A 72,089-nucleotide genomic window follows, 5' to 3' on the forward strand; every position below is an offset into this window, starting at 1 on the left:
CAATGGTGCGATCTCCGCTCACTGCCACCTCTGCCCACTTCCCAGGTTCAAGTGATTCTCCTGGCTCAGCCTCCCAAGTAGCTGGGATTACAGGTGAGAGCCACCAGGCCCAGCTATTTTTCTTTTCTTTTTTTTTTTTTTCCTAAAAAAAAAAACACTGGGTTTCACCATGTTGGCCAAGCTGATCTTGAACTCCTGACCTCAGGTGATCCTCCCACCTGGGCCTCCCAAAGTGCTGGGATTACAGGCGTGAGCCACTACACTGGCCCTAAGATTCCTTTTCTAGATGAAGAGAATGCCAAGTCAAAGGATGATCTATGCCTGATGCTCTGAGTATTTTAGCAACTACCTATAATTCGTGATATCAAAATAATTTCTCTGGCCAGCCATGGTGGCTCACATCTGTAATCCCAGCACTTTGGGAGGCTGAGGTGGGAGGATCATTTGAGGCCAGGAGTTGGAGACCAGCCTGGCCAACATGGCAAAACCCCTTCTCTACTAAAAATACAAAAAAATTAGTAGGGTGTAGTGGTACAGAATTGCTTGAACCCAGGAGCTGGAGGTTGCAGGGAGTCGAGATTGCGCCACGGCACTCCAGCCTGGGCAAAAGAGCAAGGCTCTGTCTCAAAAAAATAAAATTAAATTAAAAAAAAATGATTTCTCTTACCAATTTTGTTTCTACACAACTTTAACTTCCATCATATATAATTGATCATTCTCATTACTCAGTTTACTATTTTCCTCATGTTAACACTTTATTTAGGAATGTAGGAAGTTTGATATTAGCTTGGTTTTAAAATCTAGCTAAAATAAAACCAGTCAAAATTAAAATAACAGTGAGGTGTTTTCTTACTAAAGCTTACACCCATCTGTGTGTGCAAAGTACCTTTAAAGTCCAAGTAGCTCAAATGATATATTGTAGAATCTATAATAGCTAATTCTCACTAATGACACCAGAAAATTTTGTTAAAGAGTCATATGTTAAGGCTGTGTTGGGAGTGGTTTTTGTTGCCTTGTAGTCTTACTTCATTCTCTTTAACCTTGTTACCCCGGCCCTGAAATAACAACTTCTGAACAAACACTGACAGTTATAGCTCTGTAGCCTGTGGGACAGTCATGATGTCATTTCTACCTTCCTGGACAATCTTTCTCTATACTTCCTTCCTCTGATTTCTCTCTTATTCAGAACCTGCTGACAATCTGTGTTTTAAGCAACAAGAATTGTACTCTACTGTTTACATTGTACAGACAAATTTGTTAGTTGATATGACAGTTACAAAGATGAACAGTACTTCTTGCTTAGGAAATTTCCAATGTAGCACTGAAATTAAGACAACCATAGAAATTACAATAAGAGAAAGTAAAGTAATGTTAAATGAATTAAGAGATACACAAAATACTCTTGAGGTAGAATGGGAGAGACAGTCTTATATGAAGAGTAGGATTTCAAAAGGCTGAAATGGGGTGGAATGGAGGGAGATTTCAGGTGGAGGGATCAGTGTGACCAAATTCCAGCTGGTGGGAAAATGTTGTCCACAAGAAGTATAATAATTATAGAGGATATTTATTAGGCTACTTTCTATGTACTCATTTCTGATCTGAGGGATTATAACTATTCAGATAATCTATCCTGATCACTAATTTTGTACATGAAAGGAAACAATAGGTTCAAAGAGTTGAAGTCATTTGTCCGAAGTTCTCATCTGCAAGGAAGAAGAGTCGGGGTTTTAACATAACATTGTTGGGCTTCAAAATCTGTCTCCAGTTGTAAACTGAAAGCTAGAGGTGTTGGTTATGACCATATTCTACATGTTACTGAATGCCATAGCAAATACTTACTTCGTATTTATTTTAATCAGAGAAGACGGGATATACGGAACACTTCAATAAATACGAACTTGCAGATGGAAAACTTCTAGAGACAGACCACAATTAAATAAACAAATAAATTGTAGTATGCCAGATGGTGACAGTGCTATGGAGGAAAACAGAGTGGGAGAGAGAGACAGGAAGCACTTGGTGGAGGTTGGGGGAGCTGTATGGAGAGGGTTTTGTAAATTTAAATAGGAGGAAAAAAAGCTTTTCCTGAGGAAAAATAGGTAAGAGATTCAGTAACTAACCCAGGAATCCCTTAATACTCAAAACATATTTGATGAAGACACGTGGTGGGGTATGTTGCTAACTGTTCATCCAGAAGCCCAGAGTCTTGACTGGAGAAATGTCTCAGGTCATTTCTCTGAAACTTTATTTTCTCCATTTCAAAATGAAGGGGTTAGACAAGAGTCAACAGATACTTGTTGAGCATTTGTGATGGTCAGAGTTGGAGGGCACTGTGCTAGGAGCCAAAGTTGGTACAACTTTCAGACTCCCTTCCAGACCAAATAATAGATGATTTTAATGTTTTTTTTTAAGAGGATGACAGTCAATTAGTATTTCTGAGTATTCTGATCATTGAAGTAGATAAAATAACACTGTAAATGTGAGACAACAACAAGAAAACACTGACAACAAAAGTGGTTCTGATTTGGGTAACTACAACTTGTCATTTGTTACAGAAGCAAGGACAAGTTATCTCCTAGTCATTAACACAAAGGTAGTGAAATGTGACTCATGCAAACCTCTGGATGCCAGAAGGACCTGATGTAGGTGATGGCGATTTCTCTATCATGTGTGCTCACCCTGTTATAGAAAAGACTGTGTTGTTGAGAGTCTTCATGAGGATAGGGCAAAATAGCATGTATCTTAAAGGATTTTGGAAATTTTGTCCAGATCCTTTCTCGGTAATAATACTAGTTAACACTTATTGTATCTTACCATGGGCAAGGTAATATGCTGTTATAGTTGTGTTAGTAAAACAGAAGATACAACCATTATTTTCTTCATCCTATGCTAGAAGAAACAAATTTAGAAAGAACTAAGTAGCTTATCCAAAGTCAGTTAGGCAGTAAAGTCCTAAATGCATGCTCATAACAATGATTCTGGTGTGGTTCAATTCACTGTGCTCTGTGACCACAGGCTGAACCCTTAAGCCAGTTGGCATTCTGAGGAAAAGTCATAAGATAGGTGACCTGTGTATCAGAGGAATGTTTCCTAATTCGTAAGCAAGAGAAAGGTTGGGAAGAAAAATAGAAGTTTAACCATAAAATTTCTGGGTAGAAAGCTATAAATATTGAAAGGGAAGTGAAAAAACATAAAACAGTAAATACGTGCTGACAACTTAGAATAATATAGACTCATTCATAAAACATAGTAATTCTTTTTAAAGAAAGTTAAGCAATATTTATTGTCAATTATATATTAAACCCTGTGCCAGATATGTTAAGGAAAACATAGACTGATGGGTTTACCTCATCCCAATTTTTATTAAAAGTTTGCATCTATAAATTTAAAAATCATATACATGCTTAGTAATAGTATCACATATGAGAAAAATCCATATTGTCATTAACATTTGAGATATTCCCAAGGATTTTTTTTTTTTCTGTATTATGAAATCACGCAACCTCCTTTGAGCTCCTTGAAGGGATTTTTTTCCTCTGGGACACCCTTTACCAGTGGATCCTCGCCAGATCGTTCTTCAACATAATCTCTTACTTCTTCACAACATTTGGATACCTTAAGGGGTAGGAAAAAGGGATGACTCATTTAGTTTAAAGCAGAATACTCCAGATGCCAGTAATTATTTATTACAATAAATTTTCATGCTGTATATTTTCTCTATGATTCTCTCTGCTTTCTGCCAATGCACGTACTTTGTAGGAAAGAAGAAAGTTTCTCCCTTCCCAGTCCTCCTGGATATATCTCCAGACAAAGGAAAAACAGCTGGCCACGCTCCAGCTAAAGATTCCCAACAGACACTGCCTCCAAATTCCAAGGAGACAAGACCCAGGGATCAGAACACAACTGGCAACAGAAGTCAAGGGTGTCACCAGAGTTCATGTTGATTAAATCTTTTTCCTCATTCCAAAAATGTGACTTGTAAAGGTGGAAGATAATGAATAATTATTACATTCCAGGCTTATCATCATCTCTAAATTATCAGAAGTAGACACATGTAATTTTACTTCACATTCATCTACAATGATTGATCATGGCGGTGCACTAGGTGAGCTCCAAGGGGTCAGGAACCTTTGGCTGATTTGTTCAATGTATCTCAGGCATCTAGAACAGAACCTGTGTTCTTTAATGCTCGGTGAATAATTTGCTGGACTGAATTATTCGTTTTGTTTATGAGCTTGCTTTTCGCTAATCTGCACCATTATAGTAATGATTTAGTAAAAAATCAGGTCTTAACATTTTGATGGACTCAGCTAGAGCCTGTTAATGTCCCACTTGACATTCTTTCTAGAGAGAGATGGTGTTCAATACATTTGTAAATATACATATACACACACACACGCATACACACACACACACACACAAAATCAAATTATTCAAACGATTTTAGCTTCAACTTGTTTTGTTTTCAGTTAGTGTGTCTTTCATGACAGTAACACTGAGCTAGTGGCCATTCCATAGGTTATTTCACCATTTTACTGGTTTTCCAAATGAAATCTTTCTGCCACTTTGTATGTAAATTCAAAGGAACATTTGATATAAAACTTAAGATTATTTTACAACTATGCAAACTCATTATCTACATATTAGAACAAGTTATTTTCAACTCTGGCAAGGAAGCATTTGTTAGGTTAGGTTCTTCCTTCAAAGGATGATACTTGCAGATTTACAAAACTTTTGACATATGCATTAATTTAGATTCACTTTTTTTTTCCTCTTCCTCAATGGTCCCACACTTTCCTCCAAAAGCCACTACTTTTGGCTCCACCCGGATGACGGGAACAGAGGTATAAATTGCTATCCTTAATTTAGTAGTCAGTAAAGGGCTGGTTTTGACAGTGCCTGGCTAGGATCTGAGGAAATGAGAATGGGAGGAACAAATTATCTAAAATTCTATATGTGTATAGGTTTAAAAATTATTTCAATGAGGGTTATGAGAAATATATGTAGTTTAATACAGGATTATAAGGCTCTTCTCATTTACTAGCTATATAGCCTAAGTTAAGGCAGTTCATCTAAGGTTCATTTACTTCATATATAAAATAGGAATAGCTGCATTGGTTGCCTTAAATGCCTAACAGGTGCCTGGCACAAAAAGATGCACAATCAAACGGTAGCTATTTTTAGCTATTACTGCAAAGATTGTCTCAAGTCATTGCCTATTACATTGACTTATAGGCATTGCAAATCTGTCAGCTTTAGAAACTGGATGCAAAGACTTGTCTTACTAAAAAAAATTGAAGTATAATATGAATCAGTCTCATTCACAGAATCAATAATAATAATTCTAAGATAATAATAATATAATGATATAATGCACTTGCTATTACTAGGCATTGTTATCAGAGCTTTGCATATATTATCTTGTTTATTCCTCCCAATTATCCTCTGAATTAGATGCTATTACTACTGCTGGTTTGAAGAAACAGAGGTACAGGTAAATTATAAAACATAGATAAAGGTTACACAGGCAGATAGTTGTTGTGGAGCAAGAATCTAGCTGGGAATATGGTTTCAGAGTATATCCAACTAACCATACTGTACTGATTATCCACTTAACCACTTACCCATACTGAGTATATCCACTTAACCATACTGTACCAATTGTACATCAGAGCTAGGTGATCAGGACCTGGAAGTTCCATTTTTAAATAGAATATGTATATTTATTATATATTATATAAATATTTCTATATATTACATATATTTCTACATATATATAATATTTATTTGGGAGGACACAAATATTCAACCTGATACATATATATGTGTATATATATGTATATATGTGTGTGTATATATGTATATATGTGTGTATATGTATATATATATGTGTGTGTGTATATATATGTATCAGGTTGAATATTTATTTCCTCCAAAAATTCATTTGTTGAATTCCTAACCCCCAAGGTGAGGTTTTTGGTAGGTGATCAGGTGATGAAGACAGAGCTCTCATAAACAGGATTACTGTCCTTATAAAGAGCCCCAAAGAGCTTCCTCACCCCTTTCACCAGGTGAAGACAAAGTGAAAAGACAGGTATTCATGAAGGAGGGATCAGGCCCTAGCTAGACACGGAATCTACTGGTGCCTTGATCTTTTATGCCCCAGCCTCCAGAACTGTGAGAAATACATTTCTGTTGGTTATAAGACACCGAGTCTATGGTATTCTGGTACAGCAGCCTGAACAGACTAAGAGAGTACATGTATATGTATATGTGTGTGTGTATATATATATATGTATGTGTGTTTGTACATGTATATATGGAGCTTTTGCAGTCTGCTATTAAATTGTTTTGATTTCCAAGAAAAGAGAGACACTGAATACTAGGAAAAAGGAACCCCAAATCCTGATAAATGGTGATGTATGTGATGTTTACCCAAAATAAAGAGTCCAAGGTGAACTTACCACAAGTGAATAATAAATATGAAGACAATCACTTTGCCTACAAAACAGCAATCCTGATAATAAAACAGCTTTTGGATATTTTGACTTAAGAAAACTTTCTTTATCCCAAAAGTTTATTTTATTTACTCTGAATTGTAAAAATAAGGACTTTAATTTGTTTGGTGTACATTCTAAGCTTTAGTACTGATTTAATTTTATCTTTACAGCAAAACATGTTTTGCCTGTATGGAAACAGTAACAGGAGAGTTTGAGATTATTATAAACATAGATGAAGCCAAAATACCAGTTTTGTGGGAGTAGGCATTTTGAACAAAGTATGAAGATAACACAAACTCCTTTTTTCTTTGTCCTGATAAAATGAGATGTTTTTAAAATGTAAGATATGTTGTTACCACTTGTGGAGGTTTTATTCTACTATTAATAACTTTCCTAAAATGAAGAGATCTAAAATGCACATCCACGTTCTCCAATAATTTGTCCCTGTTTGTTTAGTGGTTTATTCCTTTGCCATTTCTGCTCCTTCTACTGGCAGTGAACTGTAGGTAACCCTTTCCAAGATTTGTTAGGTGTTTTTAGGAGAAACCAGTAAGTTCTTATGTTTGAACTCATCTTAATTTGCCAAAGAAGAGTAGAATGTACTCATTTATTACTGACTGTAACAGTGCAGGAAGGGATGAAATCATAGCTTAAAGTATTGCAACAATATCAAAACATTCTATCAAAATATCCATATCAAAATATTGCACTACTAAGAGAGGTTTAGAAAAGTAAAAACAAAATGCCGGCATGTATTGCATGTGTGTATTCATTTTACTGCTCAGCTGAAATATGGTTCTGGCTCATGTTCTCCACTTTCTTTCTCTCTTCTTTTTTCTTTTCTTTCTTGCTCCTTTTTTTTTTAACAACTCCTTAAAAATATAAGAGCATTCCTATCTTAGTGGTCATACAAAATAAAGCTATGGATTGGGTTTAGCCATTAAAAAAAATTGTTTGCCAACCTCCTTGATTTAGAATCTAAATCAAGAGATGATTGTGATTTATTATTAATTTTCTTAATCTTTGATAATTTTTATATGAACAATTTAGTTATAACTACATTGAGCCTTTTCAGTCAATATTTTCTAACCTGGTATTCCCAAAGTATCTCTAGCTTAAAATAAAATTCTAAAGAAAGCAGTAACTTACTAGCATTCTTTCCAGTGTCACTTCTTTCTTGAGCTGGTCAACTTCCATCTTCAATTTGTCCTTCTCTGTCAGGTCCTCGATATTGATTACTGGCATCTTTCTGCCTGCTGAAAATGTAGAAGGTTAGTACCTATGCATGAATTGCTGGAGTTATTTCAAGTCAGTCTTAGCCAACACTTCACTCAGCTCTTAACTTACAAAGTAAACTGTTCTTTGTTTTATTTTAAATATCCCACAATAACCAATTTCTCATGAGCTCTCTCTCTTAACAATTCTAGCAATGCACACTAGCCTTGGGATTTTAAAGCTTCTTCCTAATCTTCACTAATATGATTAAGTCGGGCATTTGACCCTAGACACCTGTCAGTAGGTTTGTCGGGAGGGGTGTGTTTAGTCAGCATATAATTTAAAATACTTAAAGCTGCTCCTTGGCCCTGGGCTTTCGTACAGTGTAAAATTTGGGGTTTCCAATCCTTACCTTCAATTTCAAAACCCTTCACCATATGTTTCCTGTCATTTAACTTAGTTTGAGGTCATTTGGAGGATTGCCCACTAATTCCCTAAATCTCTAGAGTATTTAATCTGGTATTAAAAGGGAACCACATAAAAAGTATCACTATAAGTTCATTACAAATAATGGATTGAAATTTGTACCCATCAAATGGAAATATAATAAGCAAACAGACTTCTTAATCAGAAATAAATGAGTGTATTACTTAGAAGTGTTTTGCAGCAACACCTGGAATTTGCCTGTAACTGTCACAATGAATCAAGTAACAACAATGAGCAAATTTAGCAGGTTAAAGGGGACATAGCAAGTGTGATCTACCAATAGGCATCCTACTAGAAGAACAGACTCTTCTGCCCTCTTCACAATTCCTCTTCTCTCCAGTTAGACCAGTGGGTAATTGGGAAAAAGGCTCAGTAGCTGGTGAAATTACCTGGGAAAGATTTCAGTGTAGCCAAGTGGCATTGTGCCTATAGTGTCTCCTTCTTCTCCCTAGTCCAATTTTTATAATGAAGTATGATTGTAAAAGTAAGCATATTCAGATCACACACTGTTTCAGAGAACAACATAACATTGTACATGTACATAAAAATATTCTGCTAGTAATGTATCAGCAATTAACTATTTCCTTGTATTTAGATGGTGTTTTCATTTCCAAAACCTTAGAAGAAAGATTCTTTCCCTTTCCAGTCTTATAATACTCTGTTCTTCTCTGGATAAGTTTTCGTTTAAGATTATTTTTAAGGGACAAATGCCTACATAGGTCAACTATTTTCTAGAGGTAGAAAATAATACACCACGGGTACCTGAACCCAATGTTTCTTATGTTTTTATTTTTGCTATTCTGTTCTTTAAGAAACTATACAAAGGTTATTTCTTCCTGTATAATCCTGTTTTGTATTTGGGAGCCCAAATTTTAATCTCAAGTTCCTTCCCACTCCTTTAGACTAAATATAAAAGTTCATATTTTTTATCATCATTTTTACCTTTTGACATTGTTCTTTGCACAACTTATCTTCATTTTGGAAAACTTTTAATTCCTCTAGATTATGGTTCTTCACACTTCAGTGTGTGCAGGAATCACTTTAGGAAACTCTTTGAAGTTATGAGTCCAACCTTAGAGATTCTAATTTAGTAGATCTTGGGTAGAGTTTAGAATTTCATTTTCTCTACTCCAGGAAGCCCTCTCACATACTTGTCAACAAAACAATCATTTACTGGTGCTTGCTAGCTGTGTGATTCTGATCAAGTTACTTAACCTGTCTGTGCCTTAGTTTACAGGGAAATAGGGGCAATAATGTTACCTACCTTGTAGATTTGTTGAGAGGATTAAACGGGGGTCACATAGGTAAGGACTTTGTAACAGCATGTAGTTCAGAGAAAGCATTCGCACGTGTTAGCTGGTGTTATTCACTCTGTTGTACTTCTAGAATTTCAAACTGTACTTTCATATATGGCCCTTGTCATATAATATAGGTGATCTTATAGGTACTCTTAAAGGAGATGGGTAATATTATTGATAAGCTTAAAGGAGATCATGTGTACATAATTTGGCTCCTTTGATATCATGCATTGCAGATGCTACAGTTGCTCTGCTCAGCTTTCCTTTTTATTCCAGGGTAAGATACCTAGTCTGCAGCAGCTGCAGGTGTTGACTGTCAAGGGTAAACTTTTTGCACATGTTGGCTCTTGGCTGATGGGCAACACTTCTCCTGGTGATGCCTAGGAGATTATGCTCCCATCTGACCCCTAAGGTTGACTTGGAGCAAAAGTCTGGCTGATGTGGGGTTCTATCAGCCAAACCCCCTTGCTTCTGGGCTGAAAAACTTTGTTGCAATTGCGAAACTTCAGAGCTTTCTATGGGTTTAGAATGATGCTAGACTTCTGAAACCACTTGTGACTAACTTCTCCTCTTGCCCTTTCCTTACACCTTTAGCAATTTCTCCTGACAGCTTGCCCTAAAACTTACCTAGACAAGAATTCTTGTCTTAGGCTTTGCTTCTAGGAAACCCAATCTAAGACATAGTGGATTTTTGGATCCTTCACAAGAGAGGTCATACATTGCATAACTTTTTCATGTCCTCATTACTTTCTATTGTTCTGTATATTGTTTGGTATATAGAAGAGATCAACGAAGTATTGATAAAGTCACCTAACTTCTGTCATATGCATTTACCTAAACATAGAAAAGCATCCAGATTTTCTAACTTTATTTTATCAGTAAATGATTTCTTAATTCTAAAATGCTGTGATTCACCATGCTCAGTAATATTAAACATTAAAATCACTTTGTTTAAAGCAAAATATCTTAGAATATTCTAGAATTTTTACCAGATTTGATGGCATGGATCTTATATGAAAAAATCAGAGTGGAGATCAAAATTTTTACTTATTTCAAGTACACAAAGAAGGAGAGTGAATATTATCTGCATGGAGATTCCAAATGTTTAGTCTATTGAAGTCTATGGTCCAAATAATTCAAATATAATATCGTCTACTTTACCCCCTATTCCATTTTGCAGATGCAGCAAAGGCATTCCAGTGAGTTTGAATACCCAAAATTACACAATGAGAGGCAGTTGAGCTGGTGTTACAACACAGGTGTTTGTTTTCTGAGATGGGGTGTTTTTCATTCCAGCACATCTCTCTCAAACTAGTATAAAGGAGTGGATTTGTGTCTTCATACCCCAGAATGATACAGAAAGTCCAGAGTTGAGGACAAATAGCATTAAGGCTGCCTCTCATATTCTAAGCTTTCAGGTTGGTCAACCTCTCCACAAAAAGTCCTAATAGACTAGATCAGATTATTGACCCTTTTGCCAGCCATCCCCACCCCACCTTTAGTCAAAATTGAAGGGGAAGACTGAAGACCTATAGCTAAACAAACTAAGATTGCTATTACAGCCAGCCCAGGGGGAAAGCATACCCCAGTTAAGAAGATGTTTGCCCTTTCACTTCTTCATCCATCCAGCACTACCATCAGAGTATTGAGGGGCCAATAAAAGGCAAGACAGCAGGAGTGGGGGAGGTATTTCACAGCTGTAGCCAATTCACAGACCCCTGGTTCTCAATGGGGGCAATACTGCCCCCTAGGGGCCCTTATGAAAATATATCAGCTTGCTTATAAAGGTATTCCGTAGTTTTTGTAGGTATGGATATGGAAGGTCAGATATCTTGCATGTTCCGGGATCCTGCTGCATAAGATGAAATGTGACACATTCAGCATGACTGTAAATATCATGTCAGACTTCCACATAGGCAAAAACCATACTTATGGTTCTTTGACTCTTGAAACTCACTCCATTTTACATAGAAACAAAATATTTTTTCAAATACTTTTTACAATAATGCATATAGTAAAAGGAAGATCATGCACCAATAATTTTTTTCTCTTTCAGAAAATCATATCACTCATTGTAGCCATGGGTTTGATATATATATGTCAGTCTTTATTCTCAGCTGCTATGTCCAGATGTTTTTTATACACAAAAAAATCGATTTTATTATGTCATGATAAATATTTTATTAGTCATGATGAATATTTTCATATTGCATTTAATCTATATAATTTGCTTCATTTTTATACTTTATAAATATAATTTAGGTACTGTGATGACTAATACTGAGTGTCAACCTGATTGGATTGAAGAATGCAAAGTATTGATCCTGGGTGTGTCTGTGAGGGTGTTGCCAAAGGAGATTCACATTTGAGTCAGTAGGCTGAAAAAGGCAGACCCACCCTTAATCTGGGCAGGCACAATCAAATTAGCTGCCACCATGGTCAGAATAAAAGGCAGGCAGAACAAGATGAAAAGGCTAGACTGGCTTAGCCTCCCAGACTACATTTTTCTCCTGCGTTGGATGCTTCCTGCCCTTGAACATCAGACTCCAAGTTCTTCAGCTTTGGGACTCAGAATAGCTTCCTTGCTCTTCATCTTGCAGACAGCCTATTGCACACTTTGTGACTGTGTGAGTTAGTACTCCTTAATAAACTCATAGATAGATAGATAGATAGATAGATAGATAGATAGATAGATAGATAGATAGATATCCTGGTAGTTCTGTTCCTCTAGAGAACCCTAACTAATACAAGTACCATACTGATGGGTTTGGTGGGGTTTTTTGAGACAGGGTCTCACTCTGTCACCCAGACTGGATTGCAGTGGTACAATCACTGCTCACTGCAGCCTTGACCTCCCAGGTCCAAGTGATCCTCCTACCTCAGCCTCCTGAGTAGCTGGGACTACAGGTATATGCCACCATGTCCAGCTAATGTAAATTTTTTTTATAGAGATGGGATCTTGCCATGTTGCCCAGGCTGATCTCAAACTCCTGAGCTGAAGCGATCCTCCTGCCTCAGCCTCCCTATATTGATGGTTTTAAATAGGCCATTGCAAAACATTTCTTGGACAAATGAGACTCTGAATTAGATGGAATTCATGGTCATAGAGCTCCAGAAGTGGTGGAGGAAACATACATTGCCTTGACTTTTCTTGGTCTTAAATACTAGAATGAGTTTTTATTAGCCAAATATGGCCCATGATGATGATACCAGTTTAAACGATTGTTAAAGATTGTTAAGGAGTAGCTACACATTGGGAAATGGCAGTTCAACACAGCATAGTTGCTGAGGCAATTTCTGTAAAAAGGTAAAACATTTTTAATGGTTACTTCTCAATACATTGAGAATTCTCAGAGAAAACTGTTACATTGACAAAGTACAGAAAAGAAAGGCAGCTATGCTTAGCAATGCAAGCAGATCATGGAGGTCATTAGTAGAGGGGTGGGGAAGCTTTCTTAAGTGCACCACATTTTAGTGGTATTAAACACTTTGGGAAGATAGAACTCTACAGAGTATTTTAAGTGCCTCATGATGTCTTTCAAAGCTTCTATTACATTTCTTGCTAATTTAGAATTAAAATGAGCTGAGGTAAAGTTCGAAGGCCACCTGTTTTCTGTTTATTTCTACACATTACACATAAGTGTTATTCTGAAGTAAGAATACCTGATAAATAAAATATTTAATTTATGAAAAGCTAGATTAGGGAGAAAGTAATCAAATTATTTTTAAAACTTATTTTTTTAGAGGATTAATTACAGATTTTTTGAAATAGCAATGTTGCCAGCACATTTTAATTATTATTTGATTGATAAACATGTATACATGTTTGATAATTTTTTAGAAATAAATCCACTGTATTATGCACAGTAAGCTTGTGATCATATGGATGTAAACTTACTTATTCTATACTATTCTTTTATATCCTGACATTGTACTTGGCATTATAAGAAGATAACAGCTAAGAATTTTTACTGAATGCCTATTGTGTGCCGGATAGAATTCTAGGTGCTTGAGATACAGCAGAGGAAAAAAACAGATTAAAAACCTTTCCCCTTAAGGAACTTACATTCTCAGTAAAGGAGACAGGCACTTATAAAAATACAAAAGTAAAATATGCCAAATTTTGATTGAGACAAGTGCTAAGGAGAAAAATAAAGCAGGAAAGAAATAAGAACCATGTTAGCAATGTAAAAATCATAAAAGAAGCCCTCTGTGTTGACAATGCTACTTGAGTGAAGATCTGAGGGAAATGAGAGTGGGCTTTGTAGGTATCAAAGAGAAAACCATTCCAGGGAACAGCAAGTACAAGACAATGTAGACAAGTATTAATATGAGGAGCCCAGTGAATTCAAGGGAGAAGTAGCATATGAAACCAGTGGCCATATAGGCCTTACAGGCTACTGTAAAAACTCTTGCTTTACTATGAGTGACTTAAGGAAGTTTGGAAGATTCTGAGTAACAGAGTGACATTATTTATCATATACTTTAACAGGGAGCCATTTGGAGGCTAGCTCATAGGGGCAAGCGTAGAAGCAGAGAAGAGGCGATTGCAGTCAAGGTGAAGATGGGGACAAGTGCTAATATGCTAAATGTATTTTAAAAGCAGAGACATCAGGATGTGCTGACAGATCAGGTGTAGAATGAAAAAAAAAGAGAGAGGGAGAGAGAGAAAAGAGAAAAATCAAGATGACACTATTGTTTTTGGTCTGAGCAACCAAAAGAAGCTATTTCCTGAGATCAGAGATATAAAAAGGGAACACTGAATCTCAGATATTTGTTAGCCATTCATTGAGTAGGTGGTCGGGAGTTTAGGGAAGAGGCCAGAGTTTTGGGGAGAACCATGAGAACAGAGGAGAATACCAAAGGTAAATAGGAAAAAGAAGAGAACAAAGGATTAAACTCTGGAGAGATGTTTGAAAGTCGGGGAGATGAGCTGAAATTTACAAAGGACAGTGAGTTTGCTGTCTTGAGGACTAAATAAGATGATATTAAATTTATCATATAACAGACACTCTGATAAATGCTCAACATGCAATGCTTTTATCTCTATGTATCTACTATCTTTTTCCTCTGTTTTTCTACCTAGGCCAGTAAAATGACAGCAGCTCACATAGTATTTATTTATTCATCAAATATTTATTACGTGATTACCATGAGCTAGGCACGCATTTGATGGCCTGAGGTTAAAGCAGCAAATTCAGCTTTCTTATCTCTTGCTGTGTTTATAACTCCTCAGTATATATCATTTTCTTCAGTTGAATTTTTGTGGTCAAATAAAAGGTAGCTTTTATTATTTTTCCAACTGGCCAGGTTGATCACAAATTTTTATCATAGTTGATTTTTTGAAAGGCTTTTGTAACAGTTGCTATTTTATTACATGGTTATCATTCACTCTCAACATGTTAGCTGATTTTCAAGGTACACGTGACTTAGACAACCAAATATATTCTATGACAACTCTCTTTCCCAGAACAACTTTATTTCTCTGTTTCCACTGTGCCATTTGAGTTTTCAAGACACTTGTAAAGAAGAGGGATAGTGCTAATATAAAGTCATTTGTTTATTTCACAGATGTACATGAGAGCCTACTTCCCAGGTCTTATTCTTGGCTCCATAACACAGTGGTAAATAGGACAGGTAAGCTTTGTGCTCTCACAGAGCTTATGTAACAGTGAGAGGATTAGATAAGTAAAATGTATTTTTTTTAACTTATTTGATGTATTAAAAGTACTCCAACTTCTGTGTGGGGTTAAATGGGAAACAAAGGTGAAAACAAGGAGTTTAGGTAAGAACTTAATGTAATCAGTCGTTCCTTAGACATTGCATACCTGAACTACATTGGTTGTTGTGGCTATAAACAGATATGAGCAGATTAAAAATGTAATTTGGCTATAATCCCAGCACTTTGGGAGGCCAAGGCAAGTGGATCACCTGAAGTCAGGAGTCCGAGACCAGCCTGGCTAACATGGCAAAACCCTGTCTCTACTGAAAATATAAAAACTTAGCTGGGCATGGTGTTGGGCACCTTTAATCCCTGCTACTCAGGAGGCTGAGGCAGGAGAATCACTTGATCCGAGGAAGCAGAGGCTGCAGTGAACTGAGATTGCACCATTGCATTCTGGCCTAGATGAAAGAGTGAAACTCTGAATCAGAAAAAAAAAAGTGATTTGGAGGTACAATTAAAAGGACTATTGATGGATTGGGTAATTAAGAAGTGGAAGCTCTCAAGAATGACTCCAGAGATTGTGCTTTGAGAATCTAAGTAGAAGGGTCATTTACAGAAAGGAGGAAGACTGGGGATGTATAATCAAGACCTTAAGGCATAAAATATTTGCGATTCTATCACACATCCAAATGGAGATACTAAATAGATATGAATGTTTGAAATTTTGAGGCGAGATCAAGACAACACACAAATATATTCATATATATATATATATATGCATGTGTATATGTGTGTGCAAGGTTTATATGTATATGTATTTGAAATTACATATGAAAACAATATGGTTAGAAAAGAATTCTCAGGGTTGAGCCTTGAGTCACCCACCCTCTAATGGTTATCTAGAAGAGGGCAGATTGATGGAGAAGGAGCAGTCAACAAAGTAGGAAAAAAACAGAAGAATGTGGTATCATGAAGACTGAGAAAACATTTAAAGAATGAGGAAGTATTTGCAATTGTCAAATACTAAAAGAATTTAGATAAAAGGTTATGGAAAATGTGATTTTGAGTGATTTTAAGGACAGTTGCTTTGGGTGTCATATATTGAGAGGTCTAGTAGCATGTGTCAAGGTTGCTCTTGACAATAGCACTTCCTGCTCTTCCTCTTCTCAAAGGAAGTTTAATTGGAGGGGCCTGGAAAAAGCAAGAGAGATGAGGAGATGAAGGAAGACACGGAAGTAAAATTTTTGATAAATTTGACTGGGAAAGGGAGCAGTGAAGTGGGAACACTAATAAGAGAAGAATATAGAGTCAAATATAAACTTTAACTTTGGGTTGAAGAAAAGTCAGAGACAAAGCATTCAAGATGGAAACTGTTAAAACCTGGGTGTGTGCACCAAAGAGTAAGAGGGGGCAGAGCTGATGCTGTTGAAGAGTGGAAGGAGTAAAGCCATTGAGAAAACAAGAGAAAAAAGGATGAAGAGCAGTAGATAAGAGGTTGGTCTCTGATTATTCCTGAACATTACTTCCATTGTAAGAGAAAGGAAGACCAAAGATACCTGAGATCCAGTTTGCTGAAAGAAACAACTCACCCTTCCCTGGCTGGTTCAGAATATGTAGTCCAGACTAACATTCAATTCTCTTCTAATGCAAACTTTTCAGCTCCACTCAGTTTTCCCTCAGCTAATAGTCAATAGGAGAAAAAAGTAGTGAGAGTCCTAGGAGATGTGTGTTCCTTTAAAACTGCAGCTATTGCCTTTCCCTGCCCCAAATAGCAGATTGTCCCTCATGCGTGATTTAAGATACAAAAGCTTTTCGACATAAGCCAAAACAAATGAGCATTTGGAGGGCATATGGCATTGTAGTAACTGATATATAACTAACACTAGATTTTGGCCACATTATAAAAAGACAATAATTTTGAAAGAAAAGGTGTCTTTACATTTGAAAGGTCAATGTCCATTACTTTCTGCTAAATATAACCCTGAAAATGAGAACTTTAGTGATTAACTCTCTCAATCCTCTAATCTGATTATCAGTTTTGGCAGATGTTCCTCTTAGAGCATTATGTCAATGTATTTAAATTGTACTATCTGTTTGCCCTATGAATGATGAACTTTATGTTTGCATAGAAATGAAAACTGATACAGCACTTTCTGGGTACTGAACCAGGGTCATGGAAACATATATAATAAGCTTGACTTTGGCCTTCATTAATGTGGAAAAAAAGGATGTATATACAGTCAATGAGACCAAGGGATCAGGATTTAAACTGCCTGTGCTAACTGAATAGCTTTGGGAAACTCACATATCTATCATTCGTCTACCCTGTTATGCTACGAAATCCCTCATATTTGTATCCCAAATGCCTATGATAAAGTTTGTCACACTTTAAACATTTAATCAGCTCCCTTTTAGGGAGATGAATGAAGGTATGAACATGTTATATACCCTTATTATAACTTTCTTTCTAGGGAGGAGATTCATAAAACTAGGCACAGAGGATACCCCATCCTTTCATGTGGCTTTATCTTATTGTATAACTCCCAAGTGCACTCTGTGCCTGACAGAGGGTGCATTAGCGTAAATGTTTCTTACATAGGCCAGCAAGTTAGAAAAATACCTTGTTGGTGAAGGAGTTGCTTAAACTTAAGCAAAACCCTCATGACTGTTTATTGCTCAGAAGAGATTAACTGCCTTTCTTAGCAGATGTGTAAAATCCTCATAAGTGCCAGCTGGAGTCATTTCAAGTTTTATTTTGGCAGGGCTTAAACTAACAGGCAGCAAAAACTGCCTTTGTTTATTAAGGAGTTATCAGTGTAACTCTTTAAATAACTATGTTACATAATATGTATCCCCACATCACTGGGCTCAGTTAATTCTCAGCATTTACTCATAAGCCAGACATGCTACCTCTCTCTAAGGTGTCTGAAAGAGAAGAAGACAATCTGCTACAATCTCTTTCTTAAATTCTTGGTTCACGCACCAAGCCTGCAGGACTCCCAGAGGATATAGCATCCTACTCAAGGTGTGGGAGGGGCTAAACAGTTCAAAAGCAACTTCATTTGTTGTGGGACCCAGAGGAGTGGTAGTGAGAAAGATCAGAGGCAGCAATCTGACACATGCAGAGGCGCTCCTGGACTCACTGTAGCTATTGCATTTTTAAATTCTGTTATTTCATATTCTACTCTAAGGTCTTGGTATGGTAGAAAGATCTTAGGCCTGGGTGTGTTAGAAAGAATATAAAACTAAGAATCCAGAACTGTGGATTCTAGTCTTGGGTCTGCCAACAACCATGGCAGGTAATCTCAGTTCACACTTCTGTAAAGTGAACATATCATAGTTCCGTTCAGCATTTAAATTATAACAACTTCACACCTTATTTTTACAGAACCCCAGACTCTTTTGAGCCTTTGTCTTTAGCCACAGACAATTTAACCATCAAGTGGTGTAGAAATGACAAATCAATCTGGATGAATGTTCTTCCCAGCATTTCTACAGCATCTCTCAGGACTGATTCTAAACTTCATCTACAGACCACACCATAGAAGGGTGAGAGGCCTATTTTTGCCCCCCTTCCATTTCCACTCCATGCCTTATACAGCAGCCCTGATTGGGCTGAGGACTCTGCTCTGTATGAGATCCCCCTGAAGCTCATTGCTCTAGAAGAGACTAGCAGCAAGTGGTGTCTGATCAGTGTCACAACTTTGTGGGCAGAGACGTGGTTTATGAGCTTGGTTAAGAGAACAGCTGATGGGAGCAAGGACATGGGCTTCAGTTCCATAAGGTCAGTTCATGTTGCTCTGTTTCCTGATGGGAGTTGATGCTCCATCTCAAAATTGTATGCCAAGGCTCTCAACGGGAAGTAGGATATGGGATAATCTGGATGAAGTTTGAACCATTGTGTTAGGGACTAAAACAACATCTTTGAATGCATAAGCACTTTCTATTTAATCCTCACAACACATCTGCGAGGTAGAGTTATGACTATTAGATAGGAAACTGAGGCTCAGAGAGTTTTAAGTAACTTGTCCAATGTAACAAGGAATGAAATCCAGGTATCTCCGAATTCCAACTCGATTTTTTCCATAGCACCATGCAATTTCCCAAAATGTCTGTCTTCATTCAAAAGGGCTAATCTTTTTCCTTTTTTTTTTTTTTTTTTTTTTTTTAGTCAGGTTCAGTCTCACTCTCTCATCCAGGCTGGACTGCCATGGCATGATCATAGCTCACCACAATTTCAAACTCCTGGGTTTAACCAATCCTTCCATCTCAGCTCCAATATAGCTGGGACTACAGGTGTATACCTAGTTTTAAACTTTTTTTTGTAGAGATGAAATCATGCTATGTTGCCCAGGTTGGTTTCTGACTCCTGACCTGACCTCAGATCCTCCTGAGTGAGCCTCCCAGAGTGTTGGAATTACTAGCAGGAGCCATTGTGTCTAGGGGTTCATTTTTTTTGTGTTAGCAGAAGATGATCAAAAAGTGTCCAGCAGCTTAGAACAAAGAGAAATGACAGTAGTCAGTGCTACATGAAAACTGAGTATCAGTTCTTGAATTTTATGTTAGTCTAGTTTAAAGATATATTTAATTATATTCAGAAGATGGAAATAGGTAAGTTTGAAGTTGAGTTAACTTGTCTCCTGAATATGATTCTCAGTAAATGAGTGGTAAAATTTCCCTCCCCTAATAATATTTTGAAGGAACTTGGAGGGTCTAACCTGACTTTACTCTGAATGTGTCATTCCAAAACTGGCTTTCTGTCGTAGCAGTTGGTGCCTTAGAGCCAGCTCACACAGGTTTTGGCTATGGGGAGCTCTGACTCTTGGAGATCTTTTCCCACCTCTGCATTCAGTGATTCTGTAGTGGCAGCTTGAAATTGACCTTAGTGAGAGCATTTACACCACAGAAATCAGTGAACTATACAAGTCATCCCTACCCCATTTTTTTTTTCCTACTGGAGAGGTAGGAAAAAAATTAAACATTTACCCTTATGGTTTCAACTATCATTCTTAATCATAGATATTTGGTAATCAAAGCTGACAGCATTTCCAGATCAGGCTGGTTTTCCTAGGAATATGACCCTGTAATATGACATCAGAATGACTGAAAACTGTCACAAGGATATAATGTGCAAAGTACCTCAGATTATTAACCCACTTTGAGCAAGTTTGTCCTTTACTTTTCAGGGCTTCCTGGAGACTTGAAAGAGAACTCCTGTAAACTCCCCCCTATTCTCAGAAGTCAAGAACAATTATTTACTTGAGAATGTTGAATAGGACAAGAGAAAAGAAGGGAAGAGACATTTGTTAAGAGAACCTATTAAAATGTCTTCAAAATTGTCTTTACTATTTTATGTAAAATTTCACTGTAGGTAATTGTATTTTTTAAAAAGTATATCACAAGTTAATATGTCAAAGGAACAGGGAACTTTAATGGATGTACTGACATTAAGAAATGTGTGGGAAGGCACTGATGTGGTCAAATCTTCATAACTCACCAAGACTACCTCTCTGGACTTCTATGTTTCACCTCCAAAATTATAGCTACATGCAAAAACATAGCTTCATACATGCTTGATGGGGGTGTAAAATGGTACAATCATTTTGAAAAACTGTTTGGTAGTATTTAATATTTCTAAGTATTTTATCCAAGAGTAATAAAAGTTGCATGTCCACACAACTCAGCTTTATTCGTAAGAGCCCCCAAACAAACTAGAATCACAAATTCCAGTAACAGGACATTTGTGGTATATTCATATGTTAGAATATTACTCAACAATTTAAAGGAAGAGACTGATACACTCAGCAACATATATATTGTAGGATATTCATACATTTTGGTACATTCATATTTTGGACTAGTATGCAGGAATTAAAAGGAACAGGAACAGACTGTTGATGCAATGACCTGGGTGTATCTCAAAAACAGGAACTGTGAGAAAGAAATACCACACAGTGAATACTTTATGATTTCATTTATATGTAATTCAAGAACAGGCAAAACTAATCTACGGTAATAGAAATGAGAAGACTGGTTGTCCCTGACCTGAGGATGGAAGGATTGTTTTGGGAAAGGATTCGTGGGAACTTTCTGTCTGGGGTGATGGAAATGTTCTAATTCATTCTCTCTCCCCACCCTCCCCCGCTCTCTTTCTCCCGAGTAGCTACAATTTCAGGCACCTGGTGTGTGTTTTTAATAGAGATGGGGTTTCACCATGTTAACCAGGCTGGTCTCGAACTCCTGATTTCAGGTGATCCGCCCGCTTTGGCCTCCCAAAATGCTGGGATAAGAGGCATGAGCCACCGCGCCCAGCCGAAATGTTCTAATTTTTGTTAGTGGTTATACACTTGTCAATTTATCAAATTGTCCAACTACGATATATTTTAAGCCTGTATTAAATGTAAATTAGAACTTGATTAAAATTTGTATTAATAAATGTAAATAAACACATATTTACATTTCTAATCTAATCTGGTGGTCTATTGCAACGAATCCCGTTCCCCTCTGACCCAAGAATTGCGCACTTTCTCTCCACCGGCCTTTCAAATACCTGGACTTCATGGCTTCAAAAAGTGGATTCAGGCTTCTTCAAGGCACAATCACCCGCAGGTCATTTCCCTCTAGCTCGCAGATTTCCCATCACCGACACAAACGCCCCCTCTGAACAGCCCAGCCTGGACAACAGGAAAAAGTTTGGGAGTCAGGTTCAATTCAACTTTTCAACTTGGCGGGGAATTCCTCTCCCTCTTACACAGTTTGCAGCAGGGGCGGCAGGGTCACAGCCCCCCTGCATGAATCAGCCACCCCTCAGGCTCCGCCCCGGCGGGGAACGGCCGGATGCTCGCCCCGCATAAAGCCGGCACTACAGCCAACTGGAGCAGGACGCCTCAGCCCGACCAGAGCCGGTCGCTGCGCGACTCCTCCCGCCCGGCGCTTTCTCGGACGCCTCGCCCGGTGGGCGGCTAGTCCCCCTGCACCATGGATCCCTCTCGACCCGTGGGACTGTCAATTCTGCTCCTGTTCCTAACGGAGGCTGCACGGGGCGATGCTGCTCAGGAGCCACCAGGTATCTGGCCACTCTGGGAACCTCTGTCCCCAAAGAGCTTCCCCCGGTGCGGGCGGAGAGGGCGAAGCGGGCCAAGGGGCCCTGCGCACCCACCCTCCAACCCCCGATTCCTCGAGGCTCCTGCTCGCGCTCCGAGGAGCTTCCGGGAAGCGGGACTGGCTCCCAAGTTTGCACTTTCTCTGCAGAGGCCCATCCGCTAGGAATCGGCAGGGACAAAACTCCCCGGAACACCCTTTCCTTCTAGGAGCTATACCTAACCACTTTCCCTGTCTTTCGCCTTCCTTCTGCCCCTCCTGCAGGAAATAACGCGGAGATCTGTCTCCTGCCCCCAGACGAGGGACCCTGCTGGTCCCGAATTCCTAGGTACTACTACGACAGGTACACGCAGAGCTGCCGCCAGTTCACGTACGGGGGCTGCGAGGGCAACGCCAACAATTTCGAAACCCAGGAGGCCTGCGACAACGCTTGCTGGCGGATACAGAGTAAGTGCCCCCGGGCGCACCCGGGACTCCCTCGCGCGCTCCGTGCGCAGGCGGCCAGTAGCAACTTCGCAGGTTTCCCAAGTCTCGCTATCTACAGGAAGTTGTAGCCTGGGTTTTCTCGTGTTAAGCAAACCCCACAGTTTTCAGTTTCTCAAAAGTATTCACTAATTTACAACCACTAACACATTTCCTGTCTCCCAGCTGACATTGATCATAATTCAATGCCTGGGCAGACTAAGGGATAGATTTGTTACTTCATCATAGAGTATAATAAATGCAAGAGAATAATGTGTTAGGTGCAACATAAGTGCTTCTCTGTATTTATCATTAGTTCCAAACCTATGGTTTTTCTCTCTCCTGGAGGACACAATTTTCTCTTGTCGATTATCCATCAATCTGAAATACTTTTAGTGGATTTTATCATTAAAGTGTGATTTGGCTCAACTCTACTTTTGTCCCGATACCCAAACGTGTTGGATTAGTTGCGGGATATGGTGGACATTCATTATACTGCTATATTTTACTTTATTTTTAATTTGTAAATTATATCTGTTAAGGCCTGTAAGAGAACATGGGGCTTTGCCATTCAAGGAACTGAGGCAGGAGAAAACGTGTATTCATGTGACTAAGCTTTGATTAACTGCGTATGTCCAATCAGAGAACACCCAGAGAAAACAGTCTTTCCACTCAACTTGAAAGATATCACAGCTGAGTCAGCTGAATACGGACACTTAGAAAAAAAGTAAAGAAAAAGGGAAATAGCTGGATTCATGGGAGTGTCTGGGGATTTACTATCCCAACAATAATAAAACTTCTCCCCGTGCCCCCGAATGTTCCTTAAAACACAGAAGTTTGAAAGTAATAATAAGAAGCCTACTTTTAACTAACATTGTTCTATTGCCCTCCTTTTCCTAGAAGTTCCCAAAGTTTGCCGACTGCAAATGAATGTGGACCAGTGTGAGGGGTCCATAGAAAAGTATTTCTTCAATCTAAGTTCCATGACATGTGAAAAATTCTTACTCGGTTGGTGTCACCAGAATGTGAACATGTTTCCAGATAAAGCTACTTGTATGGGCTTCTGTGCACCAAAGGAAAGTAAATACTATTTTTATGGTCGTTCTATTTCACTTTTTTATTAAGACATTTGGGTGGAAAAAATTCGATTTGATGTGAAATAACGTGGTTTGCATTCTCATGATTTCACATTACTTGGCAAGTTAATGATTTGTCAAGTTCTTAAGACTGGAAAGTGACAAAGCCATGATTCAAATTTTTGCTTTCTGCCTCTTCTGAATTGTTTCTTTAGAACTATTTCTCATCTACTCAATTTACACATAAAAGATTATTCATTAATGAATGTTATGACCTCAGATTTGTACAGAATCAGTTATACATGTGGGATAGTGGAATATATACAGAATTAAGATGGTGAAACTTGAAAATTTCTTTCTAAAGTTTTTGGTTAGATTTCTATATTCTTTAGTAATTGCAAATTGCAGCACAATCAACTCTACACATTTCTGTCCAATCCATCTGTTACCTCTCACACCACCACCCCTGAATCCTTGAAATGATGGTCTCTTGAGTAGCATTTATTATTTGCAGAGGGAGACAATACAAGGATTTCCCCCAGACACAGAGATTTTTTTAAAAGTTCAACAAGCAAGGAAGACTTGCTTTGGCAGAGAATTTGATAAAGCTTTATTGCTATACTGTGTTGAATATGCAAAATCTTGAGTTAATGTGGTAACGGTTGCTGTGGATGTGCTCGTTTGTGTAGATATGTTTTGTTCCAGTGGTTACCTGGAAATTAATATGCATATATTCTTGATTAATAATAGAAGGAGAGCTGTGAAAAACATTTAAAAAAACTACCAATGCAGCAAAGTTTACTAAATCATGCCATATATGGTCCTTGAAACTTAGCCCATTTTTACCTAACCATATCTGGTATTTTGGTTTAACTTCTTTTTATATTTAAAGACTACAAAGATATAGCACACCTTTTAAAGGTTTAGTATGATATCTTGGATTCAGAATGAGGCTTCTATGGGATTCGATTTTCTTCAGTTACTTCGGTAATCACCATAATTTAAAATTTCTGGTATTATAACATTTCTAATGTTCTTCTCTTTTTTTACAAAGGTCTATCATATTGCTACAGTCCAAAAGATGAGGGACTGTGCTCTACCAATATGACTCGCTATTATTTTAATCCAAGATACAAAACCTGTGAGGCTTTCACCTATACTGGCTGTGGAGGGAATGACAATAACTTCGTTAGCAGGAAAGATTGCATACGTGCATGTGAAAAAGGTAGTGAATGTTTTCTTATTCCACCTTTAGATAAACTTTATAAATAACTTATCAGCAAAATTATATTTTTATTTATTTATTTTACGAAGAGCAAATTGCTATTTCTAGGCTACCCCTACATAACTATCTCAGTGGTGTTAATCAGTATTGTCATAATGCTTTTACTGGCTAGCTGCAGTAAATAGTAGCTGTATCTTCATATCTTAAAGGTAGAGTGTTATTAACTGAGTGTATAATGAGTTTTGACTTTACAGTCCTTAAAAATAAGATGAAGTGAGCTCAATAAGCATATCAGAAATGGTGATTTATAGTGAGCCTACAGACTGAAGATGTATGATTTTCATTGTTGTTTTATTGATTTTAGCCTTGAAGAAGCAAAGGAAGATGCCAAAGATTCCCTTTTCCAATAGAAACCTGAAAATTTGGAAGAAGCAATTTTAAGCATTTTTAATATGTCATCTCGTGAATGCTTATTTGCCTTTATGGTTTTATCCGAAGAATAATATGATAGCATGAGGAAACAAATCATTAGTGATTCATTCACCATTTTTTATTGATGCAAGTCACTTTTTAAATTTGTATGTTTTTTATCTGTGTAACTGGCTGCTATTCAAATGTGAGTCTACCATTTTTAATTTACAGTTCAACTCTTTGTGAGACTGAATTCTGCAATGTGTAAGATAAAAAAAGGAAATATGATTCACCCATTTCTTGGGATTGTATCCCTGATTTCAGAAGAGGATAGTAACTGAAATAGCACAAGACAATATAATTGTGTGTTTTCAACATATTTGAGAATAAAAAGGACTAGCAAATAAAACTCATTTTGCGTTTAAAAGTTGCATTATATTTTAGGCCCAAGAAGATAAAGTTTGAGATTTACCAACACTTTAAAAAATATTCCAAGTGCTGTTACGCAGATACAACTAATATTATTCCCATTTTATTGTCTTAGATTGTAGTACAATGAATGAATACGGGGATTTATTTAAAAGATCATAACTTTCTTGACCAATTTAAAAAGCTAATCAATTTATCAAAACCAGAAATGTTCACAATTTCTATCTATTTATCTATCAATCCCCACTCACATGTATATGTTTGTGTTGACATATTGATAGATGGTTTTAAAAGCTTTCCTGTTACATTTTTCCTAAGACATAGTGGGTTGGCGACACTGAAGTTTTAAGAGACCAAGGAAAGTAAAGTTGTTTAAATGTTTGTACTACTTAAGGTGTTTATATAAACCATGCATGAGAAACCATGCATACATTTAATAATTTAAATTCCACCAATAAATTCTCATTGATTAAATATGATCATTCCAGTGAAACAGGTTTTTTTCTTTCTCTGTAATAAAACAATTTTTCATGGCAAGATGAACATATTTAAAAGTATGCCCCTTATTTGGCAAAATTATAAATGCCTTTACCTTTTGCTTGAAGAGTCATTTAAAAATGTATTTCAGTTATTTTGACAAATAGGTATATGTCTGAGAACATTGACTGATGCTGAAAACTAGAAACACCAGATACTCACCAGTAGGGGACTGGTTGAAGATTTTATGGATGAAGAGTGAGCAAAAAATATATATATATGCATGTCTTCTGACCCCCCAGGATACATAAGAAACACAGGTCCTAGAAGAGTAAAAGTCAGGATTTTCAATGTTAAGAGAAAATGAGATATAAGTATAAAATTAAAGAAATTAAGTAAAAATCTTTGACCTAAGTTGTAATTAGAAATATCTGTATAAATTCATAACTGATTTTCTCTATCAAAAAATCTGTATTTCCTACTTTTCCACTGAAAAGTCCTTGAGGTAATGACAACTCAGTAGCAGTAGTTACAATTACCATAAAGACTGTGATCTCTCCATAATCATTAAAAAGAACCAGTGCTCGGGCCGGGCGCGGTGGCTCACGCCTGTAATCCCAGCACTTTGGGAGGCCGAGGCGGGTGGATCACAAGGTCAAGAGATTGAGACCATCCAGGTCAACATGGTGAAACCCCGTCTCTACTAAAAATAGAAAAAAAAATTAGCTGGGCATGGTGGCGCCGTGCCTGTAATCCCAGCTACTCAGGAGGCTGAGGCAGGAGCCTGAGCCCAGGAGGCGGAGGTTGCGGTGAGCCGAGATTGCACCGTTGCACTCCAGCCTGGGTAACAAGAGTGAAACTCCGTCTCAAAAATAAATAAATAAATAAAAATAAAAAGAACCAGTGCTCTTAGGAGAATAGCTGAATCCAGGTCCGGTGCAGGAAATATATAAGACAAGCTTGGGCCATCTTATTCCAGAAATCGAGGAAGCTACCAAAGATTAATGAATCATGTCATAAAGACAGGAGAGTAACATTTAGGAGCTCCCACTAACCTAAAATGAGACAATATGAGCAACGAAACAAATAATGGCCACAATGTATATAAATAAATAGAAATCTGAGTTTATGATTGTACTCACACAACTTCTTGGTACACTCTGGAGGTTTCTAGGGCATTATCTGATTACTTTGAAAACTGATGAATTAACAGAAAGAATAAAGCATTTATCCTTTTTTTGTTTATTTTTTTAAACTGTACCACAGAGAAAATAGTATATGGAAGTTATTCCTAGAACTCCACCTAATACATGCATAAAAATGTTGGAAAATACTACTGATGAAAGTATGAATCTAGGTAATAACCATCGTCACTGGGTGCTGAAACCATTATATGAAAGGTTTTGGGGACAGTCTCATGGAAAATCAGGCTAATGTCTCTGAACTCACGGATTGTTTTAACATCCATAATAGTTTAGCCATAGACATTATTTGCTTCCTGTTATGATATAATAATAAGCGCACCCTCCCCATCAAGTATTCTTGGAGAAATAAAAACAGTAAACCCAAAGTTAGTCAAGCCTCTAGATCTCACTAACATATTGCCAGGTTATAGGGAAATATTGGGGATAAAGGAGCATGTTATAAGAAACCAAAGGAAGTAAATCCATAATGTCATGGACGCTCTACAGGACAAATACTCTGGTGTCTCCAAACAAGTGAATAAAAATTTTTATAAAGGGCAGTGCTTTAAGAAAAATATAATAGTTAGCAATGACAAAAGCAGCATGCCGTTAAAAGGTTGGGTAAGCCCTGAATTTATGACGGGTTTTGGTGGGAATGATTGTAGGAAAAGGATCTTGTGTGTGTTCTGGTGTTGCAGAGTGAGTGATTCACAGCCTCTGAGGATTCTGGGGGCTCCTAGAAACCCCAAAGGGAAGCCAGATTTGGTATCTGCTCCCTTTATCTCCCATGTAGCCAAAGCCCTTAGGGGATCATAGATCCAACTCAGCCTACATTTGCACCTCTGTCTTTAGAAGTGGTAGGAAGTAGATCTTTTGGATAAAATTATTCTAATGTCCTATTATCTTTACCATGCTAGTTCAATAAGCATATATATAATGTGGTCATAGGACATTCTGCAGTCAAAGGGAAAATCCTTCTTTCCACAATCAGTGTGAAGGCAAATCACAGCTGTCGTTTCAAAGACAGCCTAATTAAAAGAAATGTCTCATTCTGCAACACAAAAAGTCAAAACAGAAATGGGATGGTTTTTAATAAGACGATATTTTTAAGTTACCCTGGACTACCATTCACGTGTCCTCTTTGCACACACATTGTCACAATATTCAACCACAGAAACTGCAATGGAGGCCTCCAAATTGCCTGGATCGCAATACCCCCAAGTGTGTATGCTGTCTCCCCCAACAGTCTTGTTAGACTTTTAGCCAACAATTTTATCCAGTCAGAGAGTATCCTATGGAATGTCTGCCAATATATTGTAATAATGGTTGTAAAAGTTTTAGCTACGATGCATCCAGAGATAACTTTCTAGGGTGTCCCCCAGGAGTTGACCTAAAGTAGTCAACATGAGAAGGATGTCTCTTGATCCTTCTTATGAACTGATGGACTTCATTGTAGTGACAGGAACTTATCTTTACAAGCTTCATGTTTCCAGTAAAATTTAGGTCTTGTGATAAAAATAAGGAAAAGTAGAAAAGTACAGAGTTGTATCATTAAAATATCCTTTGTGTATCTATTGTTATAAACTTAGATATGGAAGTAGGCAAACATGAAATCAGAATCATCCAAAATTATTTCTTCTCACTTCACTCATATAATCAATTATTCACCAAGTATACCTAGGTAAGCCTTTCCTAATCCTCATCTTATGCCAGAAAAATTAAAACTAAAATTAAAAATTAGTCTAGATGATTAGTCATCTACTAGATATGAGGCAGACACATAGACTGGAAGAAATGATCAGGTTACTCCTTTGCTTAAAACTCTTCAGTGATTTCCTATGGAATCTTCACATACTGTCCAAGCCCTTCGTGTGTCATTTAAGAATGGTTATGCATGTACTATAACATGCTTTTTCAGATGCATCTCTCATTATCCGTAACCTGTAATTCAGTTGCACTAAATTATCTGCAGTTTCCAAAGCATGTCACATTGCTTTACTTTTCTACAACGTGGTTCTGACATTTTGTATATGAGAACCATCTGTAGAGCCAGGTATGCAGCAGGCTTTTATACCCTGTGCCCAGGGGTTTTTATTTAGTGGGTTTGAGTTGGCGCTAGAAGATTATAAACAACAAACTCCCGATGATTAGGATGTACACTTTACATCACACTTTAAGGAACACTGTTTCTAAGCCTTACCATAAGTTTCTTTGTTTGAAAAATATGTATTACTCCCTCCTTGTAACTATTTGGCCTGTTGAATCTTCTCCTTGTTGATGAAGTATTCCTTGCCCAACCTGAAGCAGGTTTAATCATTTCTCCCGTGGGCTTGCTTACACCCAGTGCAACTTCCTAGCTGTACTACTGCAGTATTTAATTATTTTCCTTGAAGTTCTATTCTGAGGGCATCAAAGTTTTTGTGTAAAGTTAATGCTATTTTTTTAAAACATATTATTAAACTAATTGTATACTAGATCGAAAATAAAATACATAGGATAAAAATAAAAGTAATGCAGAATTTTACCACCAAGTGATTAATAACCCCATGTCTGTTTTCTTAGGGTGGAAATAACTTAGTAAAGAGATACACACATTTTAATACTCTCAGTTTATACTGAGAAAGTATATTACAAATTGTATCAATCTATCTCCAACTAAAAATATATGAAAATGACTAATACATTAGGTATAAACAGAAAAATATTAATAAATCACTAAAGGCTAGTACCATTAGCTATTCCTGATCCTCCCCTTCCTCCCACCCTGCACCCTCCAAAAGGCCCCAGTGTATGTTGTTTCCTTCTATGTGTCTATGTGTTCTCATCATATAGCTCTCACTTGTAAGTGAGAATATGCAGTATTTGGGTTTCTGTTCTTGTGCTAGTTTGCTAAGGTAATGGCCTCCAGCTCCATCCATATCCCTGCAAGGGATGTGATCTCATTCTTTTTTATGGCTGCGTGGTATTCCATGGTGTATATGTACCACATTTTCTTTATCCAGTCTTTCACTGATGGATATTTAGGTTGATTTCATGTCTTTGCTATTGTGAATAGTGCTAAAGAGCTTCTGCATAGCAGAAGTGATATCTTATAGTGATTTTAATTTGCATTTCCCTCCATAGTTAATGATGGTAAGCACCTTTTCATGTACCTGTTGGCTATTTTTATGTCTTCTTTGGAAAAATGTCTGTTTAGCTCTTTTGCCCATTTTTTACTAGGTTATTTGGTTTTTGTTTTTACTATTGAGTTCTTTTATATTTTGGATATTAACCCCATGAGGTATATGTTTCACAAACATTTTCTTCCCATATGTAGGCTTACTTTTCATTTTGCTTGCTTCCTTTGCTATGCAAAAAACTTTTAGTTTGATGTAGCACCACCTATTTATTTTTGCTTTTGTTGCCTGACCTTTGGGGTGATATCCAGGAAATTATTGACAAGGCCAATATCAATAAGATTTTCCCCTATGTTTTCTTCTAGTTTTTTTTTTTTTTTTTTGGTTTCTGACCTTATGTTTAGGTGTTTAATCCATTTTGAGTTGATTCTGGCATATGGTATAAGAATAAGAGTCCAGTTTCATTCTTTTGCATGTGGATATCCAGTTTTCCCAACTCCATTTATTGAAAAAACAAATCTTTCCTCATCATTTCTTCTTGGTGGCCTTGTTAGAAATTAGTTGACCATATATAGTGGGGTTTATTTCTGGGATGTCCATTCTGTTCCATTGGTCTATGTGTCTGTTTTATGCAAATATCATACTGTTTTGATTACTACTGCTTTGTTGTATAATTTGAAATCAGAATGTGTGATGCCTCCAACTTTGTTGTTCTTGCCTTCATTAATAGATTTACTAACCATAGTTATAGTAAAAAAGAATACTTTATTGTCTATATATGTACCTGTGCCAACATATACAAACTGATGTAATACACTATATTAAGTGAATAAAAGATAAAAAATATATGATTATCTCAATAGATGCAGAAAAAGTATTTGACAAAGTTCAACATCTTTTCCTGATACAAATTCTCAAAAAAAATATGTATAGAAGAAAATTTCCTCAACATAATTAAAGCCATTTATAAAAAGCCAACTGTCAACATAATCAGTGAGAAAAAATGGAAAGGTTTTCCTCTAAGATACAGTACAAGGTAAGGTACAAAGATGCTCACTCTTTGCACTTCTATTCAACAGTTCTTTTAAAATTGCTGGAAGTAGTAGCAAGGACAATCAGACAAGAAAAAGAAATAGAAGTCATCCAAATAGGAAAGTAAGTAAAATTATCCTTGTTTGCAGATATGATTCTCTGTGCAGAAAATCCTTAAAATGCCACAAAAATGGTTAGAACTAATGAGTGAATTCAGTAAACTAGTGGGACACAAAATCAACATAAAAATCAGTTGCATTCTTTACATCAATAATGATCTGTCTGTAAAAGAAATCATATGATCAGACAGTTTTTATAAGATAAAATACTTAAATATAATTCTGCTGTTTTTAAGTGTTCTAATAAGTGGATTTTAACACTATATTTTTATTAATTCCATCATCTTGTTTATTTAAGTACTCTTGGTTTTTCTCTTAATTGAAGTGGCCTCAAATGAAAGTTTGAACTGTAATAAGAAATGAGCTAAAAAGTAAAAACATGGTTAAAATAAAATTAACTCATGTAATAAGCAATAATACCAATTTTATAGAGGAGGGTTAAATTATGACAGAACTAAAGTTGAAAAATAATGTCTAAGTGGAAAAGAAACTAATTGTCATGAGACATTCTAGGAAAGCAATTATATTTATTGATATTTGATTTTTTAAGTATAATCATTAAAAGTAAGCATATATGATGTAATTTCTAAATTATTAAAGATGAAAAATAAAAATAGAGTATAATCAATTAAAAAGAAAGCAAGAGAAGGGAGAAATAAAGGAGTAAACAGATACAAAAGCCAGGACAAATAGAAAGTGCAATATAAGCTTATAGAAATAAATTTAAATATAATAGTAAGTATATTAAATGCCCATGAAAAAATTCTAAATAAAAATATGATTTTTCTGGAATAAATAATAAACACCAGCCCTTTGCTGTTCAACAGAGACATACATAAAACAAAAAGAGAAACCAAAAAAATTGACAATAAAAGTAATTAAATACATACCAGGAAAATACTAAACCAAAAAGTTGGCAAATACCAACCATTAAAAGGCCGTTAATATAGACAAAATTCCATTTGATATTCAAATTTGCAAAATAAATTTACGAGGAACATGTAAGTATTCTGAATTTCTGCCCATCTAAAAACAGATTTTTAATCTATCTTAACAAAACTTAACAGAAATATAAGGCTAAGTTAACAAATATACCATCGTAGTGGGAAATCTTGATAGGCTTTTCTCAGTAATTGATAGGTCAAGATAGAAAAAAATCCCTAAGAATATGTTGGCTATTTAAAGAACTCAAAGTTAATACAAGTTTTATGTAATGGATAAATAGAACACTGTCTCAAAACAGTAGAATACACGTTCTTCTAAAGTAAGACTCACCACCCTTTCTCTGCAAAAACCAGATGGTAAAGGTTTTGCAAGACATGGTTTCTGATACACTGCTGAATCCTACCACTGTAGCACAAAAGCAGCCACAGACCACACATAAATAAATGTATGTGGCTGTGCTTCAATAAAACTGTATTTATAGTAGCAGATATCTGGCTAGATTTAACCTGTGGGCCATAGTTTGCTAATCCCTGCTCTAAAGTATACATTGAATATTAACAAAATCATCACCATTAACCATAAAGGAAGACTGGACCAATTTGAAAATATTGGTATCATAAAAGTTACATTCTTTGACAGCAATGCAATTAAGTTGATTATCAGCAATAAGAAAGTAACTAGCAAATTATTTTTGTTTGGAAATTTAGAAAACCACTCATAAGTCAGAAAGAAATTGTTGAAAATTAGAAAATATTTTGAACTAAATAACAATGAAAATATTGAAAGTATCACTTAAAACTTATAGAAGGCAGCTAAGAAGATAAAGACTGTTAACATTTAATGTATATATTAGAAAATATGAAAGGCTTAACTTTAATAAGTTTAGTATCTAAGAATTGAGATTATTTTTAAAAAGAATTGGATTGTCAAATAAGATTCATAGGAATAAGAGATCAAGCTTTATTAATCATATCGAGAATACAAATAATCAAAGATATAGTCAAATCATGGAGAGGTCTAGCACACTTAGTTGGTCATTCTGAGGCTTTTATTTTTTATTCACTTACCTATTTTTATTTATTTATTTATTTATTTATTTTGAGACAGAGTATTGCTCTGTTGCCCAGGCTGGAGACAGTGGCACGATATTGGCTCACTGCAACCTCCGCTTCTCAGGTTCAAGGGATGCTCTCTCCTTAGCCTCCCTAGTAGCTAGGATTGCAGATATGCACCACCATGCCTGTCTAATTTTTGTATTTTTACTGGAGACGGGTTTCTCCATGTTGGCCAGGCTGATCTCAAACTCCTGGCCTCAAGTGATCTGCCCACCTTGACCTCCTGAAGTGCTGGGATTATAGGTATGAGCCACAGTCCCTAGCCTTCTTTTTTTTTTTTAAGCTGCATCCAAAGTTCTCTGTCCCAGAATACCCACACGGAAGGAGTTATTTAAGTCATAAACCATCTATGTTTTATACTTATATGATTGTAGCTTACATGATATTCCCCAAGCATTCATGGCCTATAAATCTACTATAGATTTAAAGTTTCTTTAAGCAATTCTAAACAATCAGGAACATTTTCTGAGTCTTTTGTAGATAAGGCCTTTCTTTCTATAAAACCATTTAGTTTGTTTTGCATGAAGTCTGTCACTAGCATATTTACAAGAAGAGATAAGACTACCTTCTTTTTTTCTGGTGGTGTCTCCTCCCCTAGCCAGGAGACTAAATGGATTGCAGACCTGACACTTTAATCATTTTTATCCCAAGAAACTAGAGTCAGAACAATGGAATAAAGCTGAAAAAACAATACAAGAGTTAATGAAATAGGAATAAAGATAAAATGGAGAGAAAAGCAATGCAAAACCAACCAACCAACCCTGGTTAATTGAAAATATTAGTAAAACTGATAAACTTCTGGCAAGATTAACAACAATAGAATGAAGACAAATACAGTCAATATAAAAAGACAAATGTACAGATGTGAAGAGATTCTAAGGATAATAAAAGTGTATTTGCCACAATTTTTATCCCATTAAATCAGAAATCTTAAGTTGAATGGATACCGTTCTATAAGAGAACCTGCAACCAATGAAGTCCTGACTAAGAGACTTGAGAATGAGGATTGTGGGAGCTACGCATGTTATTAACTGTAAAATGGAAAAGTAAGACTAAAAAAAAAATGTAAGACTCAAAAACGGGTGAGAAGAAGATGGAATGATTTATCACATGTTCAATTCATGTAGAAATAAAACGACTAACAAAAATCAGGAAGCAAAGAAAAGAGAAGACAGAGCAGAATCTGCTATGATAGCTGGGAGTCAAAGAATGTCACTGATAAATCACGTCCTTGGAATTTCAACATATTCACAAATACATGTACAAACACCAAGATCCTACAGTTGACTAAAAGTATGCAGTAAACTACTAGCAGAGGGTAAAAGATAGGAGTTAATTTTACTAAAGTTCATAGTAGGGAATAGATACATAGGACCGAAGGAAAGAGAGAACTGAGAGCACTTTATAAAAGTGAAATTACAAAATACCCAGTAGAAAAAAATACAAAATCTCTGAAATATCAGAAAGCTGAAATATAAAGCAAAGATGATAAAACATAGTGAAATACATATGTTTATAAAAACAGTAGATACTTCTAGCTTCCAGTCTGACAAAGAACATGAAAGTTATTTTGTCTGTCTTCACAATAAGAGGAAAAAATAAAAATATAAAAAAACAACCTGAAAATCAACAACTCTTCTTAGAGCCGAGAATTGAGGTTGTAGGGGAAACTGCCACCTTGACATTTGAAGAAAAGCAGATACACAGAATCACAGTTCCCCAGGAGCAGAGGCCAAGGAGCAGAAGTCCACAGCTGAAGCCAGCACCTGGTAGGAACACTTAACTGGTAATTGATTAACTGCTAGAGACTGAGCATGGACTAGTTTGAGAACTTAAAAACCCTGGAGGTCCAGCCATACAAAATTAAATACAGTTTAATTATATACTCTAGCATTTATGCTCCATAGGTGTTTACCCAATGAGTTGAAAACCATGGAATAAGCACCACACAAATCTTTATAATAGTTTTCCTTATATTTGCTAAACATTGGAAGCAATCAAGATGCCCTTTAATAATTGAATGGGGCTGGGCATAGTGGCTCATGCCTGTAATCCTATTAGTTTGGGAGGCCAAGGTAGGCAGATTGCCTGAGCCCAGGAATTTGAGACTAACCTGGGCAACATAGCCAGACCCATCTCTACAAAATTTTTTTAAAAAATTAGCTGGGCATGGTGGCTCATGCCTGTTATCCCAGCAATTCAGGAAGCTGAGGTGGGAAGATCCTTTGAGCTCGGGGAAGTCAAGGCTGCAGTGAATTGTGATCATGCCACTATACTCCAGTCTGGATGACAGTGAGACCCTTTCTCAAAAACAAAACAAAAGAAAAACAAACAGAAAACAACTGAATGTATAAACAAACTGTGGTATATCCAGAGAATGGAGCACAGCAAATAACAATAAAAAGAAAGGAACTATCATGCCATGAAAAAACATGGTGGAAACTTAAATACATATTGCTAAATGAAAAAGCCAATCTGAAAAGGCTATATGCTTTATGATTCTAACTATATGACACTCTGGAAAAGATAAAACTAAAGAGACAGTAAAAAATATCAGTGGTTACCAGGGGTTTGAGAGAAGAGAGGGAGGGTTAAATAGAGAAAGCACAATGAAACTTAAGCTTGGTGAAACTATTCTGTATGATACTGTAATGGTGGATACATGACATTATATATTTGTAAAAACCAATTTAACTGTAAAATACAAATAGTGAACCTAAATGCAAACTATGGGCTTCAGTTAATAATGATGTATCAATTGTAACAAATATACCACACCAATGCAAGATGTTAATAATGGGGGAAATCTATGTGCAGGAAAAGAAGAAACATACGGGTACCCTCTGTATTATACTATATGCTCTAGAACTGCTCTAAAAAATAAATTTGATTAATTTAAAAACAAAATAATATAATAAAATATGAAAGAATTCAAACATATCTGTCATAGCAGTGAAGGTAACTTGATTTAAATCACATGCAGGCAAAGCTAAAGTAGTCTGATTTAATGTTAAAAAGAGGCCAGGCATGGTGGCTCACACCTGTAATCCCAGCACTTTGGTAGACCAAGGCAGGTGCATCACCTGAGGTCAGGAGTTTGAGACCAGCCTGACCAACATGGTGAAATCCCGACTCTACTAAAAATACAAAAATTAGCCAGAGTTAGATTTCCAAGTCCCAGAAGAAACACGAGACTTTAGGTAGCCTCATATCCTATGGGAACAGCTGATGATTTCACTGTATCCAGGAATGGGACTAAAATGTCAGGAACAGAGCCCAGTCTGACAAGACCTTGCAGTAGCACTGAGGAATGATTCAAAGGGATTCTTGTGGCTGGCAGTTGGGAACCACAGAAGAAAAAGGAAATCTCAGCAGGGCAATGTAAAGCTGTTCATAACCATAGAGGTCAGAGGTGCCCTTTCTAAGACTCTGGGATGATATGAGCCTGCAGCAGCTTAGATACAGCCTGAGGAAAAGTTAGATGACCTCCAAGATGCTAACATTAAGTTCTATGACCTGATTAGAGAGGAAATTCAGAAAGAATGTTACCATTGTCTCAAGTCCTTTGTGTGCCTCTTCCCGATTCTGTTCATTTTCTCCCCTCTCAGTTATAGCAACTTTCATAATGTTGTGTTCATCATTCTTTTTTCTTTATGCTTCACTACATATGAATGTATCTCTAAATCAACTTTGTTTAGTTTTGCATGCTTTTGAACTTTTTATAAATGTAATTATATTGTATCTACTCAATAAAAGTTTTTTACTCAATATTTAGCTTCTTGGTTTTTATCCAAGTTGATGTATTTGAACAAATTCATTTATTTGCACTGCTGTATAGAATTTTATCTATTTTCTTATAAAGAGCATTTAAAGTATTTTCCTGTTTTGGCTATTACAAATAATATTACTATGAATATTCTTGAACATATCTTCTTCTGCACATATTCAAGAGCTTCTCAGAGGCAAACCTAACAATGGAATTGCTTAGTGTATCTTAGGGTAGATCAGCGGCTGATAGAAACTATTACAAAATCTCACTAACTTAACACTATGAATATTGCTTCTTACTTACTGCAAGCCCCATGTGAATATCCCTGGTTGGTTGGTTCTCTTGGACAGATTGCCACAAGTGGTGCTGCTAAAATCCTCATCATTTGGTGTTATAGCAGCCTTGGAAGAGATCCTGGGGAAGACACAGAAGATCACCTCTTTGGCTTGGAAATGACACTTACAGATTCTGTTCCCACTCAGTTGGCTGGAAGTAATCTCATGATCCCAACTAGATGTGAGAAAGCCGGGGAATCTAGTTTCTGGCTGAACAGCAGCTTCTCAACCACAAATCTACACTACAGAAATGGAGCATAAATATGTAATGGTTCTGTTAATGAGTTCTGCTACAGCTAGGGTATACAGACTGCTCATGTTCAATTTTGCAAGACAATTACCATTTGTTTTCTAAGAGGTGGTAACAATTTGCACCCCATTAGCAATGTAAGAGTTCTAGTTGCTCCGTATCTTATACTGATATCATGTAAGTCACTTCATTGTATAGTTATACCAATTTGTATTTCTTTTTGAAATATGTAAATTCCTCAGAGGTGTTTATTAAATAAATAGTTAAAATAGTTAAACCATTTTATGATGAAGGAAGTCAAGTGTAGATTAAATAATCTATTAAGGTTTGGCCAGTAGGGCCTAGACTTTATTATTCATAGCCCAGACATCTTTTCTAAGGGTTTTAGAAATTTCCATCATAGTCACTGAAAGATTTCTTATTGTTTTCATTTTTCCCTGTAGATTTAAATGCTTAGAATAGTCCCATGTAAATTATTGGCAATCAATATCTATTTTTTGAATGAATAAATGAATTTCTACTAAGCAATCACATTTAAAGTCTTCATCACATCTGGTTATATTATAATCTCTTTTATTTTAGGTTGAATTCATTGGTTTGTAAATAAGATTTGAAAATCACGTTTTTAAAGGGCAATTACCTGATCATGTAAATTGTCAAATATTCATTTTGAAGGAATAAAAAAAACAGAAGTTTATTTGTGTCAAAGTGTGTTGCTTTTTGCTTATTCATTATAGTTATTTATTTTGAGCAAGAAATAACTAGTCTGGCTTCCTCAACGTGCCATGTTTTCCTTCTTACCTAGAGATTAAGCATCACTACCTGAACTACAGAGGCTTGTACAGATAGTGCTTGTTCCCTATAAAACTTCTGAATCAAATACTATACATATTCTTTTTTCCTGAGAGAAATCAGGAGCAGGAAATGCTAAGTTCATGACCATCGATAACATAGAAGGAGAGAAAAGATCAGTATAAATTTTATGGAGTTTCAAGTCTGCTAGTTTTATAGTGAAGGTTCAAAGGGAAAGGGAGTTAGGAAGTACAAGTTAGCGTGTAATAATGGTTGCTTTTTGCATTTTCTTATTAAAGCTTTTCCTCGACTATGAATAGTGGATGATTACAAACAGATACTTTGATTTTCTATAGAAATTACAAAACTACATTTATTAGGAGAAAAAATCAACTTTTCTCTTTTAGAATAACATTTCTTCTTATGTTAAAAAGGGAAAAATACCTTTTCTTTCTTTTTAATGCTAAGTATAATTAAAGAAAGATTTAGATTGCTCAATGTTGAAATGTTCCTAATGCATAAATCATGTTTTGTAGATCAGTGAGTTCTGCATTATTTAATGGTGTGGTAGCATAATCGTCTCAGATCAGTTTGTTCAGTTTGCAAGACCATGAGTTCAGATGTTATGGAGCAGTTAGATTTTCTTAGTTATAAAACAAGGCTGAGATGCATTGGACTGAAGGGGAGTGGCTGATGGATCTACCCTCCTAGGGAGAAGGCAGAGAGAAGGCATGATGAGGGGCACTTTCAGGCAGAGTGAGAGGTTCTGGAACAAGATTTTACAAAGCTCTGGAACAAGATTCTCCAGTGTTTTACGATGGTAGATTTGTGCACTTTTATAGGAATGGATATGTCTTCCTGATAAAGGTGGTGCTTTGGAAATAAATACACCTGGTGTTGGCATAGATTCAGGGAGGTCAGAAGCTGAAGGCATGTAGGTATGAATGAACATGAGTTAATCTTTATCAGCAATTCTTGGTAAAGGGATTAGTTTGCATTCTCATTTAAGGAGAGGGGGAAAGCCTCTAACACTGCATCTACTATTTGGGTAGGAGACCACCATAGACAGCACGGGTATCAAAAAATTCCTCCTAAGCAAGGGAGTCTGAAAGTCATCCCATCTAGGGCCCCTTCCTGTCCCTACCAGAGGCATATGACAGATGCAGGTCTCACTTATGTTTGAATGCAACATTAGTGTATCAGGATAGTGACAGCAGTTCCTCAGTGGTGTTAAAGAGTTTTAGGTAATTATGCAGATTAATGCATTTTGTCATGTAGCGGGCTAATGCCAAACAGAAAATTGCCCTGGGAGTGGTGGCAAATGTAAGAAGAAGCATATCCACTTAAAGGGACCTCTTATAAGCCTCCAAATAGAACATCAGGATGTGCTTTATTCAGTTCAGACAGATTTTCGGGGTGATGCTTACTTCTTGGACCAGAGCTTTCCCTGAGTGATGTGCAGTCCTCAGGGACTCAGATGTAAAACATTCTGAAACTTCAATGCTCTAGCAGGAAGACAAAACATCAGAAATGGGGGAAGGATGAGCTCTGCCTCAGATGGATGGTCTATCATGATAGCATGAATGGAGAAGAAAGAGACTGAAGATCAGAGGAAAAAAAAATCTGACTAAAAAATTTTTCTCCTGGGAAATGTTCTTAAAGATAAATTCTTAGGAAAATGAATACTCAGGGTTAACCTGTCATAAAATTGGATAATTGCAGCACACAGCCTTACCCTCTCTAGAAACATTTTAATTGTTTTCTTATCTAAGAAGATACAGAGTAAGTTTATACAGATGCTTGCAAAGATTTTTTTCTATTTATATCTCCTGAAACAATTCTTCAAACTCTTCGCATCAACAATATTGGTGTCTCTTTAGGAAGCATGTTTGGAACCAATCTCATTGGTCATATTGCATCATTTTCACTTCTGTCCAGACTGAGAAGTAGCACAGTGAATCCATGGGTGGTGTGGTCACTGAATATTTTATCCTAAGCTATAGGTACCCATTTCCATAGCATCATGACAATTTTAATTATTCACAGATGTATATTTTAATATCTTTACAATGTAAGACCTATGCTTGTATTTATTCTTTTATTTTTGTTTCAGTTTTTTTGAGGTAAGGTTTACATACAATAAAATGCATTATGTTTTGATAAATCTACTGAATCATGCAATTCATACCCTTATCAAGATAACAAAAAATATTTTTATCATTCAAAAATGTTCTTTTCTAGACCTTACCACACCATTACACCCTCCCTAGGATACCAGTTATGTGATATTTTCCCCTCTAGTTTATTTTGTCCTAGAACTTAATGAAATGGAGCCATACAGTATGCACTCTTTTGTGTCTAGCTTCTTTTTCTTAACATTATATCTGTGAGACAGTATATATGTCATGTTTAATTGTTGAATACTATTCCATCATATAAATATTCTACAATTTATTTTTCCACTCCCTCATTGATGGACATGTAGATTATTTCCAGTGTTTGCATATTTTGAATAAATCTGCTGTGAATAATCTACACAAGTATTTAAAAGGTAGGTTTTATTTCTTTTGGGAAAACTTTAGGAAGACAATTGTTGGGTTATTGTTAAAATTATTTTGAAAACTGCCTGACAGTACTTCAGTGTGGCTTTATTTTTTTATACCCTCAGCAATATACAAAAGTTTTGATTACTCTACATTTTTGCCAACACTCAAAGTTGTTAGTTTTTTAAATTTTGGTCATTCTAGTGGTAATATCTTACTATGTTTTTAATTGGCATTTTCCTAATGATAAATGCCATTGAGCAATTTTCTATGTGATTTTGGGCAACTTTTTTATCTTCTTATGTTAAATGCTTGTTCAAGTCTTTTGCGTTTTTAAATTAAGTTGTCTTTCTACTATTGAGCTGCAGGAGTTTTAAAACATATACTGGATATAAATCCATTGTCAGATATATGTTATGCAAATATTTTCTCCCAGTCTGTGGCTTGTCTACTCATTTTCTTAATAATGTCTCTTGAGAAGTGTAAGTTTGCTCGTCAATTAAGTCCAGTTTATCACGTTGTCTTTTATTTTTTAAATGTCCTGTTTCCATACTAAAAAAATCTTTTCAAACTCCTAGATAGCAACAATGATCTCCTGTTTTGTTGAGACGTTTTTTAGTTATTCTTTCTTGAATGAGTTTTGACAAATGGTATTTTTAAAAATGTTCTATTTCATATAAATGGTCAAATTTATAGGCATAAAACTGTTTATAATATTTCATTACTATCCTTAGAGTGCCTGAAGGATCTCCTTTGTTTTTCCTGATGATGGTTATTTGTATTCGTTCTCTCTTTTAAAATCAAACTTTCTACAGATTTAGCCATTTAAAAAATATTTTCAAGAAAATAATTTCTGGCTTTCATAATCTTATTCATTGTTTCTCTGTTTTATACTTATTTCAGCCCCTATATTTATTATTTTTATTACATTTTTGGTAATCATTTATAACTTTATTGAAGTGTAATTAACATTTAATAAACTGCACATATTTATGGATTCAAATATGTACATATACACACGTATAAAACCATCACCACAATCAAAATAATATCTACTCATTATATCTACTACCTTTAAGTTTTCTTTCCGTGTGATTCTTCGTAATCTATCCATCTATTCATCCATCCACTACTCTGCTTCCCCAAGGAATTACAAATCTGCTTTATTTTCCCCCCACTATAGCTTATTTTGTTATCTGGAAATATATGAAATGTATGTGTGAGTGTGTATGTGTGTATATAAAAAGTCATACAGTATATTTTTTCTTTTTTTTAACTTAGCATTTTTATCTTGATGTTCATCTATGTTTTTGTGTGTACAAACAGATCACTCTCTTTTTATTGTACCATATGGATATGCCATGATTCACCTGTTGACAGACATTTGTAACATTTCTAATTTGGAGGTTATTATAGTAACACTTCTATGGACATGTGTTTACAAGTTTTTCATATACACATATACATTTTTCTCTTCTGTAAATACTTAGGAGGGGAGTGTCTGAGTCATATGGTAGTTATGTGATCAACTTTTTAGGAAACTACAAAACTGTTCTCCAAAGTAGTTGCTTCACTTTATAATCCATTTATCACCATATGAATGTTCTAGCCATGCAATATTCTCATAAGCCTTGGCATTGCCCGTCTTTTTAATGTTAGTAACATGTATGATATGCTATAGGGACCACAGGTTATTTCCATCTGAAAAAAAATAGTAATTTTGTTCTAACAGAAAGAAAGCTTGGCTGGCCTCAGGCTCTACTTTTGTCTCCTCTGTAGAGGGCAGGAGTTAAAATCACCACCCAGTGCTTTCAGAATTTCAGTATTTACAGAGGGCTCCCTACAATCTCTCCTATTCACATGGTTCATATATCCAGTTTATATTTATATTTCTGTGCTTATCTCTTATGGCTTTCTCATTTGGGGGTTTTCCAGTTATTATTACTGCCACAAACTCTATTGTCTGACTCCCATAGAATTTAATGATCTGGGAAGAAAAGTCAAAATTAGTGATTTTTTATTGTTTGGTCCAGAGTTTTTAGTTGATAACTGCAGGATGGTTATGCTGACACAAACGACTACTCTATTACATAAGAAGACATGCCCATGCCAAAACTTTTTAGATTGAACAGCTCATGCAAGACTAGTTATCAGAATAACCAAAGTTGACTCAGATTGGTGACACAAGTCCCTGAAACTCAATGTAGAAGAGTTATAGCCTGTTTGATATTTTCCTCTTACAAATAAAAACCACTCCATTCCTGGGTTGGGTACTCATCTGGGTCTGGAATTAACCTACTAAACAGTATTTTTTGTGCTGGAAATTTGTTGTCTGAGTTCCTGTAGATTGAGGTACCCATTGTCCACACATGAGAAGCCAATGCAGTGTTTCTTAGGAATGTACCATAAGAGACAGGGTAAACCTTCAAATTAATGTTACCTTTCTATGGATATGGACGAAGTGGAAACCAAGGTGAAACCAAGTTGAAAAAGCAATGAGTAATATTACAAAGTAGAAATGGAGCATTCTCTACAAACTTCTGATCTGCTGAATTTGTTTTCATTTACAGTCCATTGAATTTGATTTGCCGCTATACAGCTCCAGTGGTGACTGACTTAACTTGCAGAGAGTGTTAAGGAATGCAAAAAACTTTGGGAGGTACAGACCAAATTCTGCTTTTACAGTTATTTCTCTCTAGGTCAATCTTACCAATGCAAACAATTGAGAGATCTACTATTAGATCAACAGATCTTCAGTTATCTTTGATATATAATCAGAGTCATTTTTTGTCCAAGGACAAATATTTATTTGTCTTGCACTGATGGTGATCAGAACAGATTAATACATCTTTATGTTTGTATATCTTGTCCTGCTTGCTAATGGAAGACAAGAAATATAGATAAATAGTATAAAAAATGTATACATCGGGCAATGTACCTTTTCAAAGTATTTCGGATGATCTTTCCTTAATGCATCATCTCATATTATTTGGTTTTTATGTGTGAATTGAAAACAGGAAAAGAGACTGGCTGAATTTTGAGTCAGGGCATTTTCCCTGTTAAATATAGTATTCCAATAAATTTAAAGAAATTTTTATTAATTCCCCACTTCTTAGAAACATGTGCCAGAGTTTATAGTTCAGTCAGGAGTCTCTTTTCTTTCCTAATCTTGCTTTTGAACTTGGCAAAGGAATTTTACTGACCTTTATTGAAAACACAGATGCTAAATTGCCAAACGTCCTAGCTGTAGATACATGTAATGTAAATCACCTCTCCTGTTGATTTGAACTTTGAGTCTGTCAGGTTATTGATTTGTGTTTGTTAGCATGAATTTTAAATAGCATAAAATGTTGTTTTCCCAAAATTTTCCTCCAAAAAAGCACCCTTTTACAATTTACTTGTGTTTTAAGAGGTTTTCTTTTTTTTCCCCACAACAAATCACATTTGCTCGACAGTAGTTTATTTTGTTCTATGAAAGCTAACTCTATAACTTTTGTTGGGCCTTTTAAATTATAGAAAATAACTTGTAAGTCCACACTTATTTCTGTTGTGTAAGTCAAAGAATGCAGTGACCTGAGTAGGGATGCAGTGAGTGAAAGAGCAAGAATACAATGGTTCTTTGATAACAACATCCATCTTATTAGAAACATACTTAAGTCTAAGATTAAATAAAAGAGAATCACTCTCAGGATTAGTAATTTCTGCTGATATCCAGAAAAGAAAAATGGCATCATGACATATTTGTGAACAATATTATAGAATGACACCTCATTGAATGTATTTAATTTTTTGATTTCTAAGGAGAAAGTAAAGTTAAAAAATAAAAACCTCACAGAATGCTAAATACTTAACTGTATCTAAATATTCTCAACGTCCTTGATTTTCCAAATTTTCTCTTTTCTGTCATGTCAGTTGTTTCAACTTTCATGGAACTGCCCTGATAGAAAAGCATTCTCCCTCTTTAGAGGTGACAGGATGTCACTCTCAAAATAGAGTAATCCCCAAGTGCTTTCGTTTATAAAGATTGCGCTTATGCTCTATTATACTTAGTGAAATTGTAAGGTTCATATCATCCTCCTTCCAACAGTTCCCATAGTGTCCTTCTCTTAGTTTGGGAGTCTCTTAACTGCAGAGAGCTCCATATTGTCCCTACCCCTCTGCCAGCCTCCGTCAAAACTTTTCCTTTCTACTTATAGTTACCACTGCATAGTGCTAACTGTGTAGTAGCACAGGGCTAACTCACATGATAAATACACTTGTATTTTATGCCCCTAAATAGAACATGAATTAATTTCTAAGGGTGGAAGTCTTATCTTTATCTTCAGTTTTCTTTAAAAACAGGAAATGAAGTTAGTAACGTGGCCCTCTTCACTCTCCTAAAACTGCTCTTGGAAAAACACTGCTGCTCTCCTAATGCTGTGCCTAACAGATAATTTTTAAGCTTATCTTACATGCCATTTCCCCCAGCATTGAGACATTGCTTCCTTCTTTCTGACCATTTTCTTCTCCCTTGGCTTCAGAAACATGACTCTATCCTAGTCTTCTGTTTCTCTGATGCCTCTTTATCCATTTGCTTAGTTCCCTGAGATAGTGGTGATTCCCAGGGTTCTATTCTTGCCACTTTTTTCTTATGTTTTTCTCCCTCACTGAATAAACCAATTTATTTCCTTGTTTCTATGCATTTTCTCATCCTACACCTTCTTGAAATTTTGTCTGTCACACTCATATAGGCCTGTCAAGATTCGGTTGGCTGTCAGTTCCTGTTAATGATGCTTTGAAGCATCATCTCACTTACATATAAAATCTAAAAAATTGAACTCAATGATTACCAAAGGCTGGGAAGGGTGGGAGAAGTAGGGGGCAGGGGGGATGGCTAATGGGTACAAAAATAAAAAGAATGAATAAGACTTAGAATTAGATAGCACAGCAAGGTGACTATAGTCAATAATAACTTAATTTTACATTTTAAAATAACTGCAAGAGTGTAATTGGGTTGTTTGTAATACTAAGGAGAAATGCTTGAAGGGATGGATACCCCATTTTCCATGATGTGATTATTATGCCTTGCATGCTTATATCAAAACACTTCATGTACCCCATAAATATATATACCTACTATGTACCCACAAAAATTAAAAATGAAAAAAAAGTAAAACTTTATAAAAATTTAAACTTGTAGAAATAAGAGTAGAATGATGATTACCAGAAGCTGGGCATGGGAAATGGGTGGGGAAAGGAGAAATGTTGGTCAAAAGTTACAAAGCTTTAGTTAGACAGGAAGAATGAGTTCTGGTAATCTATTGTACAGCAAGATGGCTATAGTTAATAATAACATATTGTATATTTAAAATTGCTAAAAATGGATTTAGGTGTTCTCATCACAAACAATAGGTATGTGAGTTGATAGAGATGTTGAAAGGTGTATGTTGAGGTGATATAGAGTTAATTAGCTTGATTTGCTCATTCCTCAATATAAACATCATGTTGTACCCCATAAATATATACAGTTATTGTTTGTCAATAAACTAAAACTCAAAAAGAAAAAAGCCCAGTTCAGATTAATTCTCTCCTGGTATTTTTGTAGAGCAAATCAACCCCCACACTGTTAAGAACACTGATTTTTATACATACTTCTCTTATTGCTCTTATGATACTATTAACATGTTACTATCTCCAGTGAGCGACTAAAGGGCAAGTTTGTGTTTTATTGATCTTTGTCTCTCCCCCAGTGCCTAATACAGGGGGACCATATTCACTCAGCTAAGCAAGAAAAAGAAATGGTTTGCTTGTTATATCATTACCTCCAGAGTATATTTTGTGAGTGCCAATAAACTCTCTAAGTTCGTTGAAACCAAGAAGGATTAACATGGCACATGGTACATGCTCAATAAGTGTATGTCAAATGGATGAGAGAGAGCATATAAATAGACAGGCAAATAAAAAAGTAAATGCTATTCACCTGTATTGATTCAAACCGTTTTAGACACCATAGCAGTTTACATAGCTACAGAGTTAGGAGGGCATTAGAAAGTTCCAGTTCTAAATGTGTGTAATTAAATGGTACATTTTACCTTGAAATCATCCCATCACATCTGCTTCCATAGCATATAGATTCATGCAAATTTGGTCAAGAAAATACTTCTTCATTTCTACCAATTTTTAAATCTGTATTTTCTAATAGCCTTCAAAAAATTCCACTGGCTATGCACAGTGGCTTATGCAATTTTGGGAGGCTAATGGGAGGCTAACATGGGAGGATCACTTGAGCCCAGGAGTTTGAGACTAGGCAAACTCCTGGGCAACAAACTGAGGCCCTGTCTCTACAAAAAAATAGACAAAATTAGCTGGCATGGCATGGTGGTGCATGCCTGTGGTCCCAGCTACTCAGGAAGCTAAGGCAGGAGGAATACTTTAACCCTGGAGTTTGAGGCTGCAGTGATGTATGATGGTGCCACTGGACTCCATCCTGGGTGGCAGGGTGACACTCTGTCTCCAAATAAATAAATAAATTCCACTGACAAATTAATCATGTCTCCATTGTTCATGCTCTCTTCCCTTATGCTTTAATTTTATGACATTTAACTATTTTCTTTTATTTGAATTAATTTTATTGGAAATTAAATATGACTAGGAAGCAAAAAAGAAATACCAAAGGAGACTACTTCCTCTTCAGAAATAAAATCTGATTTTTTAAATTTGTTAATACAATTAATCTTTCAACATTCAGAAAAGTGCATCTGTACCTAATGGTTAGAGACTTTGGGTAAGATGATAAATAATTATTATATGCAATAATACATATGAGATAATTTCTTAATTTGTCTATCAGAAGTCTCTTGTGAAACTGAGAATTCTTCTTTTTTTTAATGGTATGGGAAGAAGTCCTTTATTTTATCAAGTGATATCACGTAACAGCTGCCTAATCCCACAATGTAAATGTGAATAGAGAAGATAGCTGAGAAATAGAGTGTACTCATATTAGTGACTCAACTAGTGACCATTATGATAAAAGGAATAAAGTTTTGACAGATTTACAGGAGTTTTAAAATGTATTTTATATTGAGTAGCTATGTCATGGTTTCTTAGCAATTTTATTGAAATAAACTAGGTAGTTTGTTCACATAACAAATCTACATTCAAAAGACAGGCTTACAAATTTTCCACTTAGTCTGTTTTTCTGCTCACACCATTACTACAAATGCCTCATTCCATCATCGTGTTGAATTCTTCAGCATCTTCTATATCAGTTCCAGGAGAATCTCTGGGATATAGTGATGCCTATCTTCCTTTAAAAGCACACTGATAACCCCAATACACCCACAATTCACACCCTTTCCCTTCTCTGAAGTGTGCTGCTTTTTGGCACAACAGAAAAAACATACTACTAAGATTTGAAAAATTAAATTCTGGGCCTGGTTAGATCATAAACTACAGAAACCTTAGGTCATATATTCTCCCTAGGTGCTTGTTTCTCTACTGCAAAACATAATTCATATTTGCTTGGTCCTTTGTAGTCCTTTACTATTTCATTTATCTTCAGATAACCCTTAAATTTAAGTAAGGTAGCATTATACTCATTTTATAAAAGAAATTCAATCTCAAAGAGGAAATAGTCTCCCAAAGATCCCACAAGTAGTAATATATTAAGCAGAGCTAAATAAACTCACATACTCTCACTCAAGATCCCAGTACTGGTACATGCCATGCTAATTAGTTTGCTAAAATGGATGAAGCAGCAATTTTTCAAGTCCCTTCCAATGATCTGTTCTCTGCTTCTACTTGAATTTTTTCTCTTGTCTCAACCAGAGTTATCATCCGAAACCATACATAATTACGAAATTTCATTTACCATAATGTTTTGATTTAATTATTCTTTAAATTTTTCTATTTCCATGTTAAATCCAGAGAAATGTTCCTTTTTTGAAAGTTTCTACTGCTGCCTGCCTCTCTGAAGGCCATGGACTTACCTATTTGTCAAAGCAGAAATTTTCAACATTTTGTAAACACACTAATTACTTTTTATAACTGTAAAGACAATTATTCCATACTCAAAACCAATTCAAAATAAAATAAATCCTCAATACTTCTTATTCCCTGGAGTAGTAATTTTAATTAGACTCTATTGATTCGTTATTTTCTCCTGTGTGCCTTTATTTGGGAAATACTGTTACCCTATTTTGCTATCAAGTCTCTTTCCCTAATGAGAAAATGTCAGCCTTAAGAGTCAGGAAAGCTTTTGCTTTCACTATCACATATGAAGAATGAACTAAACACCTAACTTGGAAAGTAGAACTTAAATGAGGGATTCAGGACATTTCCGAAGGTGTCATATGACCAAATTAAAAGTTGGTATGATGTGTCTAAAATAACAAATTAACTCTTACTTTTAATAAAGGTACAGATGTGCTGATTAGTCATGCTGACATATACATATGAAATATGCCTAAACCAAATGAAAAGAAAACAAAATACCTTCTATGGCAATCTTGAAAAGTCAGGGAGCTCAATAAATATTAAGAGTATGCTTCACAATGAGAGAACACTTCGTAATTAACATAATTGAATATGCAAGAAATGAGAAAATATACAGGATGACGGCTGAGGAGTACACATAGGAAATTTTTGTGATTTTCTTCATTTTGATTGTATTACTTTCTTTTCTTCAGGAGGGAAGATCTTGACTTCAAAAGTAACAAAATATTTAAGAATTCAAAATGGTTTTGTTCTAACTGCTATTCCTGCACTATTTTCTCAGCAGTCCATGTTTCTGGACAAAGTTTATGATTATTGAGAAATGTCAATGCTTCTACAATGGAAATTTTGCCTTTGGGAATGCTCTTAATATTTATCATATCAAAGTACTGGCCTTTCAGCAATCTGAATTCCTTTGGCTCTTGACCTGTTTCAGTAGCTTTTACCTGCAAGACACAGGCTCTTTGGAATCAACATACACATCTTTTAGAAATGACAGCAGCTTGTCATCTTTATGAATAAAGTTCTCCTTAATTTCTGGATAGAGACTAATCTGCTCTCGCAGGAGGCTGTTGGTAGAGGGGTGTCTGGGAACCGGAGAGGACTTCATCTTGCTGGTTTCCCATTCTGCTGCGTTCTCTCCTTGAAATTCCTGATCCCGCGAATCACCACAGCCCCCATCTCCTCCTAACATGATTCCCTCAGGTTCACGCCACACGTGGGAACACCCGCTCAGGAAGCCTCCAGCAAACCGAGAATTCTTATAACATTTTATGCAATTAACCGGTCTTTTAACACTGTGCTATCATTTGTAAGAATTATATTAGATACCTTAATTTAAGCCACTCCAAAAATAGCGAAGCTGACAAAAATGACTAATCCTTGGAACATATCATCTTGTATATTCTAAGATCAACCATTCACCCATTATTTAATGTTTGGGAAATAAAAAATTTGAAATAATAAGGTTTTCTCTCTCAACATCTCAGGTTTTGAACATCTTTTGGGAAAAAAGAGAAATTTTATTCTCAGACTCTTCCTATGGTTACAATAAAATCTTTTTCTTGACTTTATTCACTCAGCTAAGAAAGAGAAAATAAAATGGTTTGCTTGTTATATCATTATTTCCACAGTAAATTATGTGGGTGCCAATAAACTCTCTAAGGTCACTGAAACCAAGAAGGATTAGATTGCAACACACAAATAATTTGCTATGATTGCTGCTTATCTTCAAGCACATTCTTGCATATAATTAGTTCCTCTTCCTTAAAACAGTTTTTGTTTTATGCTTCATAACTTCATGTCTAAGACGAGAATATAATTTTCTGAAGTTGATTTGCACAGCTTATCCAGGGAGAAGTAGCAGCATTATTTATTGTATTGGAAAAGAAAGATTCATTGGAAATCCTACCTTTATTTTTTCTTTGAATCTGCTTTGAAGACAAAATTATAAAACAAACACATAAAAGTCCAATTGCTATTTCTCGCAATACTGGGTGAGCGAAAGATGGCAGCCAAAGAAAAGAAAGAACAAAATTGTCATAACTGTCATGGTTAACTTAATAGTAAAGTGCAGGAAAGTTTCCAGAAACATACCAAAGGAGTAAATTACTTTTCTCTGGATACATTCACGGCATAGAAAACAACTCATCATAGAGATTTCCTTTGGGAATTCTCTAATAGATATAATGACAAATCTCATAAGTCCACATATCACCCTAAGATACAGCCATGGAGTTATGCCTTTCTATTTCTGAAAAGTTATTTGCTTAACCCAGTAACTATAATTGGTGTTGCCATGTATTTTAAAATTCTGAACCTTAGTTCATTACAGATGGCTATACTGAGTCAATGCAAAGCTTGAGGAATTGTTCTGGAGATCTAGAAATCTTCTCTCTATGCACTTTCTTCCTTTTCAAGGTGAATTTAATTGGAATTCTGTAAGCCCAATATAAGAGAGTGGGGCATTATTCAGCATTCACAGTCTTTCTAACCCAAGAATGTAAAGTATTTTAAAGACCAAAGTAAATGCAAAATTTGGGTTGAACTCAAGGCTAAAGAAAATGCAAGGAGGTAGAAAAATACCTAAAATCTTGCACCCATTTATTCTTAAGGGCCAGTTACCCTAAATTGAAGAAGGGGAGTGCAAAATGCAGTAAGGCGGTTACCACATTATCCTAAGAAATTTTGATAATTATAGGATTTGACTTATATGAACATCCAAAAATCCAAAAAAAAAAAAAACAAAGAACAAAAATTACCAAAAGCAAGAGAACATAAAAAAACTAATTGTATACCACCAAAATAATCTTAAAAAATAACTTGTAAATCTAATTCCAGTGGAAATGACATAGTGGGCCAAAGAGAAAGATATAAATTGCTACATAATATCAGAAGGGAGTACACTATTATATCCTCTGAAGAGATCATTCAGGAGGCTCATGGAGATGCTTCTCATCCAACTTCCTACAAAGCAAAGTAACAATTTTTAAAATATTTTTTATGAAGGAATAAGTCACACACAGACACACGAGTTATGTTCAATTAAGCCTTCCAAGAATGATTGAAGTATTACTGTGACTGCGAAAGAGGTTAATGTTTTTCTAGACAAAGTTGCCTTAGACATGAAGAATGAATAACTGAAGATTATTTTGTCTAAAAGTTTCATTAATGCATGTAGAAGCATGGTAAATCTTCTTGTATATGCTCCAAGAAAGGAAATTAGATGAATTTTGGGAACATGACCTTACGTTCCTGGTGGGATTTTAAATTCTGGTCTAATTAACATGGCATGGGGTTATCTGTTGGAAAGTCCCCAAAACACATATGTGAATAGGAATGCTTAAGATATACATAATTGTTCATGTTGAGTAAATCACATTATGAGGGCATTAAGTCCCCTAATAAACAGACCGATAGAAAATCACGCAAATTACTTTTTTAGTCAGAGTCTAGAGAAAAAATTATCCAAAGATAAAAAGATAAACTAGTTATATATTCACTTTTCAATTTACCTTTGATGTGATAGATATACATCAGATTTAAGATCAATTAACTAGTAAATACTGTAAATCAGTTTCCTTATAAACACACCAGACATGTGCTTATAATATTTAAAATTAGATTTCTTAAGGGAAATTTGACTTCTATTTTTAAACTGTTTAATTACTTTGAACTACTTGAATGAAATAGTTAAATGGATGTTAGTAAATAATAAAACATGTTACGATTTTGTTGTTTTACATGTAAATTCCTAATGAAATGATATTTACAGAATAAACTTTTTGCTTTGGGGAATTTTTTATGCCAACAATTGTTACCAGTGAGTCTTTGATGAAAACTGAGAGAGGCTAATAGGCAGTAATGCAACAACTCCTCCCTATAGAGTGGATTTAATGAGATTAGACCAAACTGTGATGCCTGTGTACACACAGGCATAACCTGGAAATGTTTCACTAGGCGTGTTACTTTTCATGAACACATTCTTATAAGGTATGTTAGCAAATATGTGGCAGCCTAAGTTCAAAAAAATAAAACTACACAAGCCACATTATAATGCTAAAAGTGAAGCAAAGTCTTGCACTTCGTGTAAAAAATTCAGGTGTGAGCACAACCAGATTGGATAATTTAGACATTTTAGAAAGGGTCACCCAAATCAATATTTTATCATCATTATATAAACCAGATATTTGCCAAATAACTTATTTAATTTGGGAAGAAACACTATAAATTATAAAAATGGTTTAGTAGAAAAGTTATGCTACATGATAGATTCCTACAGGTGAGATAAATCTGAAATGTAACCCTTAAGAAAGTCCATTACAACTTTTAGTGAATACTTTTAGTGACTTTTTGAAAATATTTTCCTATCTGAATGCCACTGAGGCTGTTATTCCCATAATTAAAGTCATGAGTCTAGGTTAGAAAATGTTTACAGCCTGGGAAAAATAAGACATTAATATTCCATAAAGAATTAACTGCTATCAGAAAGGTCACTTAATACATCATGTTTAGGGTTATGAAGGAAAAGAACATCAAGGAATTTTTAACATGGAAATAGAATACAAACTGTAAAATGTCTAGGGGAAGTTGGGACAATAGAAAGACATAGAATGAAGGTTTATGGTTGGAATATCAACTTCAGAAAGGAATCTGAAGATTTATGTGGGAGGAGGGAGAGGAGAGGTGGGAAGAATAGAAGACAAACTGAATCTTCAGAATTGAGTTTGGAGGTGGTCTCTGTCTAACAGTCATGAGAGGAATGAAAAGTTTGACAAGAAAATAACACCTGTTAGAATCTGTCATTAATAGAGTTAAGAGTGGGGTTCTGCAGAAGAGTCTCTGTAAGCATAAAAATCACAAGCAAGATTGACAGATTCCGTTTCCACATAAAGTCTGACAGGTAAAATTTCACAAAATATTAGTCTATGGATGACCAAATTTCCTCCTGCAAAAAACAGGAACCATGCCTGGTTGAAGAAAAGTAAATGGAAGGTGTCCAGTAAAACAGACAAGATTCTGTCACTAGATTTTCACTTCATAGTGACAACTATTAACCAACTGCTGCTTTGAGTGGTTGCCTGGGTTAGGATGTCAGGACGTCAGGACATCAGACTTCACTGAAATCTCAAACAGTACCATCAGGGTATTTTCTTGATTAGTCTATTTTCCTTTTTTGTGGGTTTTTAAGATTTTAATATTATTGGGCTATTCATTCGCCTAATTTCTCTCCTTCCTGCAGATTATTTCCCAATGAAACAATGTTTCTGAGGGATAATATGACTTGATGATATCAATTAGGGGCTGCTCACCCAAGAGGATAATTTCCCATTGGCAAATTGCTGGGCTCTCAGCAAAACCAGACACCTCCCAGGCAAAGAGCTTGAGGTTGACAAGAGCCAATGAAGAGGACAGTTATGTCTAACTATATGAAATGGCCAGACTATGAGCAGGTACATGTTCCTATTATTCTGACAATCATGATGTTCTGCCTAAGGCACAATAGCTTTCACTATAATGAATAATATTGCAGTAAACATTCTGCTTCTGTAATACCTACATCACAGAATTATACAGTTGAAAGAGACCACATATACTATCTAATCCAATAGCTTCCCAATTACTATAACTGAAATCCCTTTTTCCTACATGAAATCCTATGTAGCATTTCTTTGTCCCCTGCACCACTCCTACGTGATGTAGTGCCTTAGTTGTTTAGAGAAAGGAGAGAGGTTTTTTTTTTGTTTTTGTTGTTGTTGTTGTTCTATCTTTCATCCTGAAGGATTTCCTCCATTTTCCATTTTGTCTTGGAGGTGCCTTTCACATTTTTTCACACTGACCTCACTCTTTAAAGTATTGAGCACATGGTTGGAGATGTCCTTCCAATAGGTTTATGTTGGCAATTTCCGAATAGGGAGAGTAGTCTTGATAAACAATCTCTTCAGTAACTCTCATCATCCTCCTTCTCCAAACCTAGATCAGTCATTCCCCAGATCTCAGAGGCTTTTATTTTATTTAGTAAGGTACTTTCACAGAAAGGCATCAAACTTGACATATAAGGTAAGAAAAAAGAATTCCTAACACAGGCTATTTTTATTATTTTCAAATAGTGTAGAATGATGTAGACACAAAATTGCATCTATATCATAATTTTTATTTCTCAAATAAGACAGTTTAGAAAAATATTTACTCTTCAAATCAGAGGATTAAAGCATACATGTACTTAGAGCTCAAAATTGAAATATTTATCTAATAGTTCTGAACATCGTGTATGTAAAAATCATTTGTTGTTGTTGTTGCTGTTGGTTTGTTGAGTGATGGGTTGGGGCATGGGGGTGTTCTCCTAACTTGTGGTTGTATTTTCTACCATCTCAATCCAAAATAGAAATTTATATTGGAGAACACAGAAATATTATATTTTCTTGCAAAGATGGTCACCTAAAACTAATAGGAAGATTTTAAAATGTTGAGTACTTAATATTGTCTTCAAGTGAAATAATTAGACAAAGATTTGTTTTCTTTTTTTTTTTTCTTTCTCTGGCTCTTTCTCCTTTGTCACATTAACTGCGTTTGTTTTTCATATAGCTCAGTGCCTGCCAGTTAGTCATCTATATATGGTTCCTTTGGAGCAAGCAAATAGAATATTTTCTTGGCTTTTGTGCCTGGCAGGAGCAGGACAAGAAAATAATTCCAGCACAAATATTTGGCTGTCTAGATCTTTTCCACAAAACAAAAATAGAAAATAGAAAAATGTTAAAAACCTGACTCTCAGGAGCAGCTGTCTGGCAAACTTTATTACATCTGCAAAGTAGTTTTTGAAGAGACAATCCCAGGAGAAGCCATCCCCCTTGTTTACGAGGCTTACCGGTCAAAATGAAGTTATCTTGCATACTTACTTGGCTTTCTCCAAACACCTAGTAGTCACACTAGATGACTGGTAGGCAGCGGCTTTAGTATCCAATCAAAAAAGATACTCACACATCTCAATTCTTACGTATGCTTTCCATATCTCCGAGCTGGGCTACACAGTGTTCAAAGCAAAATTCTCAGTGTTGAAATTATTATGCCGATGTAGGCATATAGTACTATTTCCCTCAAGTGAAGCAAAATAATTTTATGACTGAATCAATATAATGCCCATACATAAAAATGAAAAGGAAAAATTTCAATGATCAAAATCAGCATTTCCAAAACTTACTTGCAAATTAAAAAGAATTGACTAAAGTCAAACAGTATAACAAGAGTTGTAATGCAACCTGCAATCTTGAATTTAGGAAAATGCAGAAGGCACTGATAATACATTTGACACAGCATGAGGGGAGAGATTGTATGTTTTCTTCTTGCTTGGGTACATCCCCTCATCTGAGGCAATGAACAGCAACCTGCTTGAGTGTGGTGTGCTGCAGCTGGAATCTCAGAACAACTTGGGTGGTTGTTCAAAGCACTATAAACTTTTATTGTCACATGAGTCCTTGATTTTGCAGGATTATTAACCCAGCAGGGATTATGGAAAGGAGTAAATCTCTGGTTTGATCATAAACCCAGTTTGTTTCACACGTGCCTTTAAAATATTTGCCATCCCTTTACAAATATGTTTTTAGGATTAGCATGGCAGATGTCATGTATCCGCTAAAACTGTTGGAAGGAAGGAACTAGAAACTAGAACTAGGAGTTTTAGTTAGAAGAAGAAAGCATTTCTAAGTGTGAAGTACTGACTATAAGAGGTCAAAATTATCCAGAGTGAATAGCTGCAGACTTGAACTTATAGAAAATTAATATTAGTGTTCTCTTTTTAATTGATTCAAAGTAACTTATTTATTATCAAGTTTCAACTGAGCCTAGAATATGTCTCCAAGGATGAAAGACTGGAGTCCCCCCTCACATATGGTCAATTTTATCTCTAGGTTATGTAGGGCATCATATAAGCTCTTAGACTGATCTAAATACAGAACTTTGGCTATTAGCTCTTATTTGATTTTCCAGTAAAGTTCTTCATATTTGATATGGGCATTTCCCTGTCATGCTGCTTCTTCTAGCATTAACTGATGCTGCACAGGTTAACAGCATTCCATTGTTTATTATCTTTCATTAATAGACTGAAAAACGCCTCTTTTTCTATCTCCTTCAGGCAAGCTATCTTCTCTCTAATACACACACACACACACACACACACACACACACACACACACACATATGTATTCTGATTATGGTAGTAGTTGTTTCTTAAAAATCTCCCTAAAATTTCTTAAAATCAAATTGATTAACCATTAACAGGAAAAAAAAAACTCAGACTTTTTTTTCTTTTTTAAAAATTTTATACCACAATTCAGAATTCAGAGTATTACTTTAAAGGGAAATACTAGAGACTTTTCAACAAAAGACAAGAAAGCCCACTATCAGCATATCTGCTTAACATGACATTGAAGCTATTATCCAATGCAATTAGAGAAATCCATTAAAGGACAAATAGTGAAAGGCAAGAGATAAAACTAGTGTTATCGGCAGTTGATATGATATGACTGAACTTTTCAAAATCTAAGAGAATTTATGAAAAAAAATTGTTTTCATCTATGAGAATTTAGTAAAGGAGAAGGTTATAAAATTAGCAGACAGAAATTATTAGTCTTTATGTATAACTGCAATAGCCAGTTAGAAATATGAGAAGTCTCATTTATAATAGCAAGCAAAAATAATTAAAAGGAAACATAGTTAAAGCCTTAACATAACAATACCTTTAAAAAGCCTTAACCTTAAAACGTTACTGAAAATTACACACTATACTTTAAAAAGATTAAATTATCATGTTTTCAACAAAATATTCAACATCATAAAAAGATCCATTGACTGATAATTCAAATAAATTGATAAAAAGAATTCAAAAATGTTTTAAAGTAGAAACGATTATTAAATTGATATGGAAAAACAAGCAATAACAGTCATAATAATGACAATTCATGCAATAAAAACAATTCATAATAAAAATTCTCATCAAACTAAGTAAAGGCAGAAACTTTTTAATGTGACAAAGAACACGCATGGGCAGTGGGGGAGGGGGTTTATAGCTAACATCATACTTAATACAGAAATACTAAAGACTTTTTATTTGATATTAGGAACAAGGCTGGGATGCTTACTCTCATTTTCTATTCAGTACTATCCTGGAATTCCTAGTCATCGTAACAAGACAAGGAGAAAAAATAAAAAGTAGAAAGACTGAAAAAGAAGAGGTAAGACTGTCTTTATATTCTGAAATAAGATTATTCATCAAGAATTGCCAGAAAAACTTTGAAAAAAAAAAGCAATGTCAGTGAGCTTGCTTTTGTAATTTAAAATGTGAGTCGATGCATGAAGAAACAGAACAATGGAAGAGAACAGGAATTCCAACAACAGATTCAAGTAATATAGAAATGTAGTATGTTTTATAAACAGGCATTGCGAATCCCTGGGAAAAAGAGGGACTTTTAAATTTTTATTTATTTTTTATACTTTAAATTCTGGAGTACATGTGCAGACAGTGCAGGTTTGTTACATAGGTACCCATGTGTCATGGTGGTTTGCTGCACCCATCAACCTGTCATCTACATTAGGGGTTTCTCCTAATGCTATCCCTCCCCTACCCCACTACCCCCCAAAGGCCCCAGTGTGTGGCATTCCCCCTCCTGTGTCCATGTGTTCTCATTGTGTAGTTCTCACTTTGCATGGTAGTAGGGAACATAAAAAAATGACTGTTCAAGCTAACATCAAACAAAGCAATCTTTGGGAAATAAAAATAATCATTTTTTCCATTACTTTTAAAAACACTTTTCTCAAAGCATTGAAAATTCTCTTAATGTGGGTTATAAGTGTACAAAAGAATAAAAATAGTAAAAGCAATATTTATTTGGTACACTAACTTAAGACCTTAGAAACATTGAGAAAGTTGAGTACCTTTATAAACATTTATCAAGAGTTTTTTTTTTTTAACAATGTTAAGCTTCTTATTGGCATATAACTTATGAAATATCACTGAGAGTTCTAATGTGATTTTCTTTTTCTGGCATCAGTTTTTATGGTACATTTTCATATTTTTCATCACAACCATATTAGTCATTTATGTCATGAAATACCTTTGGCTGTGTATGTGCAATCTCTCAACTGAGAGAAATGTCACCATTCCCACAGTCAGCTATTCCTTCTATAAATCCATTTATGTTTGATTCAAATTTACTTACAGTATTTTCACTTTTTTATCTCATTTTCATCTTTGTTGGCCACTTCTTTCTCAATTATTCATTTTTGCAAAATATCCCAAGGACTTATCAGTAGAAGACATGAAGGCAGCACAACTACATGCTTTGCTGTTGTATTTTAACCTAATAATAGATGTACAGTGACCAACTAGTGACAGCCTTTGAAAGAAGTAGTGTGACTTGTCACTGATCAAGATGCGCATCTCTTCATGTACTTCTGTTATTTACATAGTAGCTTGTAAACTAGCAGCAAAGTTTGTACTTTATATAATTACAGCTAACATACTGTGTTAACTGAAATATTAACCATTTTATTGAGGGACAGTGTTATTTAACTAAACTGTGGAAACTTAAATCCATGCATATTGGATCCATGAAAATTGAAATTGACTGTAATCAATGCTGGGATAACTGATTAGCCATTTGAGAAAGATAAAACTATCTTCATATCTCACTCTGTCACTGGGGTAAATTTCACAATAAAGACCACAGATTTCAACATAATAAAATGAATGTCACACATAAACTAGAAGAAAATATGGATGAATTTCTTTGTAACTTGGGTGTAGGAAATATTTTCTAATTATGGCAACATAAAGAATGATTAGTAGATTTTTGTTTTAAAAAACACAAAATAAAACAAAGAAAAACTCTATAAACAAAATCAAAGGATAAACTGAACACTTACTAAAGATATTTCCACTAACGTCCTGTACAAAGAGCTCCTACAAATCAAAAGGAAAAGACCAATTCCTAAGAAAATGAGGGAAAGATATAGAGCACACAAGAAGAAATATTTGTTTCTTAAAAGAAGATTATTAGGCTTATGAATAAGCTCCCAGATCCACAATAATAAAATAAAAAAGAATTTAAACTATATTGAGATATTAATTGTCACCCATTAGATTTACAAAAATTTAAAAAAACCCATAAATCTGTTGAGGAGAACAGATGGAAGAAAAAACTATCATATATTGCTGATGGAGTTTCAACACACTACAGCTCTTAATGGACAATGATTTGGCAGTATTCAGAAAAATTATAGATGTATTTACCCTTTTATTAATCAATTGAAGTTTTAGAAATTCTTTTCAAAAAATTGACATAAATTGGCCAAAATGACTTAGGTAAAAGTTAATATTTGTAGCGTTTCTATAAATGCAAAAGGTTAAACTCAAATGTTCATCAATTAAGGACTGGTGCATAATCTATGCTACATCCATTTAATAAAATACTAAGCAGGCATCAAAGAATAAAAAAGATCTCTATATATTGACATGAGTTATCTCCAGGATTTCTTGTTATCTGAACAAATAAAATGTCAGAAGAGTTTATATCATTTGCTCTACTTTTGTAAGAAATGGGAAGGAGGGAATGGAATGCAAATGGGAATTCTCTGATTATACCTTGTTATATACATGGCTCTGATTTCTAAAACTTTAGATGTTTTATATTTTTTAAATGATATTAAATCAAATTAATAAAAATAAATAACTAAAAATTGAAACAGAAGTAAATGAAGTTATTTGTACAGAAGGTTGGCAGCATTTGCTCACAGAAAAAAAAATGATTTTGAGTGACTTTAAAGATACTTTTCAATGTGTTTCAACACATTGTATTAATTGGCCAAAGATGGGGCAATTATATAGGAGAAAAGATTATAAATGTAATGTATAGAAGTTTTTTATAATTACCCATGAATTCATATCAATATTAAAGATACTATAATCATAATCAATAATACATAACAATAATAAACATCAACACTTTGAGTACTATAGAGGTAACTAGGACACCAATATTTTGCCCTCAGAATTGGTGGTTAGAAAGATCAAATTAAGAATTTTCTGTGCTTCTCCTATATAAACTGCAACTAAGGGTAAATAGAGAGTCTAACTGATTGAGAAATGCCTTTTTAGAAGGTTTCCTGTTGATAAATGTGAAAAGAATGATGGAAATATAAAAATGCCATTTGGCAACACTGAATAAAATAATTGATTACAGTTTAAATTTTTAAAAAGTTAATACAAGATCAATGAAAAGCTTAACGGAATGATCATGCTGTCTTGAGATGAACTCACTGATCAGTCTCAGTATCACTAAAATAAGACATTGTTTGCCTCCTGAAGTGATGTATTATGCAGCATATAGCACTAACTATAAAGTATTCTTCCCAAAAGAGAATTCCTTTATACATAGTCTGTTGCCAGTTACTGTATTTGTTCTATTTTCTCTTGCTATTCAGAAAAGATATAGAAAACATTTCCATACTTATTTAAAGTCTGACCTACTTGGTACTGGCACATATAGAGCACAAATTAGGGACTCTTGTCTAGATTCCAACAAGACTCTATTGAGATTCAGAAGAGCAGCATTGACATTGCTGGGTTTGATTTCAAAATGCATGCAATGGTGACATTGGACATAGACTGCCAAACCTGCCTTTTCTAGCTATTGCTTATGTTCAGATTTTGGTTATAACTCAGGTCAGCTGCTGCAAAGATACAGGATATGAATTAAAGTCAAAAGTGGCCAATATACCCAAAGTTTAATTTTAAAAATCCTGTGTGTTGGTTGTAATCTGCTGAGAAAAATTGATGGCTTTGCAGATGCTTATTTGGGTTTGGAGGGGAAAATATTCTACTTCTTTCAAAGATCTTCCCTTTAATAATACGATACAGGATCTCAAAAGCAGTACAGTGGCTGTTCAATGAAGATACCAACCAAGCATATTCTTCTGGTCAGCTTTTTCAAGTACAGCATTAGAGATGGATTCCTTTGAATGAAAGTGAGACTTCAGAGACAATATGCGATCTATTATCTTCATGATAGAGGAGAAAACTGGGTTTCACAGAGGTTAACCGATGTACAAATTTAAAAGTGGCTGGATAAAGACTAGTATTTCAATATACAGTCCCCTCTCTTAACCTCTAAACTCATTCTCTCAGTAATTTACAATAGTGATTCCTGCAAATTGTCTTTGGCTTTCATCCTTTTTGTGAGACTGTTAATTGAATGGTTCTTCTGAAGATAGATTCTGATCTATTGAACATACTTAGAGAGTAATAAGGTTGAAAGAATAGGCTGTTTTATGTGCAGAATGTAAGTTCCAGTGATTTATTAGAATCATATATTACATGGAAATAATTACTATTTTCTTATACATAATAGAAGAAAATTATGTGAATATCTGTGGAATGTTAGGGAATCTTGATGAAGAAGTTAGAAATACTATTTTTTCTACTTTAAAGACACAGGTAAGAAATATGTATATTTATATTTTGTTCATTTTACATTAACTTAGCCCCTTTGATTTGAATTAATTAGGAGAGATGACATAGAACTAGAATTAGAATAATTAAATCATATTATTGCTGTCAGCATTATCCATAAACCAGGTTCATTTTAATGCCTAAGGCACATTCTGCTACTCTGACAAATTAGGTCAAATTAACAAAAAAAAATTGATATTTATTTATTTATTTATTGAGACGAGTCTCACTCTGTCACCCAGGCTGGAATGCAATGGCATGATACCTGCTCACTGCAACCTCCACCTCCTGGGTTCAAGCAATTCTTTTGCCTCACTCTTCCAAGTAGCTGACATTACAGGCATGTACCACCACACATGGCTAATTTTTGTATTTTTAGTAGAGATGGGGTTTCACCATGTTCGTCAGGCTGGTCTTGAACTCCTGACCTCAGGTAATCCGCTGTGAAACACATAGATCAACCCATTAACTCTTCAGAAAGAGATATAGAAGCTCAGATTTTCTTGGGTGGTTGCTCAAAGTGACACAAAGAGGAATGTAGCAAGGACAGTAGCACCAATCTCTCAACCTTTCTAGAAACACCAGTGGAAGTCCCTACAGGAGAATCAAAACTGTAAGTTTTCTGTACCTCAGAATAACTATTTGATCAGATATGGTTTTTCTCACAGCAATTAGTATAACCTAGTCACTCTACAAATGGGGGTTAGTGGGCGGTAAGGGCCACTGATAAGGAAGCTCATTCGAAGGAGGGCCAACAAAGAAAAAACCAGAAGGTGGAATCAGTGCAGAAAAGGAAGAAATCAAAAATATAATTGTGCCCCTTGCTAATTTCCTCTGGAACTTATAAGAAAAATTGAATTTAGTGTTTGAAAACTGACAAATTTCAAGTGACCTCTTTGGCATAGTTCCATTAGATGGCAAGTGATTCATTTATTGTACTAATTGGGTCTAATATACCACCATGGCGTGTGACTTAGTAACACAGGAGGATAATCTAATGGTTATTATTTGGACAGGTTATTAACTTCTTAACCTTTTTCCCCCTGTCATTGGTGATCATTGTATAGCAAATTGTAATGAGTCACAAACTACTTTGGGGGAAATATTGAGCATCATTGATGCTGGAAAATTTATGGATTGCCAAATGGTTGGTCTCTTGAAAATATCCAAGATTCACGTAATAGTAGAAAGTAATTATTCAATTCATTCATCCTTACAACTTTAGGATACGGTATTTTCATTCCTCACCAAATCCTGTATTTTGCTTTGTTAATCAAATTTTTTAAAAATGTTCATACTTTTCTGCTGGTTGCACAGCTTTGGATGAATTTTTATTTAAATTGAAGTTAATTAATTTAACTCAAAGTGGACTTGAAATATTAGCTGAAGACTGAAGTAATTTTTCAGATTTTATTTTCAAAAATAATTTCAAATGTACGTCTTAATCCTATGTAAAGGAAGAGTTTGTATTTCATAGGTGTAATCATAGCTCATTCAGTTTAGCAAAGCTCACCACCCTTAAATACAAGTGATTTAATTATAAGAAGATTAAATTTCAATAAATAAGTGACAATAATGCTTTTAAAAATTTCAACATAAAATAAGTTTTATTTTGAAAGATATTGGGTCAAGAATCTAGCCAGGCAAGAATCTACAAGGTCATCACTTGAAAAGAACACTTATTTTTGTCACTTTGGGAGATATGAAGGCATAGTGCTGCCAAGCAATGCAAACGGAATATACCATCAAGAAGGGATTGATGGTTATTTCTATTTGAGAGTTACAGAAGTAGGTCACCTGGCCTGTAGGAAAGTGGCAGATTTAAAGATAGAAAGGTAATGATGAAAAAATTTAAAAAGCATGGAAGGAAGTTTGGAAATGCTTTACACCTGTTTAAGTTACATTAAAAGTAGATTTTGGGGGGGGGACTTAAAAGACAAAATTGAAAATAGGCTTTATTAGTAGCATTAAGAAAATCTAGATTCCAGTTTCAGTTCTGTTTCTTTTCATTTACTACTTAGTCACTTCTACCTCTTTCTTTCTATTTTTTTAATAGAATATTCCTTATTAAGGTCATTTTTTCACACTATGACTTCTACTATTTTGTGTTCTTGTCCCCCCACTTTTTATCATTTCCAGAAACCCACTCAGTATCTTGCCCATACTCTTTTAGGGGAACCCTTGAAGATCCCAGGAAACTTAACACATGCCAGCTCCCATTGCTTATGCTAACCTGTCTCTTACCCTTTCTCTGGCCAGTGAACTCGTCATTTAAGTCCAAGATTATATTTTCCTTAGTCTGGAAAATGTAATCTAATTCCTCTTGTGTGTACACACTTATTCAGAGATTTTCCAGAATACTTATTACATAACAGTTATATGTTTACTCTCAGCCTTTTTTATGGTATACCAAGTGCTTCTCTGGGCAAGAAAAACTGTTTACTACATTAAAAAAAAAGATAAGATAGTGTAACTTTAGTGTATGAGATAGTGTAACTTTTAAACAGAAATAATGGAATCCAGAAGACATATTGATTAATTACAATTTTTATTTTGAGATTATTTTAGATAAGTATATAGTTGTAAGAAATAATACAGAGAGATTAGTCTTCCTTTAAATCAGTCTTCCTAATGGTAATATTTTGTTATAATGTTTTTAATTTATAACAGTTATAATTGAAAAATATTATATTACAACTAGGATGTGAACATTGATATATTCAAGATATATAACATTTCCATCACCACAATGATCCTTCATGCTGACTTTTTATAGCCATGCCCCCATTCCTTCTTAACTACTGGAAAGCCATCTGTCCTCCATTTTATAATTTTGTCATTTCACAAATGTTCTATATACTTGGAATTATGCCTGAGACTGTTTCAGACTGGCTGTTTTTACTCAGCATATTCTTCTCAATAGTTGTCCAAGTTTTTGAATGTATCAATAGTTTATTCCTTTTTGTTGTGAGTAGCATTCAATGTGATGGATGTACCACAAGTTGTTAACCTTTCACCCAAGAAAGGGTATCTGAATGGTTTCCAGTTTTTGACTATTATAAATAAAGTTGCTATAAACATTTAAGTACAGTTTTGGGGGGGGGCATAAATAATCATTTTTCTGGGAAAATGCCCAGGATTGCATTTGCTGGATCTTATGGCAGTCATGTATTTTTTTTTAAAGAAACCGCTAAACAATTTTCCAGAGCAGTTGTATCATTTTGCATTCCCATCAACAATGAACGCAATCCACTTTGACTGTCTCTGTCTTTTGATTAATGTATTTAGATCACCTAAATGTCACATAATTATTTATATATTAAAGGTTAAATTTGCCGTGTAAATTTTCCTTTTTTGTTTGTTTTGTTTTTTGTTATTTTGCTCCTAATAGTTACTTGGAAACATTTTTTTAAAAGTTTCCTTTTGATTATAATGTCTTTGAATGTACCTCTCTTATGATTTTCTAGTGATTGTTCTATGTGCTACAATATATGTTCATTATATAGACATAATTTATCATTGAATACTAGTGTTGTGTCTTGTCATAACTCTGACAATTACTATTTTCCAAGTGATACATAGCCCTCTCCTCTAGTCTTTGACCTAGTACTCTGGTCTAGGCTGGAAAGAAAGAAGGTGATTACATACATTGCCAAAACTGAAAAATAAATACACCATCTGTATTAAGTTCATACTGTGGTTGCTATTCTAGCACCCACATCCCCTAGATCAAAAAATTCCACTACTTCCCCTTGCAAAGTACAGATACTTCTCTACTTACAGGGCTATATTACATCCACTGTTGGTTAAAAATATTATGTCATAAATGCACTTAACACACCTAATCTACTGAACATCACAACCTAGCGTAGCCTCTATTAAATGTGCTTGGAACACTTACATTAGCCTACAGTTACACAAAACCATGTAACACAAAGTCTATTTTACAATAGGGTTGAATATCTCATGTAACTTATTGAATACTGTACTAAAAGTGAAGAACAGAATGGTTGTTTTGCTACTAGAAGTACAGTTTCTACTAAATGCATATTGCTTTTGCAAGCTCTTAAAGTAAAAAAGAAATAGTAAGTTAGTAACTAGAGCCATCATAACTTGGGGATGGTCTGTAGATAATTTGCTTTCGGTTAGGTTGACACCATCTTGAAAATTCTTGGTAGTCCTCAAATAGTTTCTGTTTTTTGCATTGAATACCAACTGAGACAACATTGCAAAATCTCTTTTCCAGTGTATGGTTTATCTTTTGACACTGTGGAATTATTTTGACTAATTATTTTATTGTGTAGTTAAATTTATAGCTTTTAAAAATGACTTCTGGTGTATGTGTCATACTTAGGAAAGCATACTTTGTCGACTTTAATACTTTTTTAAAGTTTATTGAGTTATACTTTATATACCAAAAATCTACTTGTTTTATGAATATAATGATTTTTAATAAATTTACAAGTTGTACACTTCTTCAATTTGACTTTAGAACATTTTCATCACCCTAAAAAAGAAATCTTGTGCCTTTTTGTAAAAATGACACCCTACTCTTGTAGGTGTCTACTTTCTGTAATCTACTTTCTGTAATAGAGATTTCTTCATATAGATTTTGTCCATCTTTGTTAAGTTTATTCTTACATGTTTTTTGAATATGGAAATCTTTTCTCATATTGCATTTATTAAATGATTACTATTTAGAAATAGGAAAGTCAATAAATTTTTAACAAATTTATTGAAATATAATTTATATACCATAAAATTCACACATTTTAAGTATACGGTTTGATTTTTTTTAAGCATGTTCAGAGTTGTGCAATCATCCACAGCCTAATTTTAGAACATTTTTATCTTGCTAAAAAGAAACTCAATGCTCATTAAAAGTAACTCCCCATAACCTCATCTTTTGGTAGTTCGTTGAGTGATTTTTTTCATGACAGTGTTGCATTTTCCTGAATGGTTTTTCTACATCTTTTCAGATAATTACTTTATTGTTTTTGTCCCTTTTGCTATTAATATGGTGTATTAATTGATTTTAATTTGTAAGTTACACTTGGACATGGCATATAATCCTTTTTACATGTTGTTGAATTTTAGTTTGCTAGTATTTTGTTAAGGATTTTTGCCCCAAGATTTATCACAGATATTCCTCAGTTTTCCTTTTTTGCACTGACTTTTTCCTGCTTTTGGTATTAGGGTGATATTTGATCTCATAGAATATGTTGGAATGTTTTCCCTCATCTTCTATTTTTTCAAATAGTTGTGAGGGAGTAGTATTGATTCCTTAAATTAACAAGTAAAGGGTTTTCTTTGTGTAAAGTTTTAAAATTACTAATTCAAACACTTTACTTACAGGTCTATTCAGATTTTCTATTTCTTCTTCCAGCACATTTCACAGCTTGTTTTTCTTGATGTTTTTCATTTCATTTTTTTTTTCTGGGAAATTTTCTATTTCATCCTAGTTATATAAATAGTTGGCATATGATTGTTCATTGTATCTTTTATAATCCTTTTTATTTCTATAAGGTCAGTGGTAATGTTCCCTATTAGATTCCTGATTTGAGTAATTTAAATCTTTCTTCCTTTTTTCTTGGTCAGTTTAGCTAAAGTTTTGTCAATTTTGTTGATCTTTTCAGAGAACAAACTTTTGGTTTCATCAATATTCTCTATTGTTTTTCTCATTTCTATTTCACTTATTTTCACTCTGACCTTTATTATTTCCTTTGTTTACTTTGAATTTAGTTTGCTCTTTTTTTTAATTTCTTAAAATGGAAGTTTTGATCATTAGTTTGAGAAAACTTTTATATTTTAACATAGAACATTTTTATATTTATATCACAGCTATAATATTTTCCCAAGCACTGTCTAGTAATAGCAGTCACAGTGTACAAGCACTTTTATTCTAGCCTATAATGGAAATTTTTCTATTATTTTATCATGATTTTTGGTTTTGACTCAAAATATATAGAAACATATAGGCACATACCAAATAATATTCATACATTATTATGTTACATATATTATCTTAAGAAAATGTCTAGATTACATTAAATATCTTTTATATTACAAAATAACTGTATAGTTTATATTAGTATTTCATTATCCACCCCATTTAGCTGAACTGAAGCTGTAAGCTGCAGAGATATTGAGAAAGTAGATACCTGAAATTATCAATTTGGGAGTCTCCAAACCAAGGAAGGGAGTTCACATGTTTGCTAACAACACTAATAAACAGAACAACAAAAGGCAAATGACAAGTCAACATAGATATAGCCAAAGACTAAATGAAAATTAAAATAAAATTGTTGAAGTCATATTATTGCTAAAAGATTATCACTAACCCACTTGGAATTGTTCACATATTTAGGTATTATTTCAAGTATAAAACCATCAAAAAGCACACCCTGTAAAGGATAAAGTTACATTAAATAAAGCATTTAAGAGGTATTGATGATAACAAAAAAATATAAAACTATTTTCTAAAAAAGGAACTTTATTCTTCAGACATAATAAAAGATACAAGACACAAAAGAATCTGATCTTTTATCAGTTGGAATTGATTAGACAAATTGTGTGAGTCTCAAGAAGTTTACATACAGCCATTTTGGCTCAATTTCTCATTTTTTCTGAGACAGAAATAATCTGCTTTTGCCAATCAATAAACTGTAATGTATCATCTGAATTTAAATGAGAATGACCTCCTATTGCTAATTCAATGTCCTGCTGTTCCCCTCGCTCTCCAGCCTTGAGAACAGCGTGTACAATTTCCCCTCAGATTGACATTCATATGGAAACATTAATTGCCCAATGGGTGGTTAAGATACTGTTGCTCTTCTTTCACAGACTGTTGAATGACCTTCTCCACTTGATAACTAGTGATTCTATAGTTTGCACAGAACTCTAAATCTTTCTACTTTAGGCTTATTACTCTGCTAATGCTTGAGTATTTGCGTAAAACAGACCCAAGTAGGAGTCATCTCAACTTACAGATGGTATTGAGTTCATTTTAGTTCGTTAGCATTTGCAATTAATCTAAAGTATTTTTTTGGAATTTAATAACAGTGATAGCTGTTATTTATTCTTGCTAGTCTAAGAGCATTTTTAAATAAGTCATTTAATCCTACGAGTGCGGACTATTGTCATTTTTATATACTAGTGAAATTCAGGCTTACAGAAAAAAAAATTTTTCTCAGAATCTTACAGCTCTTCACAGGCAAAACCAGCTTAATCTCTAAACTCAGATTCTTTCTAACACCTTTCTCTTATCCTTTCATTAGTTGTTACTTGCTACTGGTAATGAGTTTCACTCAGAAGAAGGAAATGAAAATAGGAGAAGACAATGAATTTATCATGCAATCATAGGAGAGAAGTAACAAGCAAAATGTTCCAGGTTTTAAGATTTTGTTTATTTTCAAATAAATAATTATCACTGTGCAAAACAGCAAAAACTTATTAATATCTGCCTTTCTAATTGATGCCACTTTATTTCACTGGGATGTAAAGAGTTTCAGCTTTGGAATTGTCCCTTATCAATATCAAAGTCATGGCAAGGGAGGCTAAGTTTTATCTATTAACATCTTCACTGACAGGGATTTAAAAGCAAAATAATGGAGAAAAGACATGGATACAGAATCATTTGCGTTTATCCCCCATGTTTCACTATAATACGCTCAAATGATAGAAGCAAAAGATTTATTTTCCTGGAAGCTAACAGAATAAACATAATTTATTTCATTCAACACTTCTGATCATCTACTATATTTGAGGCATTAGAAATATAGTCATACAGACCCAAAAGCATCCAAGTCTGAATTTTTTAAGGTGGATCTCTCTAGATTTTGTATGAAATTTAACTTTAAGGAAGGTATGACCAAATTTCATCTTTTTGATAATCAAATATTCCCAAGGGTTGAATTTATCATCATAGATCACTGTGAGGCAAATATGGGTTGTCTTAATACATATCATACAAAAAGAAGCCTGAGATTGGGTTGTGGCTGTTCTTGTGGAGAGTCGGAGAATAGCTATATCAGAAAGCATCTGGGGAAAGTTAATTATAAGTGATTTAAAAATTGATAGAAGCAAATTATGAAATTAGTCATTGTTTTCCTATTTAATATAAAAATTGAATGTAACAAATTTAAATAAAAGAAAATAGAGGCCAGGTGCAGTGGCTCACGCCTGTAATCCCAGCTCTTTGGGAGGCCGAGGCAAGTGGATCATAAGGTCAGGAGATCGAGATCATCCTGGCCATGGTGAAACCCTGTCTCTACTAAAATACAAAAAATTAGCCAGGCATGGTGATGCACACCTATATTCCCAGAGACTCAGGAGGCTGAGGCAGGGAAATTGCTTGAACCCGGGAGACAGAGGTTGCAGTGAGCTGAGATTGTGTCACTGCACTCCAGCCTGGTGAAAGAGCAAGACTTCATCTCAAAAAAAAAAATAAGAGAAAAAAGAAAATAGAATTCTTTGACTTTATAACTAGTTAATATAGTACTATTGTATAGGTATCATTTTCCCTGCTTATAGACAGATCTTCTAGCTCAGGAGCATGATATGTGACTTAATTTCATGGTGACACATTTCACTTAAACTGGAATAATACCTGCTCTGCTTTAAATCACATGGTTCAGATGAATCTGAAAGAGGCTAAAATTGTGACTCTAAAAAGTTTATATAGAGAATGAGATGAAATAAATTAAAAAATTATTTTGAGGCCTTTGAAATACCATCTAAATGCTAGTAACTATTATAAAAGATCTTTTAAAGGTCACACAAGGTTAGTGGAGAGTCAGAAGAAAATCTAGATTCCCATTTTCTAGATTGGGCTATTTCTATCACACAAAACATTTATAAGTACACAAGCCTGAAAGATGCATGGGGTACAGCAGATAAGCTTTCTTAGCCCAGTAACTTAATTTTTAAAACTTTATTTCCATTCTATGATAGTGACTCAATTTGCCAGTCTATAAACACACTTCAGATTTTAAAGTTAAAGAAAGCAACCAACGGGATTAAAGAATCTGTCCTTCATGTGGCCCAGACATGAAACAGGTTGTGAAATAAAAT

The 72,089-nt window shown here is 34.9% G+C and overlaps 2 protein-coding genes, 1 long non-coding RNA gene and 1 pseudogene across 5 annotated transcripts; 1 reads left to right on the forward strand and 3 right to left on the reverse strand.

Moving 5' to 3' along the window:
- Window positions 1-3,342: 3,342 nt before the first annotated feature.
- On the reverse strand, window positions 3,343-7,925 carry GNGT1 (G protein subunit gamma transducin 1). Of its 2 annotated transcripts, none has more exons than XM_035253862.3 (3): window positions 7,848-7,925; window positions 7,650-7,753; window positions 3,343-3,615 (listed from the first exon to the last, which is right to left on the reverse strand). In XM_035253862.3, the coding sequence occupies exons 2-3, from the start codon at window positions 7,743-7,745 to the stop codon at window positions 3,487-3,489; spliced, it is 225 nt and encodes a 74-aa protein (XP_035109753.1). In that variant the 5' UTR covers window positions 7,746-7,753; window positions 7,848-7,925; the 3' UTR covers window positions 3,343-3,486. The 2 variants fall into 2 exon arrangements, with proteins under 2 accessions (XP_035109753.1, XP_002751643.1); XM_002751597.6 differs by having other exon boundaries at window positions 7,650-7,756.
- Window positions 7,926-20,907: 12,982 nt separating this feature from the next.
- LOC118143685 (uncharacterized) lies at window positions 20,908-22,321 on the reverse strand. The gene is made up of 3 exons (XR_004728011.3): window positions 21,916-22,321; window positions 21,715-21,838; window positions 20,908-21,095 (listed from the first exon to the last, which is right to left on the reverse strand). It is a non-coding gene; the product is annotated as an uncharacterized LOC118143685 (long non-coding RNA).
- TFPI2 (tissue factor pathway inhibitor 2) lies at window positions 22,044-26,347 on the forward strand. Of its 2 annotated transcripts, none has more exons than XM_003733596.6 (5): window positions 22,044-22,230; window positions 22,530-22,712; window positions 23,628-23,807; window positions 24,858-25,028; window positions 25,393-26,347. In XM_003733596.6, exons 1-5 carry the CDS (start codon window positions 22,143-22,145, stop codon window positions 25,467-25,469), a joined length of 699 nt encoding a protein of 232 aa, XP_003733644.1. In that variant the 5' UTR covers window positions 22,044-22,142; the 3' UTR covers window positions 25,470-26,347. The 2 variants fall into 2 exon arrangements, with proteins under 2 accessions (XP_003733644.1, XP_009000678.1); XM_009002430.5 differs by having other exon boundaries at window positions 23,628-23,735.
- A 23,832-nt stretch (window positions 26,348-50,179) lies between these two features.
- On the reverse strand, window positions 50,180-50,698 carry LOC100413455 (NADH dehydrogenase [ubiquinone] 1 alpha subcomplex assembly factor 4 pseudogene; annotated as a pseudogene).
- Between the last annotated feature and the right edge of the window lie 21,391 nt (window positions 50,699-72,089).

The sequence above is a fragment of the Callithrix jacchus genome, chromosome 11 (genome assembly GCF_049354715.1).
Source record: "Callithrix jacchus isolate 240 chromosome 11, calJac240_pri, whole genome shotgun sequence".
Classification (NCBI taxonomy): Eukaryota; Metazoa; Chordata; class Mammalia; order Primates; family Cebidae; genus Callithrix; species Callithrix jacchus.

Bases quoted from the DNA above. Each gene is read 5' to 3' on its own strand.
- GNGT1 (XM_035253862.3), bottom strand. From the start codon at position 7,745: ATGCCAGTAATCAATATCGAGGACCTGACAGAGAAGGACAAATTGAAG. The intron at 3,616-7,649 runs GTAAGTTACTGC...CTACCCCTTAAG, and splicing joins TGACACTGGAAAGAATGCTA to GTATCCAAATGTTGTGAAGA.
- TFPI2 (XM_003733596.6), top strand. From the start codon at position 22,143: ATGGATCCCTCTCGACCCGTGGGACTGTCAATTCTGCTCCTGTTCCTA. The intron at 22,231-22,529 runs GTATCTGGCCAC...CCCCTCCTGCAG, and splicing joins TGCTGCTCAGGAGCCACCAG to GAAATAACGCGGAGATCTGT. The intron at 22,713-23,627 runs GTAAGTGCCCCC...TCCTTTTCCTAG, and splicing joins CGCTTGCTGGCGGATACAGA to AAGTTCCCAAAGTTTGCCGA.